A 72,089-nucleotide genomic window follows, 5' to 3' on the forward strand; every position below is an offset into this window, starting at 1 on the left:
GGTGGGAAGATTTTTAATGACTGTGTCTATTTCTTTAGGCGTTATGGGACTGTTTAGGTGGTTTATCTGCTCCTCGTTTAACTTTGGTACCTGGTATCTATCTAGAAAATTGTCCATTTCCTCCAGATTTTCCAATTTTGTTGAGTATAGGCCTTTGTAGTAGGATCTGATAATTTTTTTAATTTCCTCTGTTTCTGTTGTTATGTCTCCCTTTTCAGTTCTGATTTTATTAATTTGAATGCTGTCTCTGTGCCCTTTGGTTAGTCTGGCTAAGGGTTTGTCTATCTTGTTGATTTTCTCAAAGAACCAGCTCCTGGTTTTGTTGATATTTTGTATAGTTCTTTTTGTTTCAACTTGGTTGATTTCAGCCCTGAGTTTGATTATTTCCTGCCGTCTACTCCTCTTGGGTATACTAGCTTCTTTTTGTTCTAATGCTTTCAGGTTTGCTGTCAAGTTGTTAACGTATGCTCTTTCCACTTTCTTTTTGTGAGCACTTAGAGCTATGATTTTTCCTCTTAGTACTGCTTTCAATGAGTCCCACATGTTTTGATATGATGTGTCCTCATTTTCATTTAAATCTAAAAAGTCTTTAATTTCTTTCTTGACCAAGTTATCATTGAGTAGAGCATTGTTCAGTTGCCAAGTGTATGTGGGCTTTCTGTTGTTTTTGTCTATGTCAAAGACAAGTCTTAATCCATGGTGGTCTGATAAGGTACTAGGGATTATTTCAATCTTTTTGTACCTGTTGAGGCCTGTTTTGTGACCAATTATATGGTCTATTTTGGAGAAGGTACCATGAGGTGCTGAGAAGAAGGTATACTTTTTTTTTTTTTTTTTTTTTTTGGATGAAATGTTCTATAGATGTCAGTTAGGTCCAATTGGTTCATAACTTCTGTTAGTTTCATTGTGTCTTGATTTAGTTTCTGTTTCCATGATCTGTCCATAGCTGAGAGTGGGATGTTGAAATCTCCCACTATTATTGTGTAGGGTGCAATGTATGCTTTAAGTTTTAGTAAAGTGTCTTTTATGTATGTGGGTGCCCTTACATTTGGGGCATTAATGTTGAGAATTGCGAGTTCCTCTTGGTACAATTTTCCTTTGATGAATATGAAGTGTCCTTCTTTATCTTTTTTGATTACTTCTGGTTGAAAACTGATTTTATTTGATATTAGAATCGCTACTCCAGCTTGTTTCTTGGGACCATTTGCTTGGAAGATTGTTTTCCAACCTTTTACTCTGAGGTAGTGTCTGTCCTTTCCACAGAGGTGCGTTTCCTGAATGCAGCAAAATGTTGGGTCCTGTTTATGTATCCAGTCTGATAGTCTATGTCTTTTTACTGGAGAATTGAGTCCATTGATATTAAGAGATATTAAGGAAAAATGAGTGTTGTTTCCTGTTATTTTTGTTATTGGCAGTGGATATATGTTTGTGTAGCTACCTTCTTTTACGGTTTTTGGAAGATTACTTTCCTGCTTTTTCTAGGTTTTAGTTTCCCTCCTTGTGATGGAGTTTTCCACCAATTATCCTTTGAAGTGCTGGGTTTGTGTTGAGATACTGTGTAAATTTGGATTGGTCATGGAATATTTTCGTTTCTCCATCAATAATGATTGACAGTTTTGCTGGGTATAGTAGTCTGGGCTGACATTTATGTTCTTTTAGGGTCTGTATGATATCGGTCCAGGATCTTCTTGATTTTATGGTCTCTGGTGAGAAGTCTGGTGTAATTCTTATAAGTCTGCCTTTATATGTTACTTTGCCTTTTTCCCTTACTGTTTTTAGTATTTTTTCTTTGTTTTGTACATTTGTTGTTTTGACTATTATGTGGCGGGAAGTATTTCTTTTCTGGTCTAAACTATTTGGAGTTCTGTAGGCTCCTTGTATATTTATGGACAGCTCTTTCTTTAGGTTAGGGAAGTTTTCCTCTATAATTTTGTTGAGGATATTTACTGGTCCTTTAAGTTGGGAGTCTTCCCCCTCATCTATTCCTATTATCCTTAGGTTTGGCCTTCTCATTGTGTCTTGGATTTCTTGTATATTTTGGGTTAGTAGCTTTTTGTATTTTGCATTTTCTTTGACAGTTGTGTCAATGTTTTCCATGGTATCTTCTGCACATGAGATTCTCTCTTCCATCTCCTGTATTCTGTTGGTAATACTTGTGTCTATGACTCCTGATCGTTTTTTTAAGTTTTCTATCTCCAGGGTATTCTCCCTTTGTGATTTCTTTATTGTTTCTACTTCCATTTTTAGATCCTGCATGGTTTTGTTTAATTCCTTCTCCCGTTTGGTTGCATTTTCTTGCAATTCCTTAAGGGATGTTTGTGCTTCCTCTTTAAGGGTTTCTATCTGTTCTTTGAGAGTGTTATTTATGTCTTTTTTAAAGTCCTCTATCATCATCATGAGAAGTGATTTTAATTCTGAATCCTGCTTTTCTGGTGTGATGGGGTGTTCAGGGCTTGCTATGATGGGGGAACTGGGTTCTGATGATGCCATGTAACTTTGGTTTCTGTTGCTTGCGTTCTTGTGCCTGCCTTTTGCCATCTGGTTAAATCTAGTGCTACCTGTACTTCTGTCTCTGATTGAAGCCTGCCTTTCCAGTTGTCTCTCTTGTGTTTGGTCTTCTAGGGGTCCAGATGTCTCTGTGATTTTTTCCAGCTGCACTGATTACGGTGGTATCTCTAGGATGCCTCAGGATATGGTGCCTCCAAGGTAGCAGTCCAGCTAGTTGTCTGCTGTTCTGGGTGCAGTGTCTCCTCTTGGATATCTCAGGATATGTTGTCTGACACTCTGAGTTCAGTTGTTCCTCTGTGGCTCTGGGTTGAGTGGACCTTCCAGTACGTCTCAGGCAGAATCAGAGGTCCACACAACTGCAGACCTGGCAGAGGTCTGGTCTAGACCTCAGACCTGGGAGATGAGCAGAAGGGGGGTGCTAGCCGGCAGGGGCAGGGGGGGGTGTATCTGCTGGATTCTGAGCACTCAGGGCACCCAGCTATGAGTTCAGTGTAGTATGTGGGTTTTCCTACCTAAAGCTGGTTGTGGGATCTATGGTGCCCCCAGAATGTGTCTGGTAGCAGTAACCGGGGTGCACTCACCAACAGGCCTCAGACAGGAAGAGGGGCATGGCGGCAGGGGCGTGCTAGCGCTGGCTATGGGTTCTATGGATCCCCCAGAATGTGTCTGGCGGAATCCGGGGTACACTCACAAGCCAGCCTGGCAGAGGTCTGGCCCAGGCCTCAGACCAGAAGAGGGGCGCGCGGCGGCCCGGGAGTGCTAGCACTATCTATGGGTTCTATGGATCCCCCAGAATGTGTCTGGCAGAATCAGGGGTACACTTACAAGCTGTCCTGGCAGAGGTCCGGCCCAGGCCTCAGACAGGAAGAGGGGCGTGCGGTGGCAGGGGAGTGCTAGCGCTGGCTATGGGTTCTATGGATCCCCCAGAATGTGTCTTGCAGAATCTGGGGTACACTTACAAGCTGTCCTGGCAGAGGTCCGGCCCAGGCCTCAGACAGAAAGAGGGGCCTGCGGTGGCAGGGGAGTGCTAGCGCTGGCTATGGGTTCTATGGATCCCCCAGAATGTGTCTGGCGGAATCCGGGGTACCCCACAAGCCGGCCTGGCAGAGGTCCGGCCCAGGCCTCAGACCGGAAGAGGGGCACGCGGAAGTTATAATTTCTTAAATGGTACAAAATTTACTTTGATCTCAAATGTAAGGTTTTCATTGGTACGAGCCTCTTATTAATATAAAAATGAGATGAATATTGATACGCTCATGGGCATTGTGCCTGTATAACACATTTAGGAATACAATGCCTAGACCCAGCCCTTTTTTTAACTTTTTTAACTGATTTGGGACGGTTAATCTATGAGTTAAGGGACTATAGCAAATTCATATTTTTGAGTTTATTGTTAGGGTGTTTTCCATATTTTATTTAGAAATAGCTGAGAGGAGTGAACAGACAACAGTCCAGGTTACCTTACATGCATAGTTGGTTTTCAAAACATCAGAAGTCCATAGAACTGACGCTACAAATATTTATATATTAATGTTCATATTGATTAGAGACCTGTCTGCTCCTGACAGCTTCCTGTCGTGGATTCTAAGAAGAAATTGAGCATCCTTGGAGTTACTCCAGTTCTGTGGTAACAGCCACTAGGCAAGAATTGCCTCTCTCCATCTACAGACAAATTACTGTCCAGAAAAGGACACACTTGCAGAATAGTCAGCTGATTATATCTGCCTAGACAGAGTAATCAGCCCTTAATAATTTTGCAGCACTAAGGTCTGTCAGATGATCCTGGGCCAGAAGGCAGAAGAACAGATGCTCCAACGTTTTGAAGTAGAGCGAGTGTCCAGGTGTTCAGAGATCTCTATAAATTGGCTAAGTTTTAGAAGCTATGCTTTGTGCTTCCCACAATTATAGTTAACTCAGTCATTCTGGATTTCTGACAGGGTTGAAAACTTATAGCTATTTACCGTAAGAGAAAAGATTTGAGTGGATGGTCGTCAGCTGACATTCATCCTAAAGCCAGGTTCAGAACTAAATGTTTTAGTTAGGATAGATGACAGAGGTGCTGGTTAGTCAACAAAAGGATGGACAGGGTATTAGGACTATCTTGTACCTCACTGGTACAAATTGGCATAATTATGCTCTAATTGTATTTTGAGAGAAAAGTTTCATTTTAACAGGAAGGGTGATATGTAGGAGGAGCTAAGGTGGGAGGAGTACTGAGAGGAAGAAAAAAAGTAAGAAGAGGAGAAGAAGAAGGAGAGGAGAAGCTAGGTGATGAAAGAGAGAAAGAGGGGGGAGACAGGGAGGCAGATATTTATGTATCTCCACCAGTCAAAGATAGTTGTTATATCTAGGTTGGTCAGTGGGTTACACCTCTGATTGAACAATTCCAAACTTATAAAGCCTATGATTAACATTATTTAAAAATGTATAAATGCAAAAAGGAAAAGGGGGCATGGGATAGGGGTTTTCTAAGGGGGGGGAATGGGGAAAGGGGATGGCATCTGAAGTGTAAATAAAATATCTAATAAAAAAATAAATAAACCCTTTTAGTATATGCTTTATAAACACACAAAAAGCTGTCATTGGAAATTTCAGAAAAACTACAGCAGAAATTTAGCAATTTGAGATTAGATTTTCTGCAAACACGAATCAAACACAAATTGATAGACAATCAACATTAAGAAACATAGTTACTTGAACTGTCAGATAGGTCTACTAGTCTACAGTGCTTTGTATGAAAACAAGTATCAGCAAGCCAGAAAATCTAAATGTATATATATGTTTGTAAATATATAAATATGTATATTTATAAATACATAGTTTACAAATTTATTTATATAGACGTCTTCATTCTTATTTTTAAAAATGAGCATGCTCAGAACCCTGTTCTTTAAGGACAGACCCTTAGTTCTGCATCTGTGTTTCTGGGCTCCCAACTCCTTGCAGAGCTGGGATGCCTTTTAACCTGTCACAATCATGACAGCACAGCTTGAACCTCAAAACACACCAGAAGAAGCTGGTCCTCATGATACTTATGACAATTCTTTTTTTTTCTTCTTAAACTAGAATCTCCGAAGAAGGAGGTAATACTGAACAGATGACTCTTTAGTGTCATTCCATTTTCATAGTTATGAAAATAATTATCCGGCTTCCGAGAAAAGCTCTCCAGAGTGAGTCGTTGTGTCTAAAATTTAAATTATTTCATATAAGTGTAGGATGCGCAGCTTAAATTTCACTTCTACCTTTAAACGGTGCTATTTCGTGGAGTACTTTCTTTTAATTCATCATTTCCTTTGACTGAGCCATCCCGCTCCTGTACTTTGTGTTCAAGCCTGATTTTCTGTCTCCTACCTGCTCTGTTTGAGTTATTATTAGACATTGCAGTTTTCGTTTCTTGCTTCACTTCAGTTTGGACTTTTTGGTGTTTCTAATTACTTATTGAATTCACTCTTCATATCCTAAGTCGTCCTCATCTCCTTCGGCATTTGCTATTTTTTTCCCCCCACAAATCATTTTGTCCTTGTCCTTTTTGCGTTCACTCACATGCTCACCCTACTTTGTTCTCCGAGAATTTGACTCTGCTTTTTGAGTTCTGTTTCTTAGATATCATTTACAGTGCTTTCCTTAAAGGACACAGCTATAGTTCTTTATTTGACTCAAGGGTATTTTTGTCTTAGGTTTATATTTTGTTTGGGAATGGAACAAAAATCAGAATTTAGGGTGTCGGCTGCTTTTGTTTTATTTTTTTTGGCTGTTGTTTTGGTTTGGGTTTTTTGTTTTGTTTTTCTTTTTGGGGGCGGAGTTAGGGTAATTTTTGGTGTGGGTGTGTGTGTGTGGGGGGGGGTGTTTGTTTTGTTTTTGCTTTCTGTAGCCCAGAAGGCTGGTATCTCAAGATGAAAAGTTACACAGAGTAACTTCTATTTGCAGGATTCAGAAGCCATGGTCTGGGTCAGGCCTGAGTGCAGCATTCTACTAGATCCAGTTCTGGTCTAAGCTGTCAGGAAGCCTAAGAGGGAGAGTGTGCCTAGCAAGTGCTGCGCAGCCTGACAGCTAGAGGTGTGTGGCAGGCTGCCCAAAACTGAGTAGGAGGGACCTGTCTCCGCGGGGCGGGGATACTCGCCTGCTCAGAAGGTGACGAGGATTTAAAAAAAGAAACGGAAAAAAAAAGAAAGGAAAGGAAAGGAAAGGAAAGGAAAAGAGAAAAGAGAAAAGAGAAAAGAGAAAAGAGAAAAGAGAAAAGAGAAAAGAGAAAAGAGAAAAGAGAAAAGAGAAAAGAGAAAAGAGAAAAGAGAAAAGAGAAGAGAAGAGAAGAGAAGAGAAGAGAAGAGAAGAGAAGAGAAAAATATCGGGTGAACTTGGAAAACTAAGAGAAGCGCTTGGAAGGGGCGGGCTTACAAAAACTCACGTAACCGGAACCGCGTGTAGTGGGCGGAGCTAGGGCGGCGCTCCAAGGAGCCTGGACAGAGTGACAGAAAAATCCACCATTCACGGAGAGACTGGGGAAGCTGCTCGGTCCGGAATCCGGGGTGGAGGATATCGGCTTCTCTAGGAGGGCATGAAAATTCCCCGCATCCACAGGTGCCGCGTGAGGTGTCCTGAGAAAGTCAGCGGTCAACAGCGCCGGAGCGTGAGCCGCAGCCCGGAGGCCATGGAACGCCCAGGTCAGAGGAGCTGCGGGACAGGGAAACCTGCCGGGAGCAAGGGTGGAGGCTGCTCAAAGGAAACCACTCTCACCATTCAGTCGTAGATAATCTTACCATAGATATCCTACCGTTGTCGGGAAGATTGAGATCATATGAACAGGGCTTTATCGTCATTTTTGCATTTATCTTATGCTGGCCAGAGTATTTTCAGAAAATATTCTGAAAGAGAGTTTGCATTATCTGTTGTCTGCAAGCCGACTTTGCATTGCTTTGTAGCAGTTACAAAGCGGCTGGAATTTAAATTCATGCATGCTCTCTAACTTCTCAGTTCTACATCTTGCCTAGTCAAGAGATTGTCCTTCGCCCCTGGGACTAAGCACAGCAGAAAGCTTTGTAGATTTTAGTCGCACGAAGAACCAGTGCAGATTTGATTGAATCAGAAAATACAGTGTGACACAGTAAAACAGTATAGAGGTTCCTCCATCTTGTATTCCTGTTGAGACCGTTTCCAGGGTTAACTAGAAAATTATTTTCTTGATGGAGAATCACATGAAAAAAACGACCCAATTCTGTTCTAGAAACTATAGGTCAGGATGTCCTAGCTAACCTATCATACGTTGATTAAAGTGCTTATTTTGGAGTAAACCCTTCCAGTCAACCTTTGATCCTAGCTGCTGGTGTGCTGGACCCCCCATAAGGATGGCTAACCTCCTATGTTAGCTTCTGTTAAAAACTGCTTGCTTTAAACTGCATATTCTGCAGAACTCCCCCAGCAGCTGCCAAGCAAGTTGCCTGGATAAATCCTGCCCTTAAAATCCCTATGTTCAGGATACTCACATCCACACTTAGATCTCTGAACACTTGGGTGTGGTCTCAGCTGGCTGGAATAAAGACTTGGAGTGGGCTGTAAACTGTTTGGTCATCTCTGGTGGGCTACCCATAGCAGTACGTTATCAAGTGTCACAATTATGGCTGTAAACATTAACGTTTACCAAGCACATTCTACACCTTGTTAATTTTCTCTCTTGAGATGTAATCACTCTATAAATATAGTATTCAGGGTATAAATACATAATTCAGAAATGTGTAATCATATGGTAAACTCTTCGGTCCAGGCAAGTGCACTATACCTGCTGTGAGAGCCTGTCAGACCACTAGATTTTATCGTTAGCAAACTCGGGTTAAAACTAAAATCAGAAGCATCCTTTGAGTAATTGTATTCACTCACCTGTATCAGAGTAATGACTCCTTGGTTCACGAAAAGCACTCTGCCCTTGCATATGTGGCTAAACTGATGTCTTGTGTTTGTCTGTTTGTTTTAATGTTTTATTTCAGGATTTGTTGATCTTCAGTGCTGTGAAGGTGGACTTGGTGAGGGAGGAATGTGAAGGTGTAGACCTTGCTCACAGGGCTCGTACAGAGAATCTCCGTTTGGAGAAGGGCAGCAGTCTGGTTTCTCTAGGTGAGAATAGTTTTCTTGCAGTCGTTCTTCCTGGTTCTTCCTCAAGGTGCTGGGAAAGCTACCCTTTGTGTGAGTCGTCCTCCATCTGACAGAGTAAAGTGAAATCCTCAGAGAATGACAGACTTCTTTCATGATATTTTCTCCTTCCTTCAAGTATATTCTTTTGGCAGGTATAAGCATCTTTCATTTTTCTTTCATGAGAAGTTCCAGTTACTTTCTAATGACTCTTTCCCACATGCAGGTGTCACACTCCTCAGTCAGTCCTGCACCTGTGAGTCTGAACTAAGATCCCTGGATGGTGAAGAGAGGAGACTGTAGCAAATGATCCAGGTATGTTAGAGGGATGGAGGAAGGGATGGGGAGGGGCTCAAGTGACAGTGGAAGCAGGACACGAAAATGTATTTGCCACATTCTATTAAATTAGAAGTAAATTCCACTGAGAATAGTCTCAGGATTATCCTATCATAGGTGTTTGAAGACTGTATGTATTAATACTCTGAGGCAAATAATTTTATTTAACTTTTCATATGAGTGATAATTTCCCTCTCCTATCTACAGCTCTGGTTGTGTCTTCATACCAATATTACCAGGTTTTATTATGATAATTTTAATGTAATGTTTAGTTAGAACTCTTGATGCCTCTGGGATTTTTTCTGCTCCCAGAGTTCATGAAACATTTTGTAGTTCCTTCAGGTTCTTTGTCTTTTAGGGTTAATTCCTCCATTTTCTAAAATAATGCCAGCCAGATTTTGATAAGATTTGCTTAAAACCTATGCAGAGTATTAAACTCCGACTCCATTGCTTTCCCATTGACATCCCCTGTAATCCATCTTTATGTTAACTGTCCACAGTTTGTGTAGCTATAATTTTTATATATTTTGAAATCACCTCTGGATTTGATCCTTCTCTTATAATTTTTCAAGTCTTTGTGATTTCTCACAATTCTATAAATTTTAGAAAGATATACTCTATTCATATGAAAAAATGCCTGTGTGATCTTGGTTCAGATTACTTACAATCTTTACAGAGCACAAATATTTTTTTGTGTTTCTTCAGAGTGTTGTGTCTTCTGCTATTATGTTCATGATTTTCTGGAGGCCTTCTAGGTGTTCTTGGTTTTCTGTGATTTTCATGTTTGTCTTTCAGTAATGTTCAACATCACCAAATGGTGGCCATTGGAGTTTCCGTACATCACTGTTATTTACTTCTACACTTCTGGCATTGTATTTGATAGTTTTGTATTGTCAAATGCATTCAAATCGAGCACAAAGCTTTCTAGAAATGGACCATTTGATCATTTGTTAATAGTTTTGTTTTGTAAGTTGATATATTTGACTTTTTCCCTTACCTGACATAATTATAACAAATGTTCTTTATAACATATCTTTTTAAAAAACTTTCTTGACTCTTTACATTCTATGTTCTTGTATTTGATGTGTGTATATACATACATATATATACACACGTACATATGTACATATGTACGTGTGTATATATATGTATATTCATATATACACATACATATATTTATGAAAAGTATATTATAGCATATATAAATTCAATAAAAGTATATATTAATACATATGTTCTATATATATGTATAATATATATATGTATGTATATATATACATACACACTTTATATACTATAGATATTAGGGTGTTTGGGAGTTTGTTCTGTTTTTTTGAAGAAGTATGTTATTTTTATATTTGGTTAGGGAACAATATCCACATACATTTTAAGAAATCACTGAAAGAAAATATAAACAAACCATTTTTCGGGGGGGTGGGTTATGCTCTTGTGTCCTATTGTAGGTATATTCAGAAACTAGGTCCCTTGTGTTACTCTGAAAATTTCACAATTCATTGAATTGGACTTTTCCATATAAAATTGGTTGATGAGGTTGTTGATTCTGCATCAGACGTTTTTGTCATTTTGGTGCAAGTCACCTGCAGGGGCCGGGCCTGGATATGGTGTATCCTCTTCTGCCACTCCCATGGTGCCTTTGCACCTGTAGGTTTGCAGGGTCATTCAAAATCACAGCTGGTATGAATCAAGCTTTGTCATATGTGTCTGGGGTTGCTCTACACTCTTAGGGTCTTTGTGCTTCTGTGTAAATTTAGAAGCCTCTTCACTGTATATATTGAAGTAATTTGAAGGAACAACCATGGATTTTGAGTTAATCATGTAACTCTTATAACACTGTTATTTTCATAATAATATGACCCATTCCGTGTGCATGCAAGGGTTTCCCATTTTGTGACAGTCTCAGTTTTTTCAGTGAATTCAAGTTTCATTTTAGAGGTCTCTTCTAGTTAGTTAGTTTTTTTCCTTTGTTTTCTTCAGATTTTCTTTTAAGTCTTTTTTTTTTTTGTTGTTAACTGATTGATTTTAGTTAAGTCAATAGAAGCAGTAACAGAAAGTATAAACCTTCTAGTTAGATGGTTATATCAATGATTTTAAAATGTCTGCATTTAACTAGGCATTGTTATCTCCCTTAAATTCTATCCGTTTAAGTTTGATTTAATTTTTATAATTAATAAATATTTAATCTCTACAGAGGTGTAATATCTACAGATGTTTAATCTCTACAGAGGTGTAATATCTACAGATGTTTAATCTCTACAGAGGTGTAATCACTCACAATTATCCTCATCACTGGCAATGCACTCACTCTCTCTCTCCCTTTGCTGGTTAGCCACACTTCTTCCCATTAGCCACACTCATATTTCACGTATGATTTTGGGTGGATTTAGGCCAGGTATCCAGGCCATGTATTCATAACTTAAACCGCCATGTCATGTCACAAAGGTTTTCATACATTTCCTCCTTATCCTCCAGTTCTTACAATCTTTTTTTGCCTGTACTTTGGTCACATTCCCTGTGGTTTGTATGTGAAAAGTGATTCCCGTAATAAGCTGTGCAGTCAGCAGTCAAATGTTCTCAGTATTTGACCGGTTATGAGTCTCTGAAATAACTGTTGCTCTTTCAAAACAAAATTTCTTTGACCCATTGTGAAGAAGCACCAGGCAATGAGTATTAACTGAGTCGTTTAAAAGAAGTTTAAGTATTTGTACATGTAGGAAAATGTCAGTCGTGGATTCCTTCCCAAGACCTGTGACCTTTCTCATCAATGGCTTTTGGCCAGCTTCCCAGGAACATCCATCTGTTTCCTTCTGTGGAACAGTCCTGTGATGAAACCGAAAAGCATTTTCTTACCCACAGAAGCTTTGTGCCACTAAGACACCAGAGGGCATGCCTTGCCTGGCAGGCTAGGATTTTAGCAAGCAGGATACAGATCTGGGTATTGCCATTGATCAGTCTGGCTCCTGATGCAGCTTTCATAGCAGCTTTTAACACCAGGGAGTCTAAGATACTTTTAGATACTGTGAGTGCTCTGCTGACTTCTCAGTATCTTCTTGTTATTATGATAAAAACAAACAACAACAAAACAAGCAAAAAAAAAAAAAAAACCCAAGTGCTGTTGTATATGGATTATTCAGTTTAGGATTATCAGATCTGAGCTATCTCACAGGTATTTAAAGTTCTGGATTTCAGAGTTCTGTTTCCTTTATAGGAGGTTCGCGTCCTTTCTAACTTTCATATTTTCTCCATTACATTTTTTTTTCTGTGTCCTCTTGAACAGCTTGCTCACTGATGTACTGTGTTGAGTTAGTGTGGAGGAAGTAGACACACTTCTCTGTCCTGATTATAGTGGAATGATCCCAGTTGTCCTTCTTTTGTAATATTTAGTTCTGGCTCATTGTCTTTATACTGTATGTTCCTTTTCATTCTTCAGAGCTTTTATTCTGAGCAAATGTGATGTTTTCCACAAACTTTCATGAGTCTATTGACATAGTCTTATTTTTCTCACTGAGTGTAAATATTTGGTGTCTTAACATTGATTGTGTTTTCTGCAATATTCTCCTTTTGTCATTCATGTATGGTTTTTCTGAAGGAAAGGAGAATTCCATACTGAGTCTGTCCAGTCCTCAGAGACCTTAAGAAGAACCTCTTCCTGCCTCACTCTCATCACATCCTTAATTTCGGGTCTACTTTTATTACACAGAACAGAGATTTATTCAATTGTTTTTCAGATTTATCCTTTTCTTCTTCGATTTTTTATTTGTGTATATGACTTTCCACAGTATACCAAAAAAGCAACACTGACGTCACTGGCATACTACAATGTCTCCTTTCACCTTTAGTCCTAATACTTAAGGATTTGTTCTTTTAGTTTGTATTAGGTAAAAATGCTTCCTCTGTTCCTTTATCTCATCACAGAAACAAGTTGATTCCATTGACTCATTGTGTTATCTTTGATTCTCTATTAATTGCTACACAATCTTTTTTAAAATCACTTTCTGTATAATATTTCAGATTTGTTTTTTCTTATGCTTGTAAGGCCTCAGGTGCATAGTTATAGACAAATGTTTTTTTACAGTCAGCACTCTTCCTCCCAAAACTTCTGAGCATGTTTTTGTCAGCCACATCTATGTCTTTTATGAACGTTTACTCAACCTGATACCCTTAAGAACAAAATTTGTCCTCATTGTTCCATGAATTCTGTGCCACTGTTCCTTGATTTAAGTCTCTACAGTAGTTAATTAAGGAACAGTAAACACAGACCTGGAGAGGAGGCTCATCAGTTATGAGCAGTTGTTGCCCTTGCAGGTTCCAGATTCAGTTCCCTTTACCAGCATGGATACTAATACCCTCCTGTAAGTCAGATTTCAGAGGATTCGTTGCTCTCTTCTGCTCATTGGAGGCACTGCAATAAGAGATACACAGACTTACGTGCAGGCAAAGCACTCATACACACACAAAAAAAAGGAAGGAAGAAAGGAAGGACAGAAGGAAGGAAGGAAGGACGGACGGACGGACGGAAGGAAGGAAGGAAGGAAGGAAGGAAGGAAGGAAGGAAGGAAAGAGGGAGGGAGGGAGAGAGATAGGGAGGAGGAGGGGGACAATAAATGATCTAGAGGTATTGTAAAAGGATTCAAGTTAACAGTACAGGAAAGAACACACAATTCGCACTCCTATTGTGAGAGTAAGTGTGGAGCCTGAATATGTGACAGGATAGCTGATACCTCATATCAACATTCGAGAGTTAGGGATGATGCCTATGTAGGGTAAATAATGTTGTTTGTATTCATGGGAACCAGAGCTGGAGAACATTCTGTGCCCTTTGTAATGTGGAAGCAGAAGATACTGATGATGCAATTAGGAACAGGGCAGAAATTTTTGAGAGGATTCTCCCTAATTGTGGAAAATTTTATAGTACAGGAAAATGCTATGATCCAGCATCCCATCTACAGAGACGCCTGCTATGGAACGAAAGTACAAGCAACACAATTTACTTATTCTGTGATATAAAGACAGGCCCCACCCAGCTCTCAAAACCTCCTTACTGAGATGTGATGGAGAATGGGCATGTTCCCACTCTAAATAGTTCATGATTGCTAAACAGGATTTGGGATTTAGAGCTGTGTGTTGTGTCCTAAGTCACACATGACTCTTTCATGCTGTTCATATGTGAAGGGCATTAAAACTGAACACATTGAGTACCATTCTCACTGTCAGACTCATTCCAGTGCAGTGGTTTCCAACTGAACATCAAAAGAACCTGTAGGTCTTGCATATTTTTCTCTGATTCGAGTTGGCTGCATGTGGTGAATTCACTGGAGCTTTTGATCTTGCTGGATTCCACCTTCATCTCTATACTGCTGATGAATTTCATGTTGCTGCTGTGAATTCCATTGACCTTCTCAAATAACTACCTTCTATTGAGAGAGGAAACATACCTTTTCTATTGCTGCTCATCCGGTTGTTTCCACTTTGTTACTTTAAAAATAATGAATTCTCCATTTGTGTGTCATCTGGGTTTTCCTGGGTGAGGTTAGTGGAGATGTTAAGTGATATCTTAGTTGGTGTTTCATTGCTAAAAAGAGACACCATGACCAAGGCAACTCTTATAAAGGAAAACATGTCATTGGGCCTGGCTTACAATCTCGGAGGTTTAGCCCATTATCATTATGGTGGAAAGCATGGGCAGCATCCAGGCAAGATGCTACATCTTGATCCACAGGCAAGAGGGGGACTCTTATTCCACACTGAATTGAGCTTGAGCATAGGGGACCTCGAAGCCTGCCCTCAAAGTGACACATGTCTGCCAAAAGGCCATACCTACTCCAATAAGGCCACACCTCCTAATAGTGCCACTCCCCATGGGACTAAGCATTCAAAAGTGAGTTTATGGGGCCAAACCTATTCAAACCATCTCAAGTGATGTTTCTTTCCTTTCTCAAAGTGGAGAACTCCTCTCCTATTTCCTCATAGTGTAGCTTTCTGAGCTAGATTCTGTTATCTTTGTGTGTGCTTTAACTCTGCTTTTTATTCTATACATTTCCTAACCTTATTTACTTCTTCCTTTTCTAACTCATTGAGTATTTTTTAAGTTCTTACAGGAATTCATAAATATCAACAGTTCGTTTCTAGAGATTTATTTGAGTTCTGTTATTTATTTTTATCATCTAACACACCTGACTGCTCTATGCCTTTGATCACTTATGAAATTTGAATGTATTGTTTTAATTTTATGGAAGACAGTAGAGTAACATTCCTGAAATAATGAAAAACATTTCCCTATACTGGGTAAGATCAGTTGGAAGTGAAATTAGTGGTAAGTGGCATTTGCTCTCACACACTTACCCTAAAATTCTTTAATATGAAATCATGGAAATATCCCTTAACTATCAAAAAAATTATTGGAGATGACATAAATATAATATAAATGTGATGTGGTATAAGTGTGTGTGGGGGGCATGTGTGCATGTATGTCTGTGCCATAATTATGTAAACTAAAAAAACGTTATCCAGACATGTAGAATGAAGGTTAACTTTGTGACACAAGATTAACCTGTACTATTTCATAACTTCTTCAAATGCAGTCTCTTCTCCATGAATTTTAAGAGCCAAAAGTTGTGGGTGCAGTGGATCCATAGTTATTTCCTTTCATCACTCCAAATGTATTCTTCCCTGCTTTTCTATCTGTAAGAACATAGACAGATATCTTTATTGTTGATGTTGTTGTTTGGGGGTTTTCTTATGTGGTTTAGCATTGTCTGTAAGAGGATTGTATTAATTCTAGCTTTTTTTTTTTCTTTTTCTTTTTCTTTTTCTTTCTTTCTTTTTTTTTTTTTTTTAACATCTTGATGTGAAATGTCAAGAAGAGTTCCGGTCTTTGTTCCTGAGACAGAAAGTCAGAGAGGAGCAACAGGAAAAATGTCTGCTTCTCTGATAGATGTGCCCCAGGTCAGTGTTCTATTCTGTTCACATTTCCTTTTTTTTTTTTTTTTTTTTAATTGTTTTGTTGTTGCAACCATACATGCCTTCCTCTGGTAAAGTTATCTAAACTGTTTATTTCCAATGATTTTTTTTTACTTATTTTAAATAGTTTGTGGTTTTTATTTCTCTTTTTTATTGTATATTTTATTTATTTACATTTCAAATTCTATCCCCTTCCTCCGTTTCCACTCCACAAACTGCCTATGCCCCCTTCCCCTTCTTCTATGAGAGTGCTACCCCACCCACTCACTTACTCCCCTACACTGAGACATTGAGCCTTCAGGGGACCAAAGGCCTCTCTTCCCATTGTTGCCCAACAAGGCTATCCTCTTATACATATGCAACTGGAGCCATGGGTCCCTCCATGTGTATTCTTTGGTTGGTAATTTAGTCCCTGGAAGCTCTCGGGGAGGGGGGTTCTGGTTGGTTGATATTGTTGTTCTTACTATGGGGTTGCAAACCCTTCAGCTCCTTCAGACTTTTCCCTAACTCCCCCATAGTAGCCCTCATGCTCAGTCCAATGATTGACTGTGAGCATCTGCCTCTCTATTTGTCAGGGTCTGTCAGAGCCTCTCAGAAGATAGGCTCCTGTCAGCAAGCACTTCTTGGCATCGGCAATAGTGTCTCCATTTGGTGTCTGTATATGGTGATGGATCCCCAGGTGGGGAGGTCTCTGGATGGCCTTTCCTTCAGTCTCTGCTTCACACTTTGTCCCTATATTTCCTTTAGATAGAAGAAATATTTCCAATGATTTTTTTTTCTTTTTTTTAAGTTAAGATTAAGGCTTTACATTTTATCACCCACATAGTACAGCCTTGTCCCATTGTATCCTCCCTGGATTATTAATGTGAGCACACATATTTCTCATGCACTTAAGACTTGTAATTTTGAGTATAAATTTATATTTCTATTGTAGATGAGGATCAAAGAAATATGAATGCACAGTTCCTATACAGGATGGACATTTGTCCTTATATATTAGTGAGGAAGGTAGGTTTCATGTGCCACATCAGTTGCATTTCAGAGATGGTAAGGTTTTCAGACCGTCTTATGAAAGCAGCCATGGAAACACATGGACATTTTGACCTACCTCACTGAGAAATTTGTGGAAAAGTAGAAATAGAAGAGACTAACTATCTTCAATCTAAGTAGTAAATATTTCAGCACCTTTCAGTACCCTAGAGAACCCAGATAATGTAAGGAATATATGGCTTGCTTTTGCTTATCTGTGAGGAAATGCAAATTGCAGTACAGTGGATTTTCTTTTTGCTATTTGATGTAACATGAATTACGAGGGATCATGTATTTATGCTGCATTGATATATGAAAACCACTGGTCTCAAGAGAGGTTCTTTTCATATCCTCTTCTTGATTCCAATGCTCAGTGATAAGCTCTCAATTGGTAGATCAGTATTTTCTTTTTGTTTGTTTGTTTTAGTTTTCAGACAAAGTGTTAACATTACTTTTCTCACTTCTATATTTCATCATATAGTATATATTAGTAAGAATTTTTTACAGATAGTGACTTGGTTCTATGCATAAGTCTTCAATTTTGAAGCATAAATGAATGTTCCTTTTAATGACTTTGCTCTCTTCCTTAGAGGGGGGAAGACTCTTGCCACCTTACATGTTTTCTTTCCCTGAATCTATATATTACATAGGTAAAATTCTGCAGAGAGGTTGCATCTTATCTTAAAAAAAACCGTCTTTACTAACTATATGAGTATTCATCTGCATGATTTTATGTGTACATTCTTCTATTGATAATAATGGATCTCAGAGGTTGGCACCAAACCCTTTGCATAGGAATAAAACACTGAAGTAAGCAGCCATGAGTGTAGAGAAAATTAAATTATATCTTCACTGAAGGAACAGCAAGTGCCCTTTACCTCTGAGCCATCTGTTTGTTCCTCACATTTACATTTAAAACGTACATTCATGATGGAGCTATTGTATAACCTTGCATGGTTTTTTTTTTTTCATAAAATGAAGAAAGCATCATAACTGATACTTTGCTATGAAATGTAAAATCATTTTAGATGATTGAGTTCAAATATGGAAGAAAAGAATAGCATTGAAATTTGAAAACTCAAATTTTCAATTGAGACAATCACATGAATTAATGAATACCCATCACAGAAAATCTTTCTACTTTATTTTAATGCACTGTCACGTTGTCACATAGGACATTTATTGTGACTACTCTGTAGTGAACCTGTATATCAAATTTCTGAAATTATTAATCTTTATTGGTTTTGTTGTCTTTTAGAAAAATGTTGTAATATTAATGTTGTCTAATAATAATTTTTCTATTTTTTGTGAAATAGAAAAATTTCTATAATTGTGAAAGTATTCTCATACAAAATAACTTTACAAAGTATCTGATTCTATGTGTCGTTTAGAATGTTGAATATATGCAATGATGTTACACTTCTTCCTATTACAAACAATAACAACAACAGAAAACCTTCTTGATGTTTTATTCATCTATGAATTCTGCGTTCTATATTATACACTTTGTTTTATAGCATTGTACGTATGCCACAGAATCTCAACTGAGCATATTATAATTGAGTCAGCTCGCTCTCTCTCTCTCTCTCTCTCTCTCTCTCTCTCTCTCTCTCTTTCTTTCTTTCTTTCTGCACCCCTACCTCAACTCCACTTCTGTCTCACTGTCTACATGGCGATTTCCCTGGTCCCCTGTCTTGGGTCTGGTGAACCAGAAAGCTGCCCCCAATAAACCTGCCTTTATACTTAAAAAAAAAAAAAAATGAAGAAAGAAGGAAGAATAAGAAGGAAGGAGGAGGAAAAGAGAGAGGGTCAAGAATGACTTTGGAAGTATAGTTTTCATATTAACTTTTCCATCTGCGATAAAACAGTGTGATCCTTTTTGTTATCAACAAAGCCTTTATATAAAAGTATATTCCTGCAACTAGACCTCAAATTTGTATCTTACATGCCCTCAAAGTTTGGTAATTGTAAGTCTATAATGTCATGTTGTTTTCACAGAGGTAGAAGATACATTATAGAGTATGAATATTCTAGAATATGTCTTTTATTAAAATTAACTTGCACTTTTATAGGTATATTTCTCTCAATATATGCATGAGTAATATGTGTTCATATTTCTTGCAGAGTTCAGAAGAGAACATTGGATGTGGTGGAACTAAAATTATAATCTATTATATAGTACAAAGAGGGTGCTGAGAACCAAACTTGGGTGCTCCAGAAGATCAGCCAGTATTCTTAATTTATGAATGGTCTCTGCAGCATTGTTAGACAACTTTTATTTTTGAATAATTTTCATGACTCATCTATATCATGTAATTGTCTAATTCTTTAGATCTCTTTTACTTAGGGAAACATTTTGTCAACAGCACATGGTAAATGGGTTATTTTCCATTACAGGATTTATTGACATTCAGAAATGTTGCTGTGGACTTCTCCCAAGAGGAATGGGAATATCTTGACTCCTCTCAAAGAGCTCTATACATGGATGTAATGTGGGAGAATTACAGCAATCTAGTTTTTATAGGTAAGAATGCTTTTCTTATAGAATTTCTCACTCATCCTTTGTATTTACCTAATTTGTACATATATAGGCTCTCTAATCTGTCTAGAGACAGCCAGAAAGAATGAAAATTCCTGTAATAATAGCCATAACTACATTTTTCAACATTCTCTGCAAGAACAATCAATACTATATACTATAATATCTCTCCAACTCTCTCATCTAGTTTTTAATCATAAGTTCAGAGCTGGAAGAAACCTGAATAATCAAAGCAATGAAACTCATTATTGTGCAGCAATGAGTTGTTGGAATACTTTGATTTTACTCTTGGATTAAGCTATTTATCTATTTTTTATTTTAAAAAGAAGAAGAAGAAATTTTAAAATACGGAAAGAGCTGTTGGTGGTGTACACATTGGGATTTTTTTCTTTCTTTTTTTGTTCATTTATTATTATTATTTTTTGAGATGTGATCTCTAGTCCTAGCACTGTATAATTTTTAATTCTATCACTGGGGAAGATGGAGCCAATGGATATGGTGAGTTCCTGGCCAGCTTGGTTTACATAATGAATTCCTAGCCAATGAAGGCTACATGATGTGACTCTCTCAAAAACACAAACAACAAAAAAGAGAAGTATTCTACATATGATTGTTTAGAAAGCTTCTTTTTCAAATTGCATTATTCTTCAATCACCCATTTGTTCAATATTCTACAATATATGCAGTTTAGATAAGAATGAAAAGGCTATTAGTGGTCCTTTGAGTTTGATAGAGATCAGAGTGGAGAGTCTTCTGAGCATCCATTTAATTATAGTGAAACACAAATGTCCTCTACTGAGAGCTCTATTTCAATGAATTGCTAGTTTTTTTTGTCTTTGAAAACTTAAACTTAAGGAGACATAAGTTATTGAATCTATTTAATCAAGTATCAATCCTTATTATTCCTAACTTGCTAATTTTTCAGAAAACCATTTCGTATGTGGTAAATATGAAGAGGTTGTGGATCAGTGCTCAAACCATATTGTCTATCATCATGATACAATTGAAGAGAAGTCTTACAAATATCATGAGCTTGGCAAAATGCTTTATGAATCCTCCCAAAGCATACCTTATAATACAAGTGATACTACAGAAAACTGCAAGATGTATGAGAGTGATAACCACTGGGATCCTTCTAATGAATCTTTAAACCAAACGGCACATAAAAGTAGGAACACTGAAGAAGAACAATTCAAAGATTATAGGGAGTATTTCTGTTCCATCATTGACCCGTATTCACAAATCGACACTGGAAAGAAAGAACACAAAATTACAGAGTGTGATAAATTTTTTGACTCTAAACATAAACTCATGATAAAACGAATGTGTAGTGGAGAGAAACCTTACCAATGCAGAAAATGTGGAAAATGCTTCAGGGCCTATTCAAGTCTCTATAGGCATCGGAAAACTCATCCTGGAGAGAAACCCTATAAACTTACAGAATGCAGTAAGTCCATTTTATATTTTTCACACCACAAAGTACATTATAATATCCATTATAGAGAAAAACCCTACAAATGTATAGAATGTGGTAAGTGTTATTATCATTCATCAGGCTTTGAAAGACATTACAGAATTCACACTGAAGAGGAGACTTACAAATGTAGTGATTGTAGAAAATCCTTTATCTGCTGCTTAGGTCTTAAAAAACACCATAAAATTTATGGAAGAGAGAGACCTTATGAATGTAAACAATGTAGTAAGTCCTTCTATACATTATCACACCTGGAAAACCACTACAGAAGCCACCGTAGACAAAAACTTCACAGATGTAATGAATGTGGCAAATCCCTTTCCTCCTCCTCAGGTCTTCAAAGACATCAGAGAATTCATAGAGGAGAGAAAGCATACATATGTGCTGAGTGTGACAAATGCTTCATTCAGAAATCCCAACTCAAAACACATCAAAGAATTCATACAGGGGAGAAAAGTTATAAATGTAATGAATGCGAGAAATCATTTACTGTTGGCTCATCTCTTAGAATACATCAAAGAATTCATACTGGAGAGAAACCTTACAAATGCAGTGAATGTCACAAGTGCTTCATTCAGCAAGCCCACCTTAGAAGACATCAGAAAATTCATACAGGAGAGAAACCTTACAAATGTAGTGAATGTGAGAAATCCTTTACAGTAGGCTCAGATCTTAGAATGCATCAGAAAATTCATACTGGAGAAAAACCTTACAAATGTAGTGACTGTGAGAAATGCTTCATTCAGAAAGCAAAGCTTAAAAAGCATCAAAGAATTCACACAGGAGAGAAACCTTACAAATGTAATGAGTGTGACAAATGCTTTACTGTTGTCTCAGATCTTAGAACACATCAAAAAATTCATACTGGTGAGAAACCTTACAAATGCAGTGAATGTGACAAATGTTTCATCCGGAAAGCCAACCTTAGAAGACATCACAGAATTCATACAGGAGAAAAACCTTACAAATGTAGTGACTGTGGCAAATGCTTTATCCAGAAAGCCAATCTTAGAACTCATGAGAGAATTCATACTGGAGAGAAACCTTATAAATGTGAATGTGGGAAATCCTTTACGGTTGGCTCAGATCTTAGGAAGCATCAGAAATGTCATACTGGAGAAAAACCCTACAAATGCAGTGAATGTCATAAGTGCTTTATCAGGAAAGCCCATCTTAGAAGACATCAAAGAATTCATACTGGAGAGAAACCTTACAAATGTAGTGACTGTGGCAAATGCTTTATTCAGAAAGCCAATCTTAGAACACATCAGAAAATCCACACAGGAGAGAAACCTTACAAATGTAGTGAATGTGACAAATGCTTTATCCAGAAAGATCACCTTAGAACACATCAGAGACTTCATACAGGAGAGAAACCTTACAAATGTAGTGAATGTGAAAAATCCTTTACCGGTGGCTCAGTTCTTAGAAAACATCAGAAAATTCATACTGCAAGAAGCCTTACCAATGCAATGAATTTGACTAATCCTTTATCCAAGACACCCACCTTCGAACTCATCAAAGAATTTATACAGGACAGTAGCCTTATAAATGCAATGTATATAGCACAGTCTTTACCCACCTCTCATGTCTAAGAAAACATCAGAAAATTCATACAGGAAACAAAAGTTTCAATAGTAAATAATATGGCATATGCTTTATACAAGCTCTGCACTAATAGAGAATCATGAACATAAGAAACTTGAAAATACCTTTGAGTAATGTTCAAATATTAAAAGAAAAAACAAGACTTTATTCTAAAAGAAAAAGCTGCAAATGTGACATTGCAGGAAAATTTTTGTCAAAATGTTTCTTTTTCAAATTCAAATACTTCATAATGACAACAAAATGGAGAAGCCTGAAAAATGTTCTGTTGTGTAACAGTTTTTTTTTAAACTAAAACATTCCATCCTATAAGGAAGCTGAATAAGCCAGGAAATGAAAAATTCAAAACATCTTCACAGAGTACCTGAAACTGACAGGATTAATTACTTTGATGAAACTCATACCAGTCTTGCTGCTTAGAAGACGTTTGATATATTGAGGCAGTAAGATATGCTGTCCTTTTAATGTGTAGCTATGCCTACGGGTGTGTAGTGAGCTCTGGGTATCCAGTGTTTATATGCTGTATTTTATGCTGACTTAGAGTTTCATGGTGCAACTATCCTTTCCTCCTATAAGAGCTCCTTTCTAATATTTATGTAAGTAACCCCAATAAAGCCCATTGGTTCAACAAGATGGATTTCAGTGGCAAGCATACTTGGTTTTGTTATGCATTCCCATTTTGGCTGAGTGGGTACATATGAATGTTGTGTCTTGCCAGGAAAAGTTTCACATACATGTGCTGAACCCATTAATTGTTCCTCCAAACTTGTATGCCAGAAAATAAATATTAGAGAGAAAACATTTGATTAAAGTACAGAAGTTCTTGGTGGTTACTGTTCCAGGCTTACTACTACGATAGTACATGATCCCATTAAAACGACTCAATACAGCATGTAGAGGCTTAGGGAGCTGAAGAAACAAGGCTACTCTCTTCCTGGCATTCATGGAGGAAAGTGAAAAGTCCTTGATGAGACAAATGAAAATATGGCTACAAACCTGTGTTACTGAAAGACAGCGTCCAAACTGGGCTGTTTCTGCTCATGACTGAACTCATGCTTAGACCCCATAATTCAGTCAAACTCCAGTGACCCTCAGAACACCACTGTCCATGGGCAAATAAAAGAAATGTGCTATTCTCATGTCCTGTTGTGCTTTAGACTCTGCAAGTCTCAACAAATAAATTCCTTTTGTTAAATCCTTTACACAAAACTAAAATTGTAGACATCTGAAATAGCATGAAGTAAAGCCACAGGAAATGCTTTAATAAAGGTTTATATTCACCTTCATTTTTTGTATAAGTCCTTCCATACAAATGTCAAAAGACTATGAAGCTTTAACGAGATAACCTATGAATAAGAGAAGACACGCATGCTCATATGCAATTTAGATATCCCCAAATGTATGCTAGAAGATCATTTTGAAGTACTGAAAAAAAGATGATGAAATATTTAGTCCAATTCTAAAGTACATTAGAATTTCGAGACTAAAACCAGTAAAACTCAGAAACTTTAGACCTTAGAAAGTGCAGTGTATTACAATAAACAAATCATACCAATGCATAGGTGTTTTATGGATTTCAATACAAGGGGATAGTCATTCATATTCAACTGAAAGTGTTCCATGGATTGCGGCCCCTCTGCTTGATGACATTAGATGGTTGTCCTACCTAATTCACAGATTTTCTGTGGTAAATTTGTAAACTTGTGCACAGTGAAGAAATCTTACCTTGTACTCATTCTTTATTGTTTTGTTCATTCTGTACTCATTTATAAACACTTCTTGTATATGACAGCTGCAACATGACATGTGGGAGGCTGTAGAGAACAGGGCCAGTGCAGCATAACATCTGGAGTTGAGTTGAAGGTAGCTTGGACGGAATGGAACAGATGGGTATCAGTGAGAATGGGCAATCACCTAATCTGATAAATGATTGGGAAATAAAATGAAGGTTGTGTGGGCATGAAAAATTCAACATGTGAGGAAGTGTTTGGGGAGGGCTAGATTATAGGAGCCAAATAGAGGATGCATTTTTTAGAGACAGAAAAACTTCCCTCAGCTCTAGGGCATCTTGTGCAGAGTTATCGTCTGTGTAGACGTCTCACCCTAGAGAGTTGTCAGCAATGCAGTGGGTGAAACTGCAGCCCAGTTGACATACATGCAGAGGTGTGAACCTAGCCAGTGTGAACCTAGCCAGGGCTGTGATTGGGTTTTTTGCTGCTGTGCAGAACAAGGGCTAGCAGAATTTCCTTGTGGATATCTACCCATGTTCATAAACTTTAAGTAATATGAACTGGGGCTTAATTTTTTTTCATTTATCTTATGATTGCCACCATAGTTACAGAAGAATAAGCTGGTAGAGGATTTGTGTTATTTCTTGTTTGCAAACAGGGTTCTCATGCTATTGTAGCAATTAAAAAAAAAAAAACATGGAATTTTAATTCATTCCTGCTTTCTAACTCCTCTGCTCTATCACTCCCCTCCTCTGTCACTTGCCAGTTCAAGAATTTGAATATCGAAGAGAGTAGAATTTGTTTCTGGGATTAGTATCCCAAGAGCTGTTAGTCCCACGAGGAACCAATGCAGATTTAACAGAAGCTGAAAATATGCTTTACTGATTTCTAAAGTAATAGTTGAACACATTTGATGGGCCTGACCCAAAGTCTAATCTCCATTCAACCTTCACCCTTCAGTCACATACACAGGTGGGCATGATAAGCAGGCCCCAGGCCCTAGAGAGATTTACATACTGATAAGGTACCTGAAGGCTAGAGGGTGGAGCCAATTAAGCATTCCTCCCCAGCCCCTCCCCTCTCTCCCCCTCCCTATTTAACTCAGGTCTGCCCTGGGTTTTATAGGGTGTGCATCCAGCTCCATCCACCCTCCGTCATGCCAATAAACCGGTTTTGGAAACCCAAGGACTTTCTCATGTGTTGGGGCCCTGAGGAGCCATGGAGAGGCCTTTAGTGAGCAGCCAGGCCTAACTTCCCACTGGGGGAACCTAGAGCATTCCCAGCCAACTACACACAGCCTGGTGTGAGGAACCCTGCGGTTCCCCAGCAGTTTTTTACCTTCACACATGAACACCTACAAAGCAAATTTTCACTCATTGTTAATTTTCCATCTGAGATGTATAAAATATAGCATGTAAATACAGCACTCAAATGTGTCTTCATTCACTGAGATTGCTCAGTGGTTAAGACCACTGACTGCTCTTCCACAGGTGGTGAATTCAGTTCCCTGCAATTCACATGGTGACTCACAACCATCTGTAATGGGATCTGATGCCCTCTTCTGGTGTATCTGAAGATAATTACAGTATACGCCTATACATAAAATAAATAATTTATTTTAAAAATGAATTTATATGAAGGATTCTTAATTTTCCACTTTAGAATGTGGAAAAGTACAGTATTTATGCAGTGAGAGTATCAGGCCACACTGGTTTTACAGTTGTAAGATGTACTATAGATAGGAACAATTGGAAAGCATCTTTTAAATAATTCTGATCACTCATATGTATGAGAAAAATAGACTGTAAATATGTTTTGGTCCAACAAAGAATAGTCTTCCAATATATGCATGGGCAAAGTGGTTTTGTTTTGTTTGGGTTTTCCTTGGTTTCACTGAATATATCACTGTTGGCTTATCTTCCTCAGACTAACTCACCATGTAGTCCAACCTCCCTAATGCTAAGACTAAAGCAATACACCAACCCAGCTGGCTCAAACACTGCTTTAACTTTGGGATTTCATTGCATTCAGTTTTATGGGTTTACACTTCTTTCAAAAGGAATGACAATGACAACTTTGCTCAGCAGATTTTATACAAAGATTAGATGTGGCAGTCTGGTTTCTGTGAGTAAGAATAGTTTTTTGCAATCTTGCTTGCTCCTTCTCAGGAGAAACTAGACAAGTATGGGAGCTCTGTTTGACTTTCACATCTCAGAGGAAAGAGGCAAAAAGAATACACATAATATTTTATCTCTTCTTCATGTGAAGTCTAAAGCCTTTTCATTTTTTTGTTTGATGACAAATTCAGAAACTCAGTCATGTAAAATATTGCCATGCCAATCACTCAGTTCCATGCCTGCCCTTGAGTTTTAACTGATGTATGATTAGAAATGGTGGAAATCAAGTTATACTAACTGAAAATGCTCCCTATTTTCTGTATTCTGACCCTGAATGGCAGTTAGTGAATCTTGTGTAGAATCCTCTATTTGTTTTCTATTCATCTACAGAGTACCATACCTTTTTTGGAAATTGAGGAGCTTTCTAAAGAATCTCTTTCTCATATGCTGGGCTCACTGATAAGCCAAACGTGCAAGCCTGTGAAGTAGAACCAAGGTCTTGAAGGTAGAAAGAAGTGGACATTCTTTTGGGGGGAATTAAGTCCATAGTAGTGAGTTCAAGAGACAGTGAAAGTGAAATGGGGAGGGAGATGAAGAGATGCCACAGTAACTAAGAGCACTTGGTATTCTTAACAAGTACATGAGTTCAGTTCTCAGCACCTACATATTGGCTGACAACCATACATAACTTCAGGTCTAACAATTTGATGCCTTCTTCCAACCTCAATAAACATCAGGCACAAACACAGTGGGTATTCATACATACATACATACATACAAACATGCATACATACATGCTGTAAGACATATATACCCATAAACTAAGGTAGAAAATTTAACAGTTAAAAAAACTGTGCAAATGGGAAATGAGATGTGGCTTACCATATCATTTATCTAGAAATGATTGTGGGATATTCTACCATAAATAATCTCAAATAAACTTATTGTATATGTTACCAGATCACTATGGAAGAATTAATTATTAGGAAAATATAATTCATGTGGTTCTGTTTGAGAGCAATATCATCCCTATTCCATTTGTATCCTTGTGTGTTTGTATCACTATTATATACAGTTTATTACTCTGATTTTAGCATACTGTAAAATTAGGAAAAGTCTCCCTTTAAGGTTTTTTGAAGGTTTTGGTAATTTCTTTACATTCTATTTTCTTTTTGGTCAATTTTCCTATTTCCTAATGTAATGCCTGCAGGATTTTGATTATTTTGATTATTTAGTATCTCTGCAGAGTATTTTTTTTGGTGGGTGCAGTGAATGTTTATTGATGGAGCTTTGCAGAGTATTAAGATTTGTCTATATTGTCTTCTCTTATTGTCTATATTGACATCCCTTGTTATCTACCTTCACACCATTACTCAATGGTTTTTATCATTACTCGTTGATTTTTATTGCAATCATTTTAATAGGTTTTGAATTTCTGATTTAATCTTAGGATTTTTGAAGGCTTGAAGCATGCTCCATATTTTATATCTTTTAGCATTACTTTATTTTTCAAAACTTGTGCGTTCCTTTTGGAACAACTTACTTAGAATCTTTAGGAAAAAGAAACCTCTTGCTTATTTTCTTACCATGATTGAATGAGAACCTGATAGCTGTTTGTCAGTGTTCACATATCAGATATGTATTTTCTGGGTTCTGTTGCTGTTGCATATTGATTAGTGAGTAATTATTTATTTTTTCAAAAATATACTATAATTAGTTATTTCATACCAAACCAAATGTGTATTTGAATATTATGTAAACCTTTTACTTGTCTGTTTGTTAAAGAAGTTACATATTGACTGCATCCCCATTGACAATGTCTCTTTTTGATGCATTGTCTGCAGGATTGGTTATTGTTAAGGACTTTGAGTATGGACACTGACTAGGCAGAGACTTAATCTCAGTGCACATTAGGTGAGAATTTTGTCCATGACTGAATGGTGTGTACCATGATTCCAATCAGAAAGTTGGTTTCCAGGATGCATCAGTGGGAAACACAAGACATATGCTACTTACTGACCATCTGTAATTCTGTCATGATCCTGTCTTGAGGATAATGGATTGATCCTCTGAGTCTGTAAGCCAGTACTAATTAAATACTGTCCTTTATAAGATTTGCCTTGGTCATGCTGTCTGTTTACAGCAGTAACACCCTAAGACAGGTGGTGTATTGTGAAGAACTGACTCGATCAAAGGCCATTTGAATATTTAGAATCAAAGACAGGTGTGAGTATAAAATAGTTTTGAGTGCTGTGATAGGTATGCTACTAAGTTCATTAGGTTTAAACAGCTGGCTGCCTGAAATTATCTGTATATAGGGAGTTCTGATTAACTGTCATTATCTTTAGGTTAACAAAATGAACATAAGCTAGGCTAGTTACTAGTATGCAAAAACTTATGCAATTACTTGTAGGGGGCAAAAAGGCCTTGGAGACACACATAGACATTGGAGAAACCAGGAAAGTTAAATATACAACTTACCTCTTCAATGGAATGTGGTGTGCAGCTGCTCTTCCTGGAATGCCAAGAATGATGTAGTTTTACAACCAGGTGATACTTCACTGTCTGATGAGACAGGCTTTGTCTGTATCTCCCAGAATTTACTTATCTAAGAACTTTTCCCATTGAATCTTGAGCACTGCTTTTAGACTCTGAGACCCATTCTTAAGAGTGATATAACTTGTGCTTACAATAGCTTAAGTGACTTCTATGGTATCTTAAGGCAAGGCCAATCATAACTCCCACAGGCATTATCATTACCTTAGTCAGTCTCCCCAGACCCTAAATCTTGGGCTATCTCCAAGTCAACAGGACCCATTCTTGTGAAAGAAGCCAGATGTACTTTGTAAAGAATGTCAATGTAAAAATTCTTTAACAGAGATTGGCATTGAAATTCATACTCTGTGTTCTTGTTTAATTGCTGCCTGCAGAGCCTCTCAGGAGACAGCTATATCAGGCTCCTGTCAGCAAGCACTTCTTGGCACCCGAGATAGTGTCTTGGTTTAGTGTCTGCAAATGGGATGGATCTTTAGGTGGGCAGTCTCTGGATGGCTTTTCCTCTAGTCTCTGCTTCACACTCTGTCCCCATATTTCCTTTAGACATGAGCAATTCTGGGTCAAAAATTTGGAGATGAGTGGATGCCTGCATCCCACAACCAGGGACCTTGCCTAACCTCTAGATATGGTATACACTGGTTCTCTTTTCCCTTTGTGGGGCATTTCAGCTAATCTCATCTCTGTTGGGTCCTGGGAGCCTCTTACTTTCCTGGCATCCAACTTTCTATCCAACTCCTTGCCCCCACGCCCCCCCAATTCCCTTTATGGCGCTGAATACTCCTCCCCTTTTGCCTGGTGCTTTCTGCTAGGCAGACTGCTAGCCAGTCTGCTCCCCTGGAGACAGCATATCCTGAACCAGTATAGAAGATCCACTGCACTCCAGACCATTTAGTAAGAACCCTCTGGAAGTCGCACAGCTGCCTCTAGGAGCCCAGTGGACTCAGGACCCATCCCCACCAATGCCTCACCCCTACGACCAAAAATCCCTCGTCTTCTGCTTCTTCCTTTCTGCAGGGCTGACTGCTAACTAGTTTATTCCCCTGGAGACACTATGTCCTGAGCCATCCCAGAAGATCCACTGCACTCAGGGTAACTGACACCACAGCCTGAGGCATCCCAAGAGATCTGCTTCCACAGGGCAACTGACACCACAGCCTGAAACATCCAAGGAGATCTGCTACACAGGGGCAACTGGCATCCCAAGAGATTGGCTACATAACAAAGCAACTGAGCAACTGATTGCCAGCTTGTCTGCTCCCGTGAAGACACCACAGCTTGAAGGCATGCCAGAAGCTCCTCTGTACATAGGGCAACTGAGCAACAGACACCGAAGTCTGAAGAACTCTCAGGGGCTCTGTGGCATGCAGACTGAAAGCCTCCTTGGAGTTCTGCACACAAGGAAAGATAAACCACAATGGAGAAACCTTCTGGAGAACAGCCTCAGACAAGACAACAGCTTAAATGTTCCTCTGAAGAGCCAGCAGTCTGAATGCCTCCCAGGATATCTACTGCTGCCAGAGAAACAGATCAGTACCTTCTCTACCCCTCTGAAGAGCACCTAGTTGGCAGGCCCCCAGGTGGTCTGCCACAGCCAGGGCCTCAGGCTTACCAGGAGACCTGAAGCAACCCAGGGACAAAAGAGGCAGACTCCAGACAGAGTCACCCAGACCAACAAACACCAAAGACAACCCAATGGCAAGGGGCAAGAGCAAGACCATAAGCAACAGAAGACAATATATATAAGCATCATCAGAACCCAGTTCTCCCACCACAGCAAGCACTGAATACACCAACACATCTGAAAATCAGGAAGCTGATCTAAAATCTCATGAAGATAATAGAGTCCTTTAAGGAGGATATAAATAACTCACTGGAAAAAAAATACAGGATAACACAATCAAAAAGGTGAGGGAATTGAATAAAGAAGTCCAAAACCTAAAAGTGAAAGTAGAAACAATAAAGAAAGCACAAATGGAGGAAGACCTGGAAAGGGAAAACCTAGTAAAGAGGTCAGGAATTACAGATGTACCACCAAGAAAATAGAAAGTATATAAGAGAGAATCTTGGGTGTAGATGATACCTTAGAAGAGATTGACACAATTGTCAAAGGAAATTCAAAACATACAAAACTCTTAACCAAAAGCATCCAGGAAATTCAGGACACAATGAAAACAACAAATCAAAGAATAATGAGAATAGAGGAGAATGAAGATTCTCAGCTCAAAGGACCTGAAAATGTCTTCAACAAAATCATAGAGGAAAACTTCCCCAACCTAAAGAAAGAGATGATAATAAAGGTACAAGAAGCATATAGAACACCAAACAAATGGGACCAGAAAAGAAAATCCTCTCATCCCATAATAATTAAAACACTAAAGCAAAGAACAAAGAAAGAATATTAAAAGCTGCAAGGGAAAAGGGCCAAGTAACATAAAAAGGTAGACCTATCAGAATTATACCAAACTTCTCAGCAGAGACTATGAAAGCCAGAAGAGACTGGTCAGAGGTCATGCAGACTCACAGAGAACAAAAATGACAGCTTAGGCTACTATATCCAACAAAATTCTCCATCAACATAGATGGAGAAAATAAAATATAGCAGGAAAAAAATCAAATTCAAACAGTATCTATCTACTAATCTAGTCTTACAGAAGATCCTAGATGGAAAACTCCAACACAAGGAAGGTACATACACCAAAAAAAAGATAAGATATTAAACATCTCACAACAAAGCCAAAAGGAGAGAACCACAAGCATGTAGGGCCACATACAAAAAAAAAAACATATCAGGAACCAACACTCATCTGTCTTTAATCTCTCTCAATACTAATTGACTCAACTCACTCATAAAAAACATAAGGTAACAGACTGGATATGCAAAAAAGATCAAGCATTTTGCTGCATACAAGAAACACAACTCATGAGACTCTCACCTGGTCTGCTCCTGTGTGGACACCCAGCCGATCATGAGACATCCTAGAGGGACCACTGAACCCAGAGCAGCATGTAAGAACACTCACACATTGCCCTAAGCCAGCCCCAGAGACATAACTGGGTGCAGGCAGTGCTCAGGTTCCAGCAGACACACAAACCCCACCCCTGTGGGATACCACTTCCCTTCTGCCCCTCTCCTGGGCCTGCTGCCTGAAGTAGACTCCTGCCTGGTCTGCTCCTGTATGGACACCAGATCCCTAGATGTTCCGCGCACCTCCCAAGTCCCCTTTCGCCCGCGAATGAGACTCGAGAGGCAGTATTCGGGTATCACCACAGCGAGGCTTTAATCTTAAGTGAAGTCCGCGGAAGGGCCAAAGACAGGAAGAGGCACAGCTTAAATACACCCTAGAGTGACATATTCACTTCTGATTGGCTGTTCACTCATCACCCAATATTACGCCTCGGGATTGGCCAGTGACTTTGGCGGGCTTTCTGCCTTTGCAGCTGCGCAGTTAATTGTTTACTAGTGGAGACACGGGATGCCCGCGCCATCTTGGAATGGCGAATGCTGACTGCGGCTCCCAACACCTAGACATCCTAGAAGGACCACTGAACCCAGAGCGGCAGACATCATATCCCGAAACATCCTTAAGGGGCGACTGAACTTAGAGCAACAGAGACCATAGCCCGGGACATCCTAGAGGAACAACTGAACTCAGAGTGACAGACACCATATCCTGAGACATCTTAGAGGAGCCACTGAACTCAGAGCAGTGGGCATCCATATCCTGAGACATACTAGAGGAGCCACTGTACTCAGAGCAACTAGAGCTCAGGATCAAAAGATCACAGAGACATCTGGACCCTGAGGAGTTCAGACAGAAGCAAGAAAACTGGAAAGGCAGGCTTCAGTCAGAGACAGTAAGTGCAGGCAGCACTAGAGTTAACCGGATGGCGAAAGGCAAGCACGAGAACATAAGGAACAGAATCCAAAGTTACATGGGATCATCAGAACCCAGTTCTCCCATCATAGCAAGCCCTGAACACCCCATCACACTGGAAAAGCATAATTCAGAATTAAAATCATCTCTCATGATGATGATAGAGGACTTTTAGAAGGACATAAATAATACTCTCAAAGAATTTAAGGAGACCACAGGTAGACAGGTAGAAGCCCTTAAAGAGGAAACACAAAAATCCCTTAGAGAATTACAAGAAAACACAACCAAACAGGTGAAGAAATTAAACAAAACCATCCAGGATCTAAAAATCCAGGACACAAAAAGAAGACCAAACCTAAGGATAATAGGTATAGATGAAGGTGAAGACTCCCAACTTAAAGGGCCAGTAAATATCTTCAACAAAATTATAGAGGAGAACATTCCTAACCTACAGAAAGTGATATCCATAAATATACAAGAAGCCTACAGAACTCCAAATAGTTTAGACCAGAGAAGAAATACTGCCTGCCACATAATAATCAAAACACCAAATGTACAAAACAAAGAAAAATACTAAAAGCAGTAATGGAAAAAGGTAAAGAAACATATAAAGACTGACCTATAAGAATTACATCAGACTTCGCACCAGAGACTATAAAAGCCAGAAGATCCTGGACTGATATCATACCGACCCTAAGAGAACATAAATGCCAGCCCAGACTCCTGTACCCAGCAAAACTCTCAATCAATATTGATGGAGAAACCAAGATATTCCACGACAAAACCAAATTTACACAATATCTTACCACAAATCCAGCACTTCGAAGGATAATTGGTGGAAAACTCCAACACAAGGAGGGAAACTACAACCTAGAAAAAGCAAGAAAGTAATCTTCCAACAACCCCAAAAGAAGATAGCTACACAAACATTATCAACCTCCAATAACAAAAATAACAGGAAGCAACATTCATTTTTCCTTAATATCTCTTAGTATCAATGGACTAAATTCTCCAATAAAAAGACATAGACTATAAGACTGGATACATAAACAAGAACCAGCATTTTGCTGCATCCAGGAAATGCACCTCTGTGAAAAAGACAGACACTACCTCAGAGTAAAAGGATGGAAAACAATCTTCCAAGCAAATGGTCACAAGAAACAAGCTGGAGTAGCGATTCTAATATCAAATAAAATCAATTTTCAACCAAAAGCAATCAAAAAAGATGAGGAAGGACACTTCATATTCATCAAAGGAAAAATGTACCAAGATGAACTCTCAATTCTTAATGTCTATGCCTCAAATGCATTGGCACCCACATACATAAAAGAAACTTTACTAAAGCTTAAAGCATACATTGCACCTCACACAATAATAGTGGGAGATTTCAACACCCCACTCTCAGCAATGAACAGATCGTGGAAACAGAAACTAAACCGAGACACAGTGAAACTAACAGATGTAATAAACAAACTGAATTTAACTGATATCTATAGAACATTTCATCCTAAAAAAAAAAAAAGAATATACCTTTTTCTCAGTACTTCATGGTACCTTCTCTAAAATAGACCATATAATTGATCACAGAACAGGCCTCAACAGATACAAAAAGACTGAATAATTCCTAGTACCATATGAGACCACCATGGCCTAAGGCTGATCGTTAATAATGACAAAAACAATGAAAAGCTCACATACACGTGGAAACTGAACAATGCTCTTCTCAATGATGACTTGGTCAAGAAAGAAATAAAGAAATTAAAGACTTTTTAGAATTTAATGAAAATGGGGACACATCATACCAAAACTTGTGTGACTCCAGGAAAGCAGTACTAAGAAAAAAACTCATAGCTCTAAGTGCCTACAAAAAGAAAGTGGAAAGAGCATACACTAACAACTTGACAGCACACCTGAAAGCCTTAGAACAAAAAGAAGCTAATATACCCAATTGGAGTAGACTGCAGGAAATAATCAAACTCAGGGCTGAAATCAACCAAGTAGAAACAGAAAGAACTATACTAAATATCAACAAAACCAGGGCTGGTTCCTTGAGAAAATCAACAAGGTATATAAACCCTTAGCCAGACTAACCAAAGGGCACAGAGACAGTATTCAAATTAATAAGCTCAGAACTGAAAATGGAGACATAACAACAAAAACTGAGGAAATTAAAAAATCATCAGATCCTACTACAAAGGCCTATACTCAACAAAATTGGAAAATCTGGATGAAATGGACAATTTCCTAGACAGATAACAAGTATCAAAATTAAATCAGGAGCAGATAAACCATCTAAACAGTTCCATAACCCCTAAAAAAATAGAAGCAGTCATTAAAAGTCTCGCCACCAAAAAAGTCGGGGACCAGATGGTTTCAGTGCAGAATTCTATCAGACCTTCCAGGAAGACCTAATACCCATTCTCTTCAAACTATTCCACAGAATAGAAACAGAAGGAACAAATACCCAATTTGTTCTATGAAGCTACAATTACACTCAAACATAAACCTCACAAAGACCCCCAAAAAGAAAGAGAACTACAGACCAATCTCTCTTAGGAATATTGATGCAAAAATACTCAATAAAATTCTTGCAAATTGAATCCAAGAACGCATAAAAAAAATCATTCATCATGATCAAGTATGCTTTATCCCAGGAATGCAGGGATGGTTCAATATTCAAAAATCCATCAATGGATTGGCAGGATTAACTTAGTAAAAATCAGGGTTGTAAATAGATAGATAGATAGATAGATAGATAGATAGATAGATAGATAGATAGATAGATAGGACTCATGGACTATGACCTACCAGTTACAGTCAGAGGGTGGACTGAAAGAGAAATAAAATATGGAGAAATAAATAAATAAATAAATAAATAAATAAATAAATAAATAAATAAATAATCAAACAAACTCATGGTCATAACCCAACAGTTAGCACAACCACTATTGGTACACCTGGGTTAAGGCAAGGTCCCAAGAACTGTGTCCTGAAGATTTCATGCTGTTATGGAGTTCTGCTCTGCTTGCTGTCACTACTTCTCTTTTCAACTAAGAATTGTACAAAAACTCAGAATGGGCTTCTAGCACCTCATTCATTATTACTGTCACTCAAAATTCTAATGCTTGATCTTTTTCAGGCATTGCTGCTGAAGCAGAGTGATAATTAAATCACCACCCCAGGAAAGAATTTAAAAGATGTAGATTGCCAGCATTGAACACCACCCTTAGAAAGCATTTGGAAAAATAGAATTGTTAATAAAGTTAGGTAAATGTGTCTTTGTTACTGGCTCTGATGTAGAAAATCTTAAGGACCAATTTGAATTTCTGAATGGCATAATTTGATTAGTCAAGCTAGGATTTTTTAAGGGGACACAACAAGAAACGTGGCAGTACTGGCTGATGCTAACTGAGGCTGAAGAGTGATGATTGATTTTTTTATACCCATTTTGTCCTCAGCTTTGTGATATGATTTAATAAGAATTGCTGATTAATACATTTGCATTCAGAAGACTTAAAGTAATTATGACTGGTTTGTAAATAAAAGTTTAGATGTGTGTGATTCTTTTAAGATAATTATAAAGTTACTTTTAAAAATTAATAATAAAATAATCACTCCTTTCTTTGTGATTTCAGATTGCTGCCTGCCAGTAAGAGATAGTGGCTGAGAAAAATACCTTGATTGCCTCCACGTTGTTAATCTATAAAAAGTTACTTGTTTTCTTTATCTGTACTGTGTAATATTATTTCTGTAAAGGTATTGGGAAAATAGGGTTTTTCATAGTCATTCAGTAGAATGACTATGAAAAAAACAAAACATTATTCAGTAGAAGAAAACAAAACATTATCTTGTACTACTTAAAAGACTTTTCTGGGCTATATAAGCCATGGGAGAAAGAATAAAGTGATTGGAACATTGTTTTTTCCACCTATCAACTATGTGTATGTATGTACTTGTGTAAAGTTTGTGTGAGAGTATGTTGAAAATCGTTCTTGCCACATTCCAAGAATGTGTGTGTGTGTGTCTGTGTGTGTGTGTGTGTGTGTGTGTGTAACATTTGTCTGAGAGTGTGTTGGAACTTTGTTCCATCTATTGTACCTATATGTATGTATATATGTAAAGGTTGTTTGGGTGTGTTGGAGCTTGCATCTTGTACGAATTGTGTGTATATATGTATGTATATTATTTGTGAAATGCCTGAAGTCTGCTTGCTGGAACTTTGTTTCTTCCACACACCAGTATGTGTGTGTATATATATATATATATGTATGTGCATATGTGTATATATGTATATACTGTATACATAAAATATTTGGAACCTGCTTTTCAGAGCATTGCTCCAGTCTTCTGATGTGAATATGTATGTGTTTTTCTGTCTGTCTGTTTTTATGTCTGTTGCTGTACATTGTCTTTACTCAACCATTCTGTGTGAATGTGTGTGTGTGTGCATATGTGTGTGCGTGTGTGTGTGTGTGTGTGTGTTTGCTGTGCCTGTGTGGGTATGTGTGTTTGCACTGTTTGTGTGTTTGGTGTGTCTATGTGTGTATGAATGTGTATTTTGTGTGTGTGTGTGCATGTTTGGTGTGTCTGTGTATGTGGCTCTGTGTGTGTGTGTGTGTGTGTGTGTGTGTGTGTGTGTGTAAGTGTGTGAATGGTTGCTTTCTGCCTTTTGACTTTGCTAACTTCTGGCTGCCAGAACCATCAACCCCAGTCAATTTCTGGAGCAAACTGCATTATCTGCTCTTAGCACTGACTCACACCTACCTCAAATTACTCTGTGGTATCAAAGATGATTTTTGCATAGAGTCATCTAAATTGCACACATAGTGAAGAGGCTGGCCAGCTACCCTCCACACTCTCACCACTCTCAAAACTTCCCCTTGCCTCAGCATTCCCTTGATGCTCTCAAAAGCTTCCCCTGCCCACTTTGCTCTTTCCAGCCACCTGACCATTCAAAGGAGGCACAGACTGGTGCTGAAATACAGCTTCCATTTCATATTAGCACTCCCTAATGAAACTCCCCCTCCTGGGAATGGCAACTGCAAGCTTGAGAACAGATAAACAGCAACAACTCCCAGCCCCTGTGTCACCAAGGCTGGCACCAACTCTGGTAGATGGCTAAGCACTTCCCAGTGCAGGTAGCTATTGTCCTTGGGAAAAGCAAAAGACCAAATATCTTTGGAGAGATAAGCACCATACTTTGGGGCAATTAAGTGTTCAGATAGCTGTGGCCAGTTTGTTAAAACACTAGTCCCTGATACCACTATAAAGGTCAAAAGAGCTTTGCTCCCCAGTTGTGCGATCCCACCCACCTCCTGAACAAATGATACTGTGTTTGACAGATGACTTCCCTTATCACCGTCCCTGTCATGTAACCCTGAAACCCCAGAATCTGCCTATGTATAAAAATTCTGAGCCCATGGATATGTTGTCACAATCCTGCCCTGCGAAGTGGGTACACATTGTGATCCTAACCAGGTTCATACATTAAAGACTTTTGTCTCACAACATCAAGTTGGAAATTCTTTGAGCTCTTCTGGGAATCCCAAGATCTGGACATAACAATAGAAGAGATTATTTTAGCAAGCTCTTTTTTCCCTGTTTATTTCACAAGTGTGCCTTTTATGATATACTTAACATTGAGCGTTCTTATGTAAAATGCCTAAAGATAAACACAGTCATCTCTACCCGTTCTTTCCTTTTTCTGTAGGTTCCTGTAATTCTGACCCCATAGCAGAACATTGAAAAGCAGAATGCCAGTGTAAAGTGTTTTTAATATTGTTCTATATTTTTAAAATTTTATGTAATTTTAGCTTGTATGTGTGTCATTGTGTACACAAATAAATTCAAGGAAATTTGGAGCCCAGAAGAGACCATCTGATATTTTGTAGCTATTGTTACAGGTGATTGTTAATAGCAGTTGGTGGGGTTGAGTACTAAATCAGTTCCTCTCCAAGATCAGGGCATGATTTTAATTGCTGAGACATCAATCCATCTTCTGAAATATTCTATCAATCTATTGATAAAAATATTACTCTTTCCTCTATGTTTATAGAAGAACTCTTCTAATGTCTAGAATGGATCAGGATTGTAGCAAAGAGGACAATTTTAGACTATTATGGATGAGTATAGGAGGCAATGGAGACCCCAGTAGACATGATATTGCTAGGCAGAATCATAAGAGGAAACAGTGAGAGTCATTACAAAATATACAGGAATGGCAATGCAATCCAATATGTGGTGATTATGAACCAACTATACCTGTGTCAGTTAGAATTTATGAAATGTGAACACGGGAAGATGATTTTTCCCTGATCATTTGAAGAGAATTTCTGTCTGGTCTAAACAGTATTGTGTAACATTTGGGAACAAAGATGCACACCAGCATCCCTGCACTGGAGGCCAAAGTGGAGAAGATCTCCACAGCCACCACAACCTTGCCTTTGGTGCTGTGGTAAACAGGGAGGAAAGTGACCCAGACACAGCAGAACACCAGCATGCTGAATGTTATAGAGTTTGCTTCATTGAAGGCTCCAGGCAGGTTTCTGGAAAGGAAAGCCACAGTGAAGCTCCCAAGGGCCAGGCAGCCCAGGTATGACAGGACACAGTAAAAAGCAGTGGCTGACCCCTTGTTGCAAACAATGATGATGTGACCATGCTCTGATTGGGCATCAATGTCAACAGAAGGAGGAGAAGCTCCTATCCAGACTGCACAGACAATAACTTGGATGAGAGTACAGATGAGAATGATGTAGTTAGATACCCTTGAAACCAAAAAATAATTCATCATTCTGTGAGGAGCTGTGACTTTGAATGCTAGTACAACAGTAATTGTTTTGGCCAGCACAGTGGAAACAGCCACAGCGAATACAAGTCCAAATGTGATTTGCTGTAGGATGCAGGTGGCTGAGTTTGGATGTCCAATATAGAGCAAGGGGCAGAGGAAACAAAAGATGAGGGAGATGAGCAATATGTAGGTGAGAGTGCGATTATTGGCCTTAACAATGGGAGTTGTATGGTGCTTCACAAAGACCCCAAGAACAACAGCTGTAAATGCAGAGAAGAACAAAGCCATTGAAGAAAGTGCTATCCCCAAGGGGTCTTCATAAGTGAGAAAGATAAGCGCTTTGTTAATGCAGTGATTCTGCTCAGTGTTAGCATACTGGTCCTCTGGACATGGGACACACAAATCCACATCTAATGGAAAAATGATAGTGTTATTAGTGTAGCTTCAGCAATTTTACTGTCAGTATACTTATTCAGGTATATAAAGAAGTGTTTCAACATGTGAATCCGGTTGCTCAGAATATATTCAAGGTCATTGCTACATAAAATAATTTATTCATTTTTTAATGCTTCTCTTTGTTATGGTAAATAAAAACATCAAATATTTTGTCTATTTTCCTATAATGTTGTTATCATTTATCATGGGTGTGTATATTTATAAGTGTATTTACATACAAAAGTAAAAAACATTCTCATAAACATGAGAGTAAGTGGGTTTGTTTGGGTGAGGTATGAGGCTGATAATGGAAGTAAAGTTTATATGAATATAATATCAATGTTTGTAACACTAACATAAAATAATCATTTTTACTTTTGTCCTCTTTTGACTGTAGTAACACCATATTCCTGAGGCTTTTTCATATAAAGCAGTTTTTAAAAAAGTAAAAATCTTTGTAATTTCCACCATGTATTTAAGTAAATCTGATTGCCATTGCACTGAATCATTGGATAATTGCAATAAGAAATAATATACTTCCAAGCTTTGAAGTTTTTTACATGGAACAATGATTTTGTGAACACCCATTATCATTTAATTTGTTTGAGGAAATAGGAAATTAGTTTGGTTGTGAAGAGAATGTGTTGTTCATAGAGAGTACTTGAGTTTGGTTCTCAGCACCAATGTCAGGTGTATTCAAACAGCCTTTTTGAATTACTTATGTGTACATTTTATGAAGAACTTCATATGTATCAGAAAATAACAGGTGGGAGTTGGTTACCTCCTAGTATATGGGTTCTGAGCATAAACTATTGCCATCATACTGAGTAGGAAAGGATGTAACTGCTAAGCCATCTTAGTGGCCATAAAAGCATTTAAGGACTTCCGTTTAATTATATAGGATGACAAACCAAAGAAGGGAATAAATGCATGCCTGCAAATTATATTCAGTTCATACGAACTAAGTAGTTACTTGATGAATATGTGTTATGCAAGTAGAAATATCATTTGAAAACTGTGGCTAATTCCTTTCAGGACAAAACAATTTTAATATATGGTATTGTGGAAATTATTAACTAGGTATTATTTAAACTAGTATTGATTAAAGGAGGAATAATATTTACACATCATGTGCCAAAGATAATTCTCAATTTCTGCATTTCAAATAAAACAGAAGTTTGAAAAAAAGAATATCTGTTTATTATACAAAGTCTCCTATCTCATGCATCACAGTTTCTCATGATGTTACAAGTTATTTTTTGCCCTCTTCATTAGTCTTACAAAAGGCTTGGATTTGGTTCCCTCTATCCACAAGCCTGAGTCTGTCTTCCTTGTGCTTTTGTACTTGATAGGGGTACATAAACTCATGTAAGGGTACATACATCAAGATAACATAAATAAGTCATTTAACAATTCATGATCTCCATATATTTTTAGAGATGATTAATCACTAGAAAAGATCTTCTCTAGAACGCACTAACACTGAAGTTTTCTTATCAAAACTGTTTGAGCATGTCATGTACAATACATTATTAATGAGTCAAAGATATATGATGATTTCTATTTTTTATAAGGACATTTTAAAGTATTGTATTTCTATAATTCCTAACTTAGGAAAGTGATATATATATATAATTTCCTTTTAAGAACACTTCTGCATCCCAGATGGGTGCTAGATGATACAAATTGAAACACTTATCCTTGCAGGAAATACTTACTTGTCCCATTAGAAATTTCATTTTCTGGGCAGGGACTACAATCAAAACAGCAGGCTGGCATTCCATTCTTCCTGAATTTTCTAAATCCTGGACCACAATCAGCACTGCACACAGAGGTTGGCATCTAAAGAAAAATAAACATATCCTGCTATCAGGAGTTTTACTTACCTCTTCACAAACTATATTACATTAGCATGTAATATTAATAAGCTTATTTTATATATATCAGCAAAGTTACCAGTTCTTACTTATTGCATTTTATGATGACAGATATCAATATATGCAAAATTTGAGGAAAAGTTTAATTGTTAACCATCAACTTGAAATTCCAAAAGAAGGTTGGTTTAGTGTCCTGTTTACAAAGAGTGCAGAGATTGCAAGGTGGTTATTCTATTTAATTCGTGTCTCCTTAACAAAAAGTACAGAATAGAGGCACCTGCAAAGCATATCTTAAAGTTGTAATTGATGTAGGAGTGCCCAGCCCATTAGAAGCAGTGTTGCCCATAAGGAGTGGTACATTAGAAATCATGCAGAACAAGCAGAGTTTCTTGAGTGACTCTGTTTCAGTTACATTATTCAGATCCAGGCTTTGCCTTTCCTTGTGTGTAACCCATGAGCCAAATCAACCTTTTCCTCCTCACTTTACTTATAGTTAGTGTTTAATAACAGCAACCTAGAAGCAAATTACAAGTAAAGAACATTCAAAAATGGAAAAAAAAAACAACTCAAATATCAGATAACAGAAATAACCACATCTACATTAGGACTGCAAACCATAACAAACTAAATGGAAAGAGAAAAACAGCTGCATGTGCAGAACCCTGTGGCATTTTTGGTGAGGAGGTACTGAGTTTCTGTATAGTGAGCTGGAAGACGGTGTGTTTCCTGAAGTCAAAAGGTTTTATGGAGCGTGCAAACATGGTGAAAATTTAGATTGCTCAAAATTAATTAAAGAATTTCTTAAATTAAGAAAATGATGGTATTACAATGAATCTAGTGATGAGTGTCTGTCTGCTGCATGGGAACTTTGCTGATTTCTACATGCTGAATTTGCATCCTTTGTTTCAAGTTAAGATTGATGTTGCTATCACAGAGTATATTATTCACAGGCTTATGTCATGTTCTCCAGAAGTATGATTAAGCACACCTCTTCCATTTTGTTGGTTTTAGGTTTTTTGAAACAGGGTCTCACTATGTAACATTGGTAGAACTCAACTTCCTATGTATATAGGGGCACCGTACCTTTTTTTCCTATTTATTATTTATTTTCACACTTAGTAGTTGAGAAAATGCATCTCCTTATCTGTATTCTGCTCATTTCATTTAAAGCAGAGTATCCATTTCACCCCTGGTTTGAGTAGATTCAATAGAAAAGGCAGACTAGCCTTTGAGTAGAGAGAGATTAACCTGACTCTTGATTCACAGAATGTAGATTAAAGACATGTGCCACTACAACATCTTGACTTAATTTCTAGTTTTAATGGAAATTATTTGAGTCTCCTCTCCATATACTGCAATGCCATCAATAAGATTGCTATAGAAAACTTTCTTATGGCAACATGTCTTCTCTTAGTTTGTCAGGGTTTTCTTTTCCTTCTTTAACATTGTTTAGAGCCTTTTCTGCATATTTTTGGATAATAATATAATTCTGTCCTTGAGTTTATGTTGTGATGAACATGTGTTGAACCTTGTGGAATGAAGTAACTTTTATACAGCTGTAAGTGCTTGTATTATGAAAGCTACTTATGTTTCCAAAAAACTGTTTGCACTAGTGCTTCTTCAAGTTGCTTCTGGAAACCTTCCCCTAGTTGGTTCTGATTGGTAAATAAGGATGTCGCCAGTAATAGCTGGAGAAGACAGACAGAGGCAGGATTTCAGGATGCCCTGGGCTTGGAACCAGGAGAAAGAAGAAAAAAAGAGGTCTGCCATGCTGTGGAGAGAGTGCAAGCAGAGGAGAGACAGAGAGTCTACATGGGTTAGAAAAGCAAGGTGAGTTCCCCAGGCTCTATGCAAAAAAAAAAAAAAAAACAAAAAAAAAACAAAAAAAAAAAAAAAAACAAAAACAAAACCAACAACATTGGCCCAGATAGTTGTCTGAGTTAAGAACAACTGACATAAAACATAGAATTAGTAAGTAATAACTCAGGATTAACAACATGCTGGTTGAGCAGTGGCCCAGCTATTGTGCTGTTTAAGGCATATTAAAATCCAAAGGTTATGTGTATATCTCTTTCATTCTGTAACATAAACAACTGAGGCTGGTGTCAAACTAGCCACTGGGATTAATTTATACATATTACAACACACAGGGTCTAACCTTTCAGTTCCCATGTTGACGTCTGCTGTAAGATTATTTCAGGCATGTGCACAAAAGATAAATGATGTTGTACTCTAATTATGATTCTTCTGTTCTACTTCATTTTGTTGCTTCCCCAACCCCCTTTTTAAAGAAGTTCTCTGTTCATATATATATATATGGTAAAGGTTTTTGTTACATCCTCCACCATAAATGCCACAAAAGAAGGCCTATTTTTATAGATCAATCTTTCCCACAGTAGTCATATTTTTGTGAGTGTCTTGTTCTGTTATCTCTAGCCATTGTGCTGTCCAGCTCCATAGTGCTACCAAGAGCCATATCCAGGTCTGCTGTCCTATGGCACACAGAGTTTTTGCTGATATTTGTGGTCTGTTTTCCTTCCAGAGTTTGTTCAAATAGCTGTGATGGCTGCTGACAAAATGGTGAATCTCTAGGCCAGAAGTCCTACTGCCAATGTGATCTGTACTGATCTCCATGAACAATGTTACCAGCAAATGCCATGTGGATGCCCTTAGGCTGAGTTAATAACTGAGGTCATGCTGAGGTTCATGAGTTCTGTAGTCCACTGAAGCTGTACTGATGTGAGTGAGCTACACTGCCACCTAAGCCTAGGACATGCCAGGACCTATGCTGCTGATGATGGGTGTGTATGGGTCCATAGTCCTACTCCATGCATGCCGGGAGCCAACCCCCTCGCCCCCGGCTTGGGGGTGAGAGAAGGGGAGAGAGAGATGCAGCTGGTTCTTCTTTCTTCTCCTCCTCCCACCGTCCGGTTCTTCTCCGAGGCAGCCCCTATGCTACTGTAGCTGACCTGCAGTCAGCATCCTGGCCCTAAGACCAGCAAGGTGTTAAGTAAATAGCCCTGTGCTATCCTAAAAACTTCTTCTGAGGGTAAATGGACTGCAGGCTAGGGTGATTAACACCTGTAGCCTAACAGCAGAGGGTTAGGCAATGTGGTTTTTGTTCTATCTCAGCAGGAACTGCTGGGCTCTAACTTACAAGAAGAAAAGACACTTTAGAAAAGTTACTATAGAGTTTATTTAGTGTAAAAAGTATCCTATGAAAGCTATCTGAGGGGAAACGTGGAAAGGTCCTGAGTGGGGAAGAAGAAAAGATTCTAACAAAGTAAAATTCTAAGGGAGAAAAATTCTAGGCAGGGGGAAAGGAAAGGGCGATGGGGTCTAACTAACTGACTAGTCTAACTCACCATTCTAACTGCTCTCTCTAACTTCCTATTCTAACTGCTCTATTCTAACTAACTATCATCTCTTTGTCCTCAGAACTTATACATCTTTCAGAGTACATGGTCACATGTTACAAGGTTCATCACAAGTTCACACCAAATTTCAAGTCATAAATTGAAATAGAAGTTTACAACACAGAATGTTTACATGAATACCCATTAGGAGTAATTATCTAACTAGACATTCATCACCTGTCTAGCTCTACAGGTTCGCAGAAAGTTTGAAACTATAACTTAAGAAATTTGTGAAGTTTTGTATAGATAAACCCAGGCAATATTTTCTCTTCTGTCCTGGTACCTATAATAAATTGTGGATTCCCTCTAGTAACCTAGGCTAATGGTTTTATGACCTCTTGGAATGTGCTCTGAGCAGGAGAAGGTCCAGTTACTATCACTCTTGGGGCAATTAACTGATAACACTCAGGAGACTGGCAGAGTTCTCATTGCAGTTTGACTATGCCTGAGGGACTTAATAGCAGTACCGATATAAAAGAACTTAGTAATCACTGATATAATTTTAGGAATTCTTATAGGATCATCATTAAGACTTAAGAAGTCATCTATTTGTCTATATAGTATCACTACAAGACAGTACATCTTCGTGGATCTGCAGAGATCTGCTACAAAGGGGTGTGCTATTGCTTGGTGATAGTAGCATATGTCTAATAATAGTAATAATGGGAAAAGCATATTAATAGCAGGAATCTTTCCTAAAATCACGTCCACCACAGCCTTGCTAATGGGGCACACTCGTCACAGATTATATAATAATCCGAGGCAAGCATTTCAGGATGATCATCTGCTCATTATTAGCTTGTCCCATTATGGCTCCCGACACACACAAAGTCAATGTTGATTTTCATGGTACATGTTATGAATGAAGTCTTTGGAATTTTCATAGTCTGGACTGCAGCCTGAAACTATGTTGATGTCTGTGGGCTGTGTTCATTTTGAAGGCCTTGTCTGGGTCTGTGGCCCTGCTACAATTAGGCCCCATAGTTTTTCCTCTGCACACACCATAAAACATGTAGAAACCCATTATCTTTTCTCCCTTCTTTTAAAGTGCTAGGAAACTGCTTTTGCAGTGATATGAATAATTGCAGATTCATAGATGTGAAGGAGGTACATGAAGGTTTTCTGTAACAACTCCTACCACCATCACAACTTTCATAATTCCCCCACAATCCAAGATAGAAAAGCAGTTTAAAAAGGAAGCCATAAAAAGAACACTTAAAATGTATGGTAAAGAATCTGAAGTTAGCTTTCCAAAACTGAGGGCTTCTTGAGGGAATTAGGGAGAGTTTTGGGACAGGAACTGAGAGTTTGACCATGCTTCAGTGTCTTATTTAGGGTTTTACTACTGTGAACAAACACCATGACCAGGGCAAATCCTATAAGGACACCATTGAATCTGGCTAGGCTTATAGGTTAGAGGTTCAGTCCATTATCATCAAGGCAGGAACATGGCAGCATCCAGGCAGGCATGGTGCAAGAGGAGCTGAGAGTTCTACATCTTCATCTAGCAGAATGCTGACTTCCAGGCAGCTAATGAGGATCTTAAAACCCACACTCAGTGACAAGCCTACTCCAACAAGGCCACACCTCGAAATAGTGTCACACCCTCGACCAAGCATATACAAACCATCATATCCAGTTAGTATATAAATAGAAGAAATTGGTCTTTTTAACTTTTTTTTAAAATTTTTATGGGGTATTGTTACGGAGAGACAAACATTAAAGGACTTGGAATTGAGCAAGATCACAGTGCATAACCAGAAATTTGAAAAGAATCAATAAGGATATTATGTTAAAAATAAACTAAACACATTATCAGTGATTTTTTGTAAGAGATTGTGACCACAAGCACTCAATTATTACTAAAAATTATTTGTAAATTATGTTTTTGTTGTTATTTCAACACTTGATGTTTTTCTAATATTTATTTTTCTGTCAGGCATTCAAGGGCTGTTTCTATTTTGATGTCTTGTGTTCTTCCTACTTTTAAACATGATGGAGTTCTTTTAATATTTTTTGTAGTACTCATTTATTTGTTATGACTTATTGTAATTGTGTTCTTCCTAAAATTTTTGTCTCCCTTTTCTTATGAAGAACAAATTCACCGAATATGGTAACTGTTTGGCAGTTATGTCTCCAAATGTTTTAAATACATTTTTATTCTCCTCCTTTAAGAATATCCATGTTGTGTTACACTGCACATAACTAAAGAAGCTCAGTAACAAAGATGGCACACAATGGGACACATGTACTCCCTGAAAAGAAGAATTAGAATAAACATCATGGGTGAATGGGTTTGGGGACAGAATGGGAGTGGGGCAGGATGAGAACAGAAGAGGACAGAGGAACAGATTATTTGGAGGGACTTCTAAGATGGGGGGGGTGCATGTCTAAGTCAAATTAGAATCCTAGGGATATTGAAACTCCCAGAAATCTATGAAGATGACCTTGGCTAGGTCTCCTAGCAAAGCAGGATTTGGAGCCTGTAACAGCCATCTCCAATAACCAGTTAAGATTTCCAGTGTTGGTATTGAGACAACATCCTAACCACAATAAATTTAACCTACAACTTACCCTGCCTAAAAATGTGCCACAATAAAGATGTAGTAGAAGATCAAGGGGTAGTTAACCAGTGACTCCACCAGCTTGAGAACCTTGCCATGAGAGAAAGCCCACTGCTGATGCTGGTAATAATATTTTTGTTATATTTGCAGGCAAGAGCCTAGCATAATCATCCTCAGACAGAATTCAACCAGCAATTGATGGAAACACATGCAAAGATCATGAAATTGTGCCCAGTAATGGTACATCATGATATGCTAAAGCATGTCAGCATCTGAGAGAGGGCTCCTCTTTTCTGAAGAAGGAAGGCGTATTGGAGGGAAGACGGGTAAGGATGGGGGGGTAAGAGTAGAGTAGGGAGTGTAAACTGGTTTCTGGGTGCAAAGTGAATGAATAAATGAATGAATGAACAACTTTCATGTAATAATGAATGATGTTGGTGGAACCTATTGTTATATAGAGAGGGACTTTCTATGACATAATATTTTCTACTACAGCTTTCATAACCTCTCTGTGTTCCACAAAAAAATTAAGTCAAATGCCAAAGATTATTTCATTTCAAAAGTTAATGATTTGCCTCTACTAGACAGAAATCCACATTTTCACATTATTTTGGAAATGTGCAGCTGTAATATAATGAATTTACTGTTGATACCTATGGTGGGTACTTTTTTCTATTTGTCTCATAGGTTTTAAAAGTGATCTGTAATCATACTCCCTTAGTCACTGTGATTTTCATTCATCTTTATTTTATCTTTGTCATCTTTTGAAGTTTCTAATTCTTGCACCTTGTATTCAAGTATTGCCATCCTGTCCTCAAGTTGGAGCATTCATTTTGTGAGTCTTTTCACTGAGATATTTATTTGTTTTTTTTTTGTTTTTTGTCATATATTTTAGATTTGATTCTTTCATTAATTTATACCTTTCTGGAAGCTCTCTTTCATAAAATGCTCAGTGTCTTATTGCAATAAAGTTTTCATACTTTCATTTTATTTTCCCAGAGGTAGTTACTGCCCTCTTTGATTTTTTTAACATTCTCATAATCATTCTTTGATTCTTTGTTTAGTATAACATTAAATATACTCTCAGCTATGTCTATGAATCTAAGATTTGAAATCATTTTTTCCTGATATCTTCATGTTTTTATTTATTAGCTTCCATATTGGAATTATGATATATGTGAATAGAATACTGTTTGTGTTTCTAAAAATCTATAGTCTTCCAGTGGATGTGTTGGAAGGCTCAAGGGAGGCCTTGTTAGAACACACATGAAATTTCAATCCTATCCTCTAAATGGATATGCATGTGTGTAAGTATACTTTTAGTTCTTATGTTCTTTTCCCTAAGAACTACATTCTTAATCACATTGAGGAAAAATAGCAACTATAAATTTCATGCTATCTGAGCAACCTGAGAATCACTTCATATCAAGCCTGAAGACATTTAACCAACTTTCTTTTGGGGCAGTTTGAATATGACACATTAAAACCAAGAATATCAGAATTCATACCTATAACATACCTTGTATGCATATGATATATTTCATTTTCAAATTTCCTTAAAATGAAAACTTTTATTACTACCAATTTCTTCCCATATTGAAAAGGAAATTATGCACATCCTTGTTTGGTTGAATGATTTATGTAAGAATTAGTGGGGCCAAAAAGTTTCCTTTAGTCAACATAATCTTTTACAAGGTATGAGTCAGGCTTGCAGACAAGGGTCATTCTCAAGAACAATTGCTTCCAGTGAAGGGGACCCAAATTTGATTTCCAGCATTCACTGAGTGGCATGAAGCTCTTGCAAGTGCTCTGAGATTGGAGTAACTCTTCAGCCATCTGTATATACCATAGATGAATTCATGCATAGAAAACACCCATACCCAGATATTTTTTAAAAATGAAAAAGCAAGATTATAGTTTGTAAAGTATCTAAAACTGTCAGAAAAATGTTAATGTATGGTTACCTAGAGATGTTGAGAAATTTTGGACTATTTGGTAAACAGGCTTAAAATTACATAATAAAAATCAATGACTTGATTATATTGAATTTACTCTATACTTACAATAAACAAGAGTCTTTAAGCATGCTTTGAAGGGTTTTGAAGAGTGGAAATCGCTTTATAGTAGTAACAATAGGACCAATAGAATATTGCTAACTTTCCTGGAAATAATATACCGTTTTCTAAAACAGTATATGTTAATGTTAAAGGTAAGAAACAGTCTCTGATGTGATACAAATACATTGTATTTATGTTAGAAATCCTTAGTGAATTACTAAAAACTCATTTGAAAAAATGAAAAGAAGAAATGTAGTTTAGGAAGCTATAAATTGGTCTCTCACTTGACAATCAATTTCACCACTCTCAAGGAAGGTTGGATGCATACACTTGACAGTATAATTTAACTTAGTACAGTTAGGCCAAACCCACCTGTCTACTTCCTCTTGCCCACTCTATCATATCGTCAGATAAATGTAGCTGTTGACCATTTATGAAATAGGGACTAAACATTCCTATTTTCACTTTAAGTCCAAGTCCCTGTGGAAAATTCCAAATGTAGAAAATGTCATACTCTTCCTGCAGTTTGTCTCTTTGGTTCATATTCACTCTGTCCCCAACAGGATTAGTAAAGTGGATCTTTCTCATATAGGAAGCCAGCTGAAAGACAGGCAGCATACTATAAAATACATGTTCTTTCTTTCAGTAAGAATATATAGTCTTATTTCATCTTAATGCCAACTTTACTGATAGTATGCAGGTGAAAATTTTCAGTGAAAACAATGAGATAAACAAAATTATAATGTTTTTGTTATTTTAACTCTCTAAGATAAAATTACAAAACAAGCACAAGTATGTAGGCAGACTGCAAACATATATTTGCATATAAAACATACAGACACATGAAACAGAGAGAGACTCACATCGTATTGAGATACACACAGAGCTGGAGCACACAGTTATTTACACAAATATACACATGCATGCCCAAACACACATATGAACATACAGATGTACGCTGAGACAGAATATGCATCAAAATAGTCAAACAGACACAGAAACAGAAAACAATTACCCGGGGGTACACACAAAGATACATGGACACATGTACATAGGACACATACATACACATATTCTGACACCCACACAGAGTGACATTGTCACACAGACAAATTTATGATGTCTTACACAGACACACAGGCAAAGCAAAATAGCTAGACATAAATGAAAGAGTATGCAAAACACCACACAAAAGACACAGACACATGCAGACACATGCATTCATAAATATATATAGGAACATTCACTTAGACAAAATCAATCATACAGAAAGAAATTGAAACACATACAAATTTATGGTAAATTCCATAGACAGATATATAGGCAGATATACATAAACCAGATAGATAGATAGATAGATAGATAGATAGATAGATAGATAGATTTATAGAAAATAAATATATAGACATATATAGATAAACACAGATATACAGAAACATAGAAACAATAAAAATATATAGTGAGAAACATCTATAAACACACATGAGCACACAGAAATGTAATAATTTGAATGCCAGCAGTATTTTCTGTGTAAATTCACTCAGAGCACCAAATGCAGTCCCTCACCTACAGTGGAAACAGTATAAGTAGGGATCTCTAGTTAGAACAATCCCCTAGTGATTATAACATATTTGATAATTAATGAAAAAGGATTCATCATTTAGTTGGTTCATGAGGAAGGACTGGATGTATTTTCAGTATTAGAACATGTGTGATGATATTTACGTAATTAATAACAAAGTCACAGTGCTACATTGACAAAGTATGCCTTCTACTCCATTCCCTTAACACCTGGATTTATGTGATCATTAGGAAAAGTATTAATAAATCACTCTCTTTTGGAAACTATTTTCTAGTATGGTTGGTTTGGGCATCTAAGAGACTCTTAAAGACATTGATAACATGAAACATTGTGTAATAGAAGAAGCACTACCTTGCTGCAGATATAAATTTGTTTTTTCCCATTGTCAGCGATCAAATTATCAAAGTTCTGAAAATTAATCTTATGGAGTGCATGGGCAACAGCATACACAGCATTGTATATGTCATAACTCCCTTCAGTAAAGGTCATGTCAAAAGTATGTGCCATTAGCCATTCCAGTGAAGAGTAGTTCTTCAAAGTCTTACATTTAGATGCTGAGACTTCACAGTTAAAGTGCATCCATTCCAGCTTTACCAGATGAATATCTGGGTTCAATGTCTGGACAAAATTTTTAAAACCAGAAATGTCACCATGGTGGTGTCCAAAAGCAAATGCCCCATATAAGTTATCAAATGTGAAGTCTTTCTTACTAGGAGTAACATCCCACTGTGTGGTGGTGACCCATATTCTCTGTATACCTAGAAATTCCCACATTCTAAAGCTCACAGCTAAAGTACTGTCTGTGTCACCATAAATGATGACAACATTTGTAGAGGATGCCATGATTTGGTTGTAATACACTTTTGCTCTTGTCATGTATAAATGCATATTGACTGGGATCATGTTGACAAAAGCAAAGCAGACTGAATTTTTTTCCATCTCTCCTCTCAAATAGGAGAGAAATTGGATGCCTTGATCATTGTCTGAGATGGCCAACCCTACCCAGTTCCAACTGAAATGAATTATGAAGGAGACCAGGGCGAGGGCTAGAGCTGTATCCTCAGAGGCCATCTGATATAGATAGGGAAATTCTTCACGATCACTCAGGACAGGATGAAAGGTTCCATAAGTAACATGGTGAGTCTAGAACACAGAAAGCAGCATGAGGTAGAATGAATTCCTAAGAATGTATAAACACATTTTTCTGAATATTTCTAGAAGTCTCAGCTAGTTACTATATTTTCCATCGTCTCTATATCATACAAGGACATTTGAAAGCTTCATCAAGACTCTGAATAGAACCCTTGAACTACATTAGATTGGCTTAGTCCTAATAGTAAGATTATGTAGGAATCAAGCAATATCTGATTTCATGAATTACTACATGCCGCTAATACACACACGCACACACACACACACACACACACACACACACATTTACCTGCTGAGATATGAAGTTTTTTAGGATTGTATAAAATCTCGCAGTTGTTGTCCAGTTAAGTCCTGTAAGTGCAACTCCACACACGTCACCTCCACAGAAATAATTAGGGAGAATATCATGAGTTTGTAAACTCGAATAAATCATATTGTTTAAGTGGGATTCCCAATCACTTATGTCTGCTGAGAAGTGAAATGATAGAGACATATTTGGCAAAAGATCAGGGTTCCCGTTGATTTCATTCATGGAAAAAGCCAAGACCAGCGCAGACTTGAGGTTTTCAGTGTGTATTCTGTAAAAGGTTACAGTGTTTATAAGGACAACAATTTACAGATATCTTTTGCAGTCAGTAAAAGGACAATCCAGCACTGGATTTTATTGTCCCCACCCCCTAAAGATTGCAATGACCTGTGTAATGTGGCTGAGCTGACAAAAGAGGGTGGAAGCTCACCAACTGCTTTGACAAAGCAGTAGAAATGGTCACATGTTCATTTGAATTTAGTGAGAAATATGTAAAATACATGGGATGTGTATGTGCCATTGAGTTTATGGTGTTTTTCTATGAAGTTCACTGCATTGGCTAAGGCAGTAAAAGAGTGACAGTTGATTTCACAGCAATCTTCTGTGGCAATATTAAGCTCATGTCATTAAAATTCATTCTCATTAGGGGACAATATATTTATCATATCCCATATAATCATCCTTATCTTAAATGTTCTTTTTTTCTAAAATTCAATTGAAATTGAGTAATTCTGTTTTGTGTTTATGAAAAGAATACTAACTCATATCCCTCCTGAATTATTTCAAAACATCTGACTTATAAACAAGATACATATTACTTCATCATTAATTTCTTACCAAGAGTTAAAAATCTGTATTCCAGGGTTAAATTGTACATCTGTCCTGTCTCTTTTGTTTTTTTAATAAAACAAGCCCGTTTAGAATATTCTTCATGAACTTACAGAAAAAATGATGTCTTTAAAAATTTCAGTAACACGTGACAGAAATTTGAGATTAGTATTTGTACAAATCAAGCACTAACTCCTGTACAGTAAACATTAAGAAACATAAAGTACTTGTGTGGTCAGAGTGGCTTTGTGGTCTAAAACACTGTGACAAAAAAAACTATCAGAATTCTACAAAATGAAAATATGGATAATGTCCACACTGATAAAATATGCAATTATATTTTGCATAATTATTGAAAAAGAGACATAAGTGATAAATATCAGAAATGTCAGATTAAATAACAGAGAGGTAAAGAGGGAAGATGTATGCTCTGTAAATAATGACAAAGATGAGGTAGTAGGTAACTCCTCAATCCTTATTCTCTAATATTGACAACTAGCATATGCCACTGTTGTTACACAGGATAGTGATAAGGGAAGTAACTAGTCACCACTATTAGTAATAACATCACTTTTCAAAGAATACAAACATATATTTTATAGTCATTACATTCCTTCTCTATTCTAAGGAGAGAGTGAAGAACTGGACTTTGTAAGACCTAAAAGCCATTGAATTTGTATAGATTAAAAATATGAAGTTTACAGAGAAGAGATCTCTTACATCAAGAATTGATGTAGCCTCAGTACATAAATGGAGACCCCACGGAGCAAATTTAAAATGTAATTGAGTATCTATAGGAAACTCTCTCTCCAACATTAGTAGCCCCAGCACACGCACTAGAATCTGCACAGTGATGGAAGGACTATTAGCAGACTCTGTGTTCATTTGCATAAACACACTTAGATAAAGTCATAAAAATGATATCTTTCAATAACATATAATTGTGCCACCATGCTATGGATACTGTCTAGGAGAGGGAGGTATGTGATTGATAATGGCCTGAAGTTGTTTTATTACTGAGCTTCTACCTCTGTAATTGGGAGGCAGGCAGGGAAAAAACCTCTGTGTCAATTTAAATTGGTAATATAGCATTAAGTCTCTAATAGAATTTGGAGTTCTTTCCTGTTTTGCAGATTAATAACACAGTACAAAAGACCCTTAGCATTGCTTTGCTCCTCAACCTCAATAGACTCAGGAAATATTCATGATCACATTCACATTGAAAGTACAAAAGCACTTACTGTGTATTCAAAATAGACCTGTAATACTCTTTCTCCACAGGCCGTTTTGCTACATGAATAAAGAAGACACAACCTGTTCTCAGGCTTCCATCCTTGTCTTCATTCTGCTTTATTTTCCAAAAACACCTGGGATGAATAAAACCAGCCACAACAAGTGGGATGCTCAGGAGCAAATAGAGTAAAATCAAAGTGAACATATTTTTCCTTCTCTGAGCCTGGGCAGAATGATTTGTGAAGTGCCACACAGATCAGTAAATTAAAGAGCTACCAATATATCTCCATGTACTATTATCACTGTGTCCAAGGGAGATGCTACATCTGCATTCCTGTTTCATTTTCTACATCTGTTTTCTCACCCCTGGAGGAATCTTCCACACTCTCTCCTGAGGAGCTTCATTTGATGTCCACTGTGCATGTGATAAACTTGGCTGATAAATATAGATGAGGATGGTGTAGACAGATGAATGACATCACACATGTTTGTGGAAATTAAGGTCCCTGGAAAGATTGCACTTTACGAAAATTTGGTCTCAGGACTGCCTCAAATTCTGTTTATGTGAACTTGAAATAATTGTCAATAGATTTTGTTAGTGGATCAACCTTCAGGAAGGACTCATAAAGTCTGAGGTCACGGTTACACACTGACCATTGTTTCACAAAACCCACATCGGGGAAAAGCACCCTCATGTTTACTTCATTTGATATCCATTGGGAATGCAGTATGACAATGCTTCAGCAGTGACAGGTACAGAACATCTAAACAAAAGCTGTGCTTACATTTTCTTGAGAATTAAAAATCATGACAAATTCAGAAATGTCCTGAACTTTGCTGTTCCTAAAAAACTCATCACAGAACCATATTTCTGGTCCACATTCCAGCTCCTAAACAATAACAAAAGCTGGACACACTGCAGAAGGAAGAACACAGAGAAATATGGTCATGGGAATCTAACTCACTATGACCACCAGTCAAGTCAGTGTGAATCTTCTGGAGTGACCAAGCAAGCAAAAATAGAAAACCTAGAGATAATACTACTCAAGTTTCTAAAGGAATGAAATATATTACAAAATATCAACAAAATAGAAAGGAAGTCCCAAGGAGGGAAAGAGATATAAGAAATCTAGAAAAATTAAGAAAACAGTGTGAGTTTAAATATTCGTTCAGTAATTTTGGAAATGTATATGTATATTATTTGTCAAACCAAACATGAATATAAGATACAATCCTAAAGTCAAAGGATATATATATATATATATATATATATATATATATATATATAGTATATCCATATATAATATATAATGTATATTATATTATTAAATTATATATATGGATATATATATATAATAACCATATATAGTATATATATTTAAAAACTATTTGCTAAAATGTAAGGATAGAAATGGTTAAGAGTAAAGGAGGTTGTTGAAAATGATGTGCTGTGAATAGGGTTTGTTATAAATATGGCAGACTAGAGAAAAAGCCAAACCCATCAATACACAAAACAGAACAAATTAATGAATTAAATGGTCCATTTTCAGAAATCTATCTGGTCAACATAAATGCATTTCTCAAAACTGTTTCCAAATGCATGAAGCAATCAATGACAGAATTCTAGGAAGCAGATAGACAGTAACACAGGAAAGCTTCATGCCTACCATGAAAAAAGACAGTCATGATCAGCACAGAAAACCAATATTTCCTAGCAGCTCTCCAGGGAATCATCCCAACAGCATCACAAGATGCTCAGCCTTATCAATCTTCAACTAGCATGCTCTACTGGGGCCATGTCTTAAAAATAGAACAAGTTTTTCAACCTAGTAAAGATCAATTTTTAAAAATTGTCTTATCCAAGAACCTGGAATGCTGATATCAAGGTAGATTAAAAAAACAGAATACATAAAAACATGTTGACACTGACTCACCAATTGCATGGTCTCATTGAAATATGCAGAAATAAAAAAGGATGTTTGTGTTCTATAAAGATTCTAAGCAATTTATATAAAAATTCTATTAACACTGTTTATATAAAGAAAAACTTTCTAAAATTTGTAAATTGTGACAAACCAGAAACTCTTCAAGAATTATGAGAGAAAAATCTAACCCAGAGCTGATTTCAAAATGTATTAAAATTATAGCAATGTAAACCATTGAGTGTTGACATAAAGAGAGATGACAGGGGCTATCAGTGGGAAGACAATGTAGATAGTGGATGATACTCTTAAAAATTATTAAACAATTTTTATAAAAATCCTGTTATTTTTAGGAAATGAAGAAATTAGCCATTAAAGATAGAGAACTTAAAGGAACTACAAAATATTCCAAATACACTGAGAACAGGAAAAATAAGATGCATCAATTGTCATTATTAAACACTATATTGAAATAATTGTAGTGACCATAACCCAAAGGGGTACACTCAGAAAACCTATCTGAAAAACACCTTGTACAGGGACAAAGAGTAGAAAAGGAGGAAATGACCAACCAATGACTTGTCCAAATTGAGACCCATCCCATGCTCAAGAACCAAACGGTGAAACTTATTGATACTCAATTATATTTGCAGAGAGGAGCCTATTATAACTGTCCTTGGAGAGGATCCACCCATCAGTGAATGGAAACAATTGCAGAGACATACAGCCAAACATTAGACAGAGCTTGGGTAGTCTCATGGAAGAGTTGGAAAGATTGAAGGACCTGAAAAGGACAAGGACTCCACAGGAAGACCAACAAAATCAACTAACCTAGATTTTGGGGGGTTCCCAGAGACTGAACTACCAACTAAAAAGGGAGCATGAGATGTACCTAGCACTCCCTACCTTGCACGTATATAGCAGATGTGCAATTTGGTTTTTTGCAGGTCCTGTCCCTGAGTTGGTTCCTTGCCTGTGGATCCCCATTCTTGTAACTTGGCAGCCTTGTCTGGCCTCAGTGGGAAAGGATGCACCTAATCCTGTAAAGACTTGGTGTGGCAAGAGTGAGTGATTTGGGGGAGGGGAGGGAGTCCTATTTTTAGAGAAGCAGTAGAAGGGGAAATAAAAATTACTATTTAATGTAGTGAGTTCATATCTAGTGAAAACATTGACTTAAAATTTAAAGAAGAAGAAACACAAAAATTAATTAATTAATGAAAACCATTTAATATTGATATGAATGCACAACCCATCATGTGAATTATAGAGACATGCATAGTTAAATAAAATTATCTTTGTCTCTCAGTATTCTCACATTGAGAATCTTCCAAAATAGGATAATCCTGAGATTACTCAGTGGGATTATCTAAAATCATTTTTTAATGAAACAGCCCACCCAAAACAATTTCATGTCCCGTTTCTGCTATCACTTGAGTCCTTCTGCATCCCTTGCTCGGACTCTCTAACATACCTGGGTCCTTTGCTACAGTCTACTCTCATCAACATCGAGGGCTGACTGAGGAGTGTGAGACCTGCACGTGAGAAAGACATTCCTCAGAAAGCACCGGACTGGACCTTTCCACGCAACAAAAATGGAGAAACATGAAGGAAAGAGAAACTCAATCAAAATCTCTCTCTCTCTCTCTCTCTCTCTCTCTCTCTCTCTCTCTCTCTCTCTCTCTCTCTGTGTGTGTGTGTGAGAGAGAGAGAGAGAGAGAGAGAGAGAGTCTCTGTCAACAAACCCTGAAATTAAAAAAAAAAACAAAACAGTATGCCAATGTGCGTGAGCCGAGGGCTGTTCTTCAACAAAGGAGACATTTTTCTGATGTTGGTGAACTGTTCTGCGCAGCTCCTGTGTCCCCTTTCGCCCGTGGAAGAGAGACACGAGAAGCAGAATTCGGGTAGTTACCACAGCGAGGGTTTAATCTTGTATCAGCAGAAGTGAAGAACGCAGAAGGGCCAAAGACAGGAAGAGGCACAGCTTAAATACACCCTAGAGTGACGTGTTCACTTCTGATTGGCTGTTCACTCATCACCCAATATTACGCCTCGGGATTGGCCAGTGACTTTGGCGGGCTTTTTGCCTTTGCACCTGCGCAGTTAATTGTTTACTAGTGGGGAGGACACGATGTCCGGGCCATCTTGGAATGGCGAATGCTGACAGGCTCACTGTGGCTCCCAACAGGTGAAAGGTCATAATTATTCAAAATATGCTTTCTAATTTTATATTAAGCTACAGTGAGTTTTCTAATTATAAAATAGAGTGGCCTGATATATTCTCACATGTTTATTGAGCTGAAATCTAAGGTATAAAATAAATACTCAGCGTATAAAGACAAATTTCTGAATGCTGTATTTACACCCTGGAGTACATAAATCTCAGACTGAAAATTCTAAGGAGTAAAAAGTTTGTTCAGTAACTGTTAATGTTTACTACCATAATTGTGGCACTCCGTAATGTATATTTTCTGATTCAATCAAATATTTGCTGGTCCTTTATGTGACTAATATCCAGAAAGCTCCCTTAGGTTACCTGTTTCCTGGGGCAACAGCCACTTGCTTGAATAGGCAAGTGATAGAACAGGGACGTTAGATGTGGATGAATTAAAATCCTAGACTTTATGATTGCCACAAAGAAATGAGAGCCCAAGATGAGAAGTTAGGTGAGAACACCTGTAACTGAAGATTTGAGGATTCACTGTGAGGGTCAGATATCGGGTACAGCGTCTTACTATATCCAGTTCTGTTCTAGGCTGGTGGCAAGCATGTGAGCGGTTATTCAGAGCGGGTCCAGGCAGCCTGACAACTGGAGCTGTGTGGAAGGAAGCCTGAGATTGAGTAGGAGGAACTATTTTATCCGTAAGGCACCGTCTCCGTAAGGTTGGTCTCCATAAGGCACAGATACCAACCTATTAGAGGGAGAAAAATGGGTAGACATAGGAAACTAATGAAGAGAAAGTGCCTGGAGCTCCTGGGGTTAAGGAAGTCACATAACCTGAACCAGGGTTTGGTGGGAGGAATAAGGTGGGGGTGCAGTTGGGAGTTGGAGGGTGCAAGTGCAGAAAGGTCAGGTTAGAGTGACTGGAAAATCCACCATTCCCTAAGGTACCTTGTGGTCCGGATCTGGGGAGCAGAGGTCAGGAAGACTTTGTATTGTGAGTGAAAACTTCCTTAACATGGAGGAGCCACTGTGTTCTGTCTCTCTGAATTCTGTATCAATAAAACCGTCTGATTTGGGGCTAAAAGCACTGAAACAGTGAGCCTAATTTATCCCCCTGCCTTTAGTTGATTTTTAGTTTCTCAAAGAAAGGAAAGCTTACTAATACAACATCTAGTGAGAATTTATCTTTTTAGTTCTTCATTTCATTATCCATTTTATAGATAAACATAAGATGCAATTGTTATTCCTTAATAATGTCTCATACCTAAAATTTATCCCTGGATTCTACTGTAGTTTGAAACAAAGAAAAATACTGTCTCAGTGTTGTAAGAAAACTTTCAGTTATCATAAATTAGTATTCTAATATAATTGCCAGATACTTTTTGTTATATTAATCAGAATTGTTGAATCTCTGATTAAAAATACTGAAACAATATCATGCAAAGCCTATAAAATTTAAGTGGACTAGAAAAAGTTTCTGTGGGAAATCAGTGCAGTGCTTTACAAAATGGTACAATGTTGGCCCGGCAACATTGCTTTTATTTCTCATATGCTGAAATACAGTGTGAGGTTTCAAGCTAGTAGGCTTTTTTAAGATTTTCCACCTAAAAATATTAAATACATCTGCTTTATTCATTATGGTGAAATCCACTTATACAAAGTTTAAAAACCTTTGTAAAATATGCCATTTGTGATTTAGTGAAACATATAGATGCAAAGATTCACAGAAATAGTCTTTTTCTAAGATTAAAAAAAACAGAGTCAGAGGCCACTGTTCATTTATAAAGAACAAGGTAGAATGGCAGTAGTTATGGTTATGGGGTAACACTGTGAAATATAACTATAATTTTTCCATGATGACTTTGAACATTTTCCTGTTATGTGTATTTCCCTTTGCCACATAAATCATATGAAAAGCATCCAGCCATTCTTAACACATAAAGGTATATATTCCTAATTCTATGATTTCCCAGGGTTTTTTTTAGCATTTTGAAAAATGATTCTCTTCAAATATTTGGAATTGAGATTTTCTTGTAGCTCAGAGAAATGGTTGCCAGCACACCTACTTCACAATGACATTCATTTTTCTTCTACTCTAAATCAAAGCTCGTTTGCATGTGTGCTACAGAAACAAATAATATCTTTTGACTTTTAATCATTTACCGTATAAGTGACATCAATAGTGTCTTGTTAATAACGAGTGGATTGGGAGCAGCAGGATGAATGGAACTGCTATAGTTGTACCTGTCAGCCATTGTGACTTGGTATTCCATCAATGTACAGTGATAAATAACTTCTGATGACTGAGGAGTTGAGGACCTTAACCAAGAAAATTTGGTAGAATTTAAAAGGAAGAGACCCTCCTTAGGTTGAAGGTTCCTCGGGGCATTCTATAACTGTCAAGAGAAGTGTGTGTACATATGTGACAGAATGCAAACAATGATTGAAATCCAGGGTTAACAAGGAAAGTTGTTTCCTTTTTTAATTCAAGATGAAAAATTTCTCCTTGGTATCTGAATTCATTTACAAATTAGGATAATAAAAATCGTTAAGCTGGAACTGAGTATGGTAGCACATGCCTTTAAATACAACACTTAAGAGGCAGATGCAGGAAGATCTAAGTTCAAGTACAGCCAGGAGATAGTGAGTTTATGGTGTATTCATGGTGTGCTTTGTGGACAGAAAGTCTAGATACACATGCAAAACGCACATGCGTGGGCGCGTGCGTGCACACACACACACACACACACACACACACGCACGCGCACACAGTATGTTAATGATACTGAGCTAAATTTCAACATCATATCCTGTGTGAATATTCTCAGAGTACCAAGAAAGTGAGGTCCTCAGAGCCTACAGTGGGGCAGACTTACTTGGTAAGAGTTATTAAAATGATCCATTTTATTGATCACTAACATCTTGACAATTAAACAAAGTCTCATCTTGTCAACAACAAGGGGATACATGACAAAAAAATGTTTCCAATGTTCAAATAGCCATAAAATCACCAAGGTACTCTCTTACCAAATTCCTGATATCATTGAAAGCTTCTGTAATTGCACTCTAATGCCTTATCATTAAAATGTTTATCCACATCTAGATTTACCTCTCAGTTATTAAAAATATTTAGGAATTCTTTTTGGGAAACATTTTCTTAGGTTTCTTGTTTGAGCATCTGAGCAACTTTTCTTTTCCTTTTGACACTGGGTTTCTCTATGTCCTGATACTGGCATTGTAGACAAGGCTGGTCTCAAACTCACAGAGATCCACCTGCATCTGCCTCCCGAATACTGGTATTAAACGTGGCATACACCACTCATGACTGTTATGAGTGACTCTTAATTATAGGATATTGGTGACACCAAATACCATCAAGTAGAAGACAAAGTTCTTGGACACTTAATTTTCTATTGGCCACTGGCTCACTATAAACTTGTTGATGAAACATGTCATAGCGGGCATGGGCCACAACATACACAGTGTTGTTATAGTCGTAAGTATCATCACTGTGAGCCGTGTCAAAACACTAACATGAGCTATTCCAGCAAGGCATTGGATAAACAATTTTAAATGTCTTACAATTAGGTCTCAAGGATTCACATTTCAAATACATCTACCCCATTACCAGAAAAAAGTCGGGGTATGTGGAAGGATTCAAAGTTTGAACAAAAGTTTTAAAACCAGAAATGTATCTTTCTATGGTGTTGTGCCAATACCATCATAGAGTCAAGGTTAAAGTCTCTCTTAATTGTGTTGGCATCCTACAGACCCAGGATATGCTTTGTTCGCTTTATGGTACAGTGGGAGGTGGTGCCTCAGCAGGCCCATGCTGAGGCATCCACCCAACCCCCAGATACCAGCCATTAAGGGTATAGTATAGAACAGAGTTTATTTAGGGCATGGAAAGGGAAGTTGAGAAGGGAGTAAAGATAGAAAGACAGACAGATAAACAGAGAGAAAGAAAAAAGGGGGGAGTAAGGAGGGGCCAAACAGCCCCTTTTATAAAAATCCAGGCCTACCAGGCCTATAGATAACTGTTGGGCAGAGTCTAGTAGGAATGCTTACATTATCAGACTCTAGTTTCTTCCACCTGTCCTCTCAGATCTTAGAGAAATTGGATACCCTGATCATCATCTATATGGCGAGCCAGATCCAATTCCAGCTGAAATGAGGCATCAAAGAGACTATGGCCCTGGATGACACTGTGTCCCTGGACAGTATTTAATACAGATAGGGAAATTGTTCACAGTCACCCAAGATAGAAAGGACAGGTCTGTTGGTAAGCTGAAGAACATAGTATGTAAATAGCAAGATGAGAGAAAACTACCAGGAATTTCAGTGCAAGACTTAAAGTGTGTTAAGTACCAGTTTAACATTACAGGAATGACAATTTCACCGTTAGTATATTATACTTCTAAGAACCTATAAAAAGCACTTTTTTAAATATTTTGGAAAAAATACTTCTTAATATTTCTTTACTTCATGTCATTATCCTTGACATATATAGATTGCGATAAATGTGAACCCAGTTCTCCTTATTAGAATCTGGGAATGGTCCTAAAAGCAGGCATGGGACCACCACACACAATCTCATCTGCTAAGATTTGTAGCACTGAAGGGATGTTCTCTCAATCAAATAAGTTTCCTCAGTTGAGCCTGTAAATACTAGTAAACACATGATTTTATCTTCTCAGGCATATTTAGGGAGACCATCACCTGTTTTGCAACATTATTTATGATTCTGTGTGATGTTTATACTTCTTCTCCACAGTAAGCAGGGAAGTATAATCTTAGAAACAAGTTCAGTAGAATATAGGTTCCTATCCATGGCTAAAGCAATGGTCAGAGCAATCAGATGGTATTGAACTGGCATTCTGCAAAGAGTGTATAGTATTTATTATGAATAGTGATCTATGGATGATCATTTGTAGTAACTGTGCCTAAGCACAGGAACTGTGTAGATGCTTCTTTGTGAAATCTGGTGTTGCTGTACATAATTGACTTATCTTTGTGGTCCCTTGCATAGGCAAGGTTTCCAGACCTGCCTCAGTACCATTCCTCATGAGAATGCTGGCCCTGTCTCTCTGCCATACAGACTATAGTCTATGGTTAAGGTCAGTATGTATCTGATTGAAGACTATAATTTTGCTCAGTTTCCTCCTTTTAGTAGATGTGTTTCAAAGGTGTAGTCATAAGGCACTTGCTCAGAATTGTTAAATTTAATCTTATTTTAGTTCATTTAATATCAATTTATTGACTCTGGATTTATTTTATTGACTTGTAATTAGTGCATATTGATCCTTTTGCAACGTCTTTGGATTTTACTTTTCTTAAAGATATATTCTTGTGTATGTGTGTGTCTGTGTGTGTCTGTGTGTGTCTGTGTGTACCATGTGTATTCAGATTCTTGTGAGGCATAAAGAAATAGTCATATACCCTGGAGCTGGAGTTACATTTAATTATGATCAACTTATGAGAAATGTGAGTTGAGTAGTTGAATTATGTCTTCTGTAGGGGCATCATGTACCTGCATTAGTTGAGCAATCTCTATTATTATTATTATTATTATTATTATTATTATTATTATTATTATTATTTCATTTATTTACATTCTAGTCATTACCCCCTCCAAGTCCCCCGTCCCACATCCTCATTCCATTTCTCCTCCCCGTGTCTCTAAAAGGATGCTCCTCCCACCACCAGGTCTCCTTCATCTCTGGAGCCTTAAGTCTCTTGAGGATTAGGCACATCTCCCACTGAGGCCAGACCAAGTAGTCTTCTACTATACATGTGTCCAGGGCCTCAGACAGCTCCTGTATGTTGCCTGATTGGTGGCTCAGTATCTGAGAGATCTTAGGTGTCCAGGTTAGTTGAGACTGCTAGTCTTCCTATAGGGTCTCCCTCCTCATCAGCTTCTCCCAGCCTTTCCTTAATCCAACCACAGTGGTCCTCAACTTTAGTCCATTCGTTGGGTATACGTATTTACATCTGTTTCAGTCAGCTGCTGGATGGGCCTGTCTGAGGACAGCCAAGCTAGGCACCTGTCTGTCAGCACAACATAGCTTTAGTGTCAGGCCTTGGTGCCTTCCCATGAGATGTATCCCAAGATGGGATGGTCACTGGACCACATTTCCCTCATTCTCTTCTCCATTTTTTCCATGCAGTTCTTTTAGACAGCAATAATTCTGAGTCAGAAATGTGGCTGTGGATTGGCAATCCCATCTCTCCACTTGAGGTTCTTTCTATCTACTGGAGGTAGACTCTTTGAGTTTCCTCTCTCCATTGTTGGGCATTTCATCTAAGGCCACTTCCATCGATTCCTGAGAGTCTTTCACCTTCCAGGTCTCTGGTACTTTCTAGAGGGCCCCCAGCACCTCCCACCCCCATGAGGCTGCATATTTCCATTCATTCTGCAGGCCCTTAGGGTTTCGCTCCTGCCCCTCCCCCTTACACCTGATCCTGTTCCCTTCTTCCCCTTTTCCTCCCCTCTCCCACCCAGATTCCTCCCTCCCTCTGCCTATCATAATTATTTTCTTACACCTTCTAAGTAAAATTGATGCATATTCACTTGGTCTTTCTGCTTGTCAAGCTTCTTAAGTTCTAAGAGGTTGTATCCTAGTATTCTGTAGTTTTTGGCTGAGATTCACTTACTAGTGAGTACATACCATGCATGTCATTTGGGGTCTGGGTTACCCTAACTCAGAATGTTATTTTCTAGTCCTGTTCATTTGCCTGCAAAACTCATGGTGTTCTCTTTCTTAATAGAATAGTATTTTATTATACAAATAAACCAGATTTTCTGTGTCCATTCTTCATTTAAGGTTCATCTGGGTTGCATTCAGCTTCTTGATATTACTAATAAGGCTTGTATAAATATAGTGGAACCTGTTTCCCTGTGGTATGGTAGGGAACTTTTTGTGTATATGCCCAAGAGTGATATAATTGGGTCTTCAAGTAGATTTATTTCCAGTTTTCTGAGACACCCCAAGATTGATTTTTAGGGTGGTTGTACCAGTTTGCAATCCCATCAGCAATGGAAAAGTGTTTCTCTTTCTCCACATCCTCACCAGCATGTTCTGTCACCTGAGTTTTTGATATTAGCCATTCTAATTGGTGTAAGGTGGAATTTTTGGGTCGTTTTCATTTACATTTCCCTGATGACTAAGGACTTTGAACATTTCTTTAAGTGCTTCTCACACATTCACATGTTTGGCTAACATTACACCAAGATACTTTATATTATTTGTGACTATTGTAAATGGTGAGGTATCTGTATTTTCCCTCTCAGCCCATTTATCATTTGTATAACGCAAGGCTACTGATTTGTTTAAGTTTAGTTTACAACCATCCACTTTGCTGAAGTTGTTTATGAGCTGTAGTTCTATGGTAAAAGTCTAGGAGTCACTTTTGTATATTGTCATGTCATTCACAAATAGTTATATCTTGACTTTTTCTTTCTAATTTCTACCACCTTGATCTCTTTTTATTCCTTAATTGCTGTAGCAAGAACTTTGAGTATGACATTGAGTACATATGGAGAAAATTGACATCCTTGTCTTGTCCCCAATTTTAGTGGGATTGCTTCTAGTATCTCTCCATTTAATTTGACATTGTTTCATGGTTTTCTGTACATTGCCTTTATTATGTTTATGTATGTACCTTGAATTCCTTATCTCTCCAATAATTTTAACATGGAGGGGTGGTAAAATTTGTGAAATGCTTTTTCAGCACCTAGGCAACCCACAACATTTTTCCCTTTTTGTCCAATTAAATCCTTTATCTCAGATATAAATTGAGCACAACCATTACAATTATGCAAATTATAAAGTATAAGATATATTTAATACCCAGTCCATCATATTTGTCAATTTAGATAAAGCACTCTATTATCTATCCTAACTTATAAAGCTTACAATTTTATTCCTAAATTATGTTCTGGTTTTAGCTTGTATTCTCATCTGAAAACCATTATCTCAAATCTATATCATCTCTCTCTAACAAGTCTATATCATCATCATCTAAACAAGTTGAGTTTGACTATGAGACTACAACTAGTCTTCAACCTTGTCAGAAATCTGAGAATGACTTAAATATTAACCAAAAATATAGGAAGGACAAAACATAGCTTCCAAAACTTAACCAATTTGAAGAGATGACTGATTACTTGGATAGTCCCTCATTCTCCAAAATGTTGGAGCATCAGTCTTCAGCCTTCTAATCCAGGATAATCTGACAGACCTTTGTAAGGCAGAACTATGAAGGACTGATAACCCTTTCGTGACAAAGCTATCTGTTGACTATTCCTCATAGTGTATTCTTTTTATAGACATTGTTTTTGTCTATAGCTAAATTAAAGCAATTCTTGCCCAGACTTCCCACAACTGGAGCAACTCCACTGATGCTCAATTTCTTCTCTGAACCAAGAATGGGGTGATGTCCAGACCAGATATGTCTCTAGTCAAATGATCTTTAATAATGAAATGGTCTTAAATGTCATATTTTGTGGACATTAGACACTTTTGAAAACTATCTATGTAAGGCATATCTGAACTGTTAAACCTTAGTTTAACCTATTAACCTGTTCTTAGTCATTTCTACTTGAGTAAATTGGAAAAATTTTAGTATAATTCAATCAGAACCTAATATAAGCATAAGTTTACTGTCTGTTTGTTAACTTGTGTTACTTAATCATCCTAAAGTGTTTGAAATGGCAGTTATCAGAAGAACTGATTCTAAGCCTTATATTCTTAGTTGAGTGCATAGGCACAATGCCTATTATAGAGTAACAATATTAATTTCATTTTTTATCAATACTAGAAATTCACACCAATAAAAACCTTAAATTTGCATCAATCTATAAATTTTGTACCAATGTAAAATTATAGCTTCAATTTGCATTAATTATACAGATTTCTACCAATGTAAGATATGACTATACAATGTTTTGTTTAAGAGTAAATTTGATAATCTATACCTATTTGTTTATTTCTCTAATTTCTATGCTATTACTATATCCCCCCTTTTCTATTCCACCACAACTCCTTGACCAAAGTAGGAAGGATAGAGAAGAGAAAAGGAAAGGTAGAAATTTCTGAGTTTAAGCTCTCTAGTTTCTTCCCTTTCAAAAGTTACAACATTTGTAAAATATTCCTTAAAATAAGAACATATCTATAATTTAGAAAATAACCAGAACCATCTATATCAACTTAAGAGACCAAGATGAAGATCTTCTTTTGCTTGTTTCTACCTAAATTGGGATAAAGAATTCCCTTTTGAGAACCTACAGGGAAATATGAAATTTGATTTTGTCAAAAGATGGCTGCTTGGCATCATTTGCCTTCCAGTGTCTAAATGCTGAGAAAGTTCATGGCTTAGCTGACATCTTGACTATTTTAGTCTAAAAAGCTGGATGGGCAAGTTAGCTGTTCCAGAAATATCCTGGAAGCAAGTCTTTAGTGGAAATGGCTTCAATATAGTTGAGATGGTATCAAACAAGGAGCTAGAATTGAAGGTCCAAGAATCTTAGCATCTCAGAGTGTGAATCTTGTCAGGGCTGTCATTTTTCTCTTTAATTCTGAAATATGCAAATCTTGCAAGCAACATATAGCTCTGTAAAGACATTCATATGACACATGCAGGATACACAGATCATTGAAGGAAGATCAATAAAGACAACTGCCTTTCTTTAGATGTTAGTTTGATGATATAATCAAACTACAATGTAAATTTTCATTCATGCCATCTGAAAAAATGGTATGTAATAACAAGTTATTAGAATATTGTACCCAATAAGCGTTATTGACTGTATATAGACATATAACTCAGCCAGTTCCAGATACATACATACACACACACACACACACACACACACACACACACACACACACAAATATATATATATATATATATATATATATATATGAATATAAAGAGACATATATATATATCACTACATATACATCACCTATCTTGTTGATCTTGTTAGTCTCCTTCCTCTTATCTGTAGCCAAGGTCTTCAGGGGTCTCCCTTTGTCATGTCTGATTTTCAACAACTTGGAAGAAAGCCATATATTTTTTTCCAGTGGAAAAATAGGCATAAACCGAGGTGGAATGTCAGGGTTGTTTTGATTTGCATTCTCCTGATGACTAAAGAAGTTGAACATTTCTTTAGGTGCTTCATGACCATTCGATATTCCTCAGTTGAAAATTTTTATGAGCTATGTACCCCGTTTTTAATAGGGTTATTTGATTGTCTGGAGTCTAATTTCTTGAGTTCTTTGTAAATTTTGGATATTAGCCCTCTATCAGATGTAGGATTGGTAAGATCTTTTCCCAACCTGTTTGTGGCCATTTTGTCCTATTGACTGTCCCTTGCCTTACAGAAGCTTTGTAATTTTATTAGTACCCATTTGTCAATTCTTGATCTTAGAGCATAAGCCATTGGTGTATTGTTCAGGAACTTTTCTCCATTGCCATGTGCTCGAGGCTTTTCCCCACTTTCTCTTCTATTAGTATTAGTGTGTCCTGTTTTATATGGAGGTCCTAATTCCACTCTGACTTGAGTTTTGTACAAGGAGATAAGAATGGATAGATTTGCATTTTCCTACATGCTGAACAACAGTTGAACCAGCACCATTTGTTGAAAATGTTGTCTTTTTTCTACTGTATGGTTTTAGCTCCTTTGTCAAAGATCAAGTGACTGTAGGTACATGGGTTCATTTCTGGGTCTTCAATTCTATTTCATTGATTTTCTTGCCTATCTCTGTACCAATACCATGCAGTTTTTAACACTACTGCTCTGCAGTACAGCTTGAGGTCGGGGATGGTGATTCCCCCAGATGTTCTTTGATTGTTGAGAATAGTTTTCGCTATCCTGGGTTTTTTTGTTATTCCAAATGAATTTGAGAATTGCTCTTTCTATCTCTGTGAAGAATTGAGTTGGAATTTTGATGGGGATTGCATTGAATCTATAGATTGCTCTTGGCAAGATGATCGCCTTTACTATATTAATCCTGCCAATCCATGAGCATGGGAGATCTTTCCATCTTCTGAGATCTTCGTTTTCTTTCTTCAGGGACTTGACGTTCTTGTCATACAGTTCCTTTTCTTGTTTGGTTAGATTCACACCAAGGTATTTTTATATTATTTGTGACTATTGTGAAGGGTGTCCTTTCCCTAATATTTTTTCTCAGGCTGCTTATCCTTTAAGTAAAGGAAGGCTACTGATTTATTTTAGTTAATTTTATATCCAGCCACCTTGCTGAAGTTATGTATCAGGGTTAGGAGTTCTCTGATGGAAGTTTTGGGGTCACTTAAGTATACTATCATATCATTTGCAAATAGTGATATTTTTGACTTCTTCCTTTCTAATTTTTATTCTTTTGATCTCCTCTTGTTGTCTAATTGCTCTGGCTAGGACTTTGAGTACTATATTGAATAGATAGGGAGAGGGTGGGAAGCCTTGTCTAGTTCCTGATTTCAGTGGGATTGCTTCAAATTTCTCTCCATTTAGTTTGATGCTGGCTACTGGTATGTTGTATACTGCTTTTAATATGTCTAGGTATGGGCCTTAGATTTCTGTTCTTTCCAAGACTTTTACCATGAAGGGGTGTTGAATTTTGTCAAATGACTTCTCAACATCTAGTGAGATGATCCTGTGGTTTTTTCTTTGAGTTTGTTTATATAGTAGATTACATTGATGGATTTCTGAATATTGAACCTTCCCTGTGTGGGAATGGGCATTCAGCTGTGGGAACAAACTTGGCAGCAGCAGAGCTCTGGGGCCGGGTGTTCCACATACAGGAGAATGTCCAAAGTTTCAAAGGCTGGAAACTTTGGCAGCAGCAGGCCCCAGAAGACACATGGAGTCCATGGGTTTAAAAGTTTATTGTTCATGGTGTGGTAGTTGGGTCTGGATATGTGCACACACCCCCATCCAAGCCACAGGGGAGCTGGCTTAAATAGGGAGGGGAAAAATAGGAGGGTCTGGGAAAGAATAACTTAATTTAGCCATGCTCCTTGGCCTTTGGGTAACTCTTGAATATGGAAATCTCAAGTTGGAGGCCTGTTAGTCATGCCCTCTACCTGTAGGTGTATATGGTGATGCAAAACCTCTCTGGGAGGAGCTACTGAGCCAAACATGTCTGTTAATGAGAGATGTAGACCATGTGTAGGAGCCTGGATTCTGGGGGCATGGCTGAATGCCTGCCGTTTCACCAATGGGGAGTCGGGGTTCAAAGGCCCATGCCCACCCAAGAACCAAGACATTCTTCCACAGCCCGACATCCCTGCATTCCTGGGTTAAAGCCTACTTGACCATGGGTGGATGATTGTTTTGATGTGTTTTTGGATCCATTTGTAAGAATTTTATTGAGTATTTTTGCATCGCTATTCATAAGGGAGATTGGTTTGAAGTTCTCGTTTCTTGTTGGGTCTTTGTGTGGTTTAGGCCTGAGCATAACTCCAGCTTCATAAAATGAATTGGGTAGTGTTCTTTCTGTTTCTATTTTGTTAAATAGTTTATAGAGAATTGGAATTAGGTCTTCTTGGAAGGTCTGATAGAATTCTGCACTAAAACCATCTGGTCCCGGCCTTTTTTTTTTTTCCTGTAGGGAGACGTTTAATGACTGCTGCTATTTCTTCAGTGGTTATAGGACTATTTAGATGATTTATCTGATCCTGATAAAAATTTGGTGTCTGATATCTGTCTAGGAAATTGTCCATTTCATCCAGATTTTTCAGTTTTGTTGAGTATAGGCTTTTGTAGTAGGATCTGATGATTTTTTTAATTTCCTCAGTTTTGTTGTTATGTCTCCCTTTTCAGTTCTGATTTTATTAATTTGGATATTGTCTCTGTGCCTTCTGGTTTACCATCTTGTTGATTTTCTCAAACAACTAG

The 72,089-nt window shown here is 37.5% G+C and overlaps 2 protein-coding genes across 4 annotated transcripts; one reads left to right on the forward strand and one right to left on the reverse strand.

Moving 5' to 3' along the window:
- The first annotated feature begins 6,834 nt into the window (after window positions 1–6,834).
- Window positions 6,835–23,875, forward strand: LOC143440910 (uncharacterized). Of its 3 annotated transcripts, none has more exons than XM_076927831.1 (6): window positions 6,836–7,169; window positions 8,487–8,613; window positions 8,855–8,943; window positions 15,843–15,927; window positions 19,369–19,495; window positions 20,436–23,875. In XM_076927831.1, exons 4-6 carry the CDS (start codon window positions 15,898–15,900, stop codon window positions 22,577–22,579), a joined length of 2,301 nt encoding a protein of 766 aa, XP_076783946.1. In that variant the 5' UTR covers window positions 6,836–7,169; window positions 8,487–8,613; window positions 8,855–8,943; window positions 15,843–15,897; the 3' UTR covers window positions 22,580–23,875. The 3 variants fall into 3 exon arrangements, with proteins under 3 accessions (XP_076783948.1, XP_076783946.1, XP_076783947.1); XM_076927832.1 differs by having other exon boundaries at window positions 15,846–15,927; XM_076927833.1 differs by lacking the exon at window positions 15,843–15,927 and having other exon boundaries at window positions 6,835–7,169.
- A 15,269-nt stretch (window positions 23,876–39,144) lies between these two features.
- LOC143440674 (vomeronasal type-2 receptor 116-like) lies at window positions 39,145–55,310 on the reverse strand. The gene is made up of 6 exons (XM_076927456.1): window positions 55,114–55,310; window positions 53,027–53,315; window positions 51,937–52,728; window positions 50,376–50,603; window positions 41,808–41,931; window positions 39,145–40,064 (listed from the first exon to the last, which is right to left on the reverse strand). Exons 1-6 carry the CDS (start codon window positions 55,308–55,310, stop codon window positions 39,145–39,147), a joined length of 2,550 nt encoding a protein of 849 aa, XP_076783571.1.
- Between the last annotated feature and the right edge of the window lie 16,779 nt (window positions 55,311–72,089).

The sequence above is a fragment of the Arvicanthis niloticus genome, chromosome 30 (genome assembly GCF_011762505.2).
Source record: "Arvicanthis niloticus isolate mArvNil1 chromosome 30, mArvNil1.pat.X, whole genome shotgun sequence".
In the NCBI taxonomy this organism is placed as follows: domain Eukaryota; kingdom Metazoa; phylum Chordata; class Mammalia; order Rodentia; family Muridae; genus Arvicanthis; species Arvicanthis niloticus.

Coding starts and splice junctions, on each gene's coding strand:
- LOC143440910 (XM_076927831.1), top strand. CDS start 15,898: ATGTCTGCTTCTCTGATAGATGTGCCCCAG. Junction 15,928..19,368: donor CTCTGATAGATGTGCCCCAG/GTCAGTGTTCTA, acceptor TTTCCATTACAG/GATTTATTGACATTCAGAAA. Junction 19,496..20,435: donor CAGCAATCTAGTTTTTATAG/GTAAGAATGCTT, acceptor CTAATTTTTCAG/AAAACCATTTCGTATGTGGT.
- LOC143440674 (XM_076927456.1), bottom strand. CDS start 55,310: ATGTTCACTTTGATTTTACTCTATTTGCTCCTGAGCATCCCACTTGTT. Junction 41,932..50,375: donor GGGCAAGAGGAAGTAGACAG/GTGGGTTTGGCC, acceptor ATTTTTCTTTAG/ATGCCAACCTCTGTGTGCAG. Junction 40,065..41,807: donor TGAAATTTCTAATGGGACAA/GTAAGTATTTCC, acceptor TTTTTCCATTAG/ATGTGGATTTGTGTGTCCCA.